This window comes from Spinacia oleracea, chromosome 5, assembly GCF_020520425.1.
Source record: "Spinacia oleracea cultivar Varoflay chromosome 5, BTI_SOV_V1, whole genome shotgun sequence".
NCBI lineage: Eukaryota > Viridiplantae > Streptophyta > Magnoliopsida > Caryophyllales > Amaranthaceae > Spinacia > Spinacia oleracea.
Window position 1 is genome coordinate 93,542,723 of NC_079491.1, and position 72,089 is coordinate 93,614,811.

Consider the following 72,089-nt stretch of genomic DNA (forward strand, 5'->3'; position numbering starts at 1 on the left):
GAACATCATGACTCGCTTTGGGATTCCACAGGCTATCGTCTTTGATAATGGGCCCCGGTTTGAGACGCCTAAGCTGAAAGAGTGGCTGGCAGATCACGGTATACACACTTGTTTTGCATCAGTCGGACGACCCCAAGCCAATGGTCAGGTTGAGGCGTTCAACAAAATTATCTCCGAAGGAATGAAAAAGAAGCTTGACGACGCCAAAGGTCTGTGGGCTGATGAGCTGCCAAATGTCTTATGGTCCATCCGCACTACGGCTAAGAATTCAACCGGTGAAACACCCTTCTTGCTAGCCTATGGCGCCGAGGCTGTCCTGCCCATAGAAATGTGTGAACCGACGTTGAGAGTCATGCTGTACGACGAAAATGCTAACTGGGAGACAATGAAAGCAGCCTTGGACTTTCTGCCCGAGGTTAGAGGAAATGCAGCGCTCAGACAACAGCTGTACAAGATAAGGATGGCAAGAGAATACAACAAGAGAGTCTCTAATAGAGTGCTCAAAGTGGGAGATTTTGTCCTCAGGAAAATGGAGTCCACAGGACGAGCAAATGAACAGGGTAAGCTGACGCCCACTTGGGAGGGACCTTACGAGATCTATGATGAGGTTAGAGATGGAACCTACCGCATTCAAGACATGCAAGGCCGGCCTATTTTGCGCACTTGGAATGCCGACAATCTCAAGAAGTATTTCTTCTAGATATGTGCTAAGCCTTGTCTTACTTACCACGATCCATTGCCCAAGGGGCGGCCTCTAATGGTCATAGTAGGGTAGTAATTACTTTTGTAACCGGCTAAATTCGCCTTGCAAAGTTATAAATAATACTACTCTATTTTGTCTCACAATATTTATTGCTCGAACAATGAATATAAAAATATACACTCCAATGCATAACCAAAGCCTAATTGTATGACGGCCTGAGAAGTGGCCCAGATTAGCAAAAACTCTCGGCAAGACTAATTGTTTGAAGCCTAAGAAGTGGCCCAGATTAGCACCAAGTTGTAGGCTGATCACCTATCCAACTCCCTTCCCAGTATAGCAAGCCGTTGGCCGACCAGTACGGCATAGTAAGTGCCAGCGGCACAAATAAACCTTAAATCATAGGTTGTTTGCTCAAAAGCTCAGCGGCATGAACAACTTTGAAACATAGGTTGTTTGCTCAAAAGCTCAGCGGCATGAACAACTTTGAAACATAGGTTGTTTGCTCAAAAGCTCAGCGGCATGAACAACTTTGAAACATAGGTTGTTTGCTCAAAAGCTCAGCGGCATGAACAACGTTGAAACAAAAGGGCGGCGGCACGAATATTTGGCCGTCCAGTCCATTTGACGAGCATGTCTAGCGGCAATCATACCTATTGATTGACTTGCGTCAATCAATAACGTTATAGACATGCTCGCCAAAGAAAGAGACGACCCCAGTAGTGCCTAGCGGATGATCGGTTGCCTGCGGCACCAATAATTTGAAACAGGTTGTTTGCTGAAAAGTGCGGCGGCATGCACGTTTGGCCGACCAGTCCATTTGACGAGCATGTCTAGCGGCAATCATACCTATTGATTGACTTGCGTCAATCAATATCGTTATAGACACGCTCGCCAAAAAAAAGCGACGACCACAGTGAGGCCTAGCACATGCTCAGTTGCCAGCGGCACCAACAACTTCGAAACAAAGGTTGTTCGCTCAAAAGTTCAGCGGCACGATTAACTTCGAAACAAGGGTTGTTTGCTCAGAAGTTCGGCTGCACGAATATTTGGCCGTCCAGTCCATTTGACGAGCATGTCTAGCGGCAATCATACCTATTGATTGACTCGCGTCAATCAATAACGTTATAGACATACTCGCCAAAGAAAGAGACGACCATAGTAGTGCCTAGCGCATGCTCAGTTGCCTGCGGCACCAACGTGCTTAGTGTACACTCAGTTGCACCTTGGCTACCATACCTATTGATTAAGCCTATAGACTAAGGAATAATCAAATGATGAAGAACAAATAAATGCGAGATAAAAGAACAAAAATAGCCTATTTATAGAACAACGCCCGCAAGAGGCGTGCAAAGGTGGCCAAATATTCAAAACAGATTGTTGAGTGCTCAGCAGGCACGATGGTACAGACGCCAGCGGCGCCAAAACATAACAAAATAATTGTTTTTGCCCTTAGGCATGAGAACACTTAAATAAATTTTTGTTGGAATAATACACAAGGAAGCAAATCAGGGAGCGGCCGCATCGTCCTCGTCATCGGAGGATACAAACTCAGGGGGCGGTTGACCAAGACGTTCAGCAGCCAACACAGCGGCACTATGTTCCATTCGCCGCTGGAACCACGCAAGATCATACTCTGACATGTGGCTCTCCCAGGCGTGCTTAACAGCGTCCTTGGTCGCTTGTTCCCCCTGATCATAGGATTCCAGGAGACGCTCACGCAAGGTGCGAACTTGCGATCTGGCCGTCTCTAGCTCCCCACGAAGATGCTCGGCCTCCTTAGCCGCCTCTTTGACCTGAGGGTACTCCCGCAACTGGTCCTGAAGCGTCCGTATTTCCGTCGCCGCTGTCTTGGCCTCCTCGACCATTGCCACCATGTCTTTATCCTGCGCCAAGATCTTCTTAAGCAACTCGGCCTTGTCAGATCTCAACGCAGCTACCTCCTTTGCTTGAAGGTCTATGGTCGTCTGCATCTGCAGGCGGACCTCTTCAATGGATTTGAACGCATAGTCGCCATGGTGGGTGGACTCAGCCACCTGAGCTTTGAGCTCCTCAGCAGTGCGGGTCTTCCAACTCTTGCAGAACTCCATGCGGCAGAACAACTGCAAAAGGAGCTACATGTTAGTAAATGACTAAAAGAGAAGACAAGTACAAGCAAGTTGGAAATAGACTTACGTCGAGAAGAGTGGCCTGGATCGCACCAAACTGGGCGTCAGTCTTGCGGCCAGGAAGAGAAGCAACATACTCTGCGGGGACGGCCTTAAAAACCTTGCGGCATATAGCCACCCTATCCTTTGACGAATAGTGGGGAGTAGCAGGTACGTTCTCGTCCTCAGCAGCAGCTGCATCCTTCCCTTTGTCTTTGGCTATAGGAAAAACAACGGCCTTAGGATGACGCGGAGAGTAAGAAGAACTGCCAGAGGAGGCTCGATACGTCTGAACGACGTTCGAATAATACTTACCGCCCGAAGACCTAGCTCGGCGGGCCACCTCCGCAAGTATCTGAGAGCGGACGTCGGCCGGGATTCCAGAAAGAGGGTCCTCCAGCTCGTCCGGATGCCCACCGGACCTCGATTTGGACACCAAGTCCACCACCAGAGACGGCTTGTCCACGCCCATCTCTTCGTCATCAGGGCATCCCCCCTCAGCAACCTTCGACTCGTCTTTCTTCACGAGACGGCGGGGTAGGGGTTTTGGCTTCTTGAAGGTACTCGGGGTCTCCGAGCCAGCTGGCACAGCTCTCTTCTTCAGCTGGGACAGAGTCGTCCCCTTCTTCTTCCCTGACGCCCTAGCCGCGTCCTTAGCTTGCTAAAAAAGAAAGTAAAGGACAGTCAAATATTAAGCCTCGTCATCAATCACAAGTCACTCACCATATAGTGGCTCGTCATTAAAAAGGACGCCCATCTTAAAATTGACGAAGCGTGCCTTATCAATCACAAGTCACTCACCAGATAGTGGCTCGTCATTAAAAAGGACGCCCATCTTAAAAATGACGAGGCGTACCTCATCAATCACAAGTCACTCACCAGATAGTGGCTCGTCATTAAAAAGGACGCCCATCTAAAAATGACGAGGCGTACCTTATCAATCAAAAGTCACTCACAGAAAAGTGGCTCGTCATTAAAAAGGACGCCCGTCTCAAAATGACGAGGCGCACCTTATCAATGACAAGTCACTCACAGAATAGTGGCTCGTCATTAAAAAGGACGCCCGTCTCAAAATGACGAGGCGTACCTTATCAATCACAAGTCACACGAAGAACGGTTGCTCATCATTAAAAAGGACGCCCGTCACAAAAATGACGAGGTGTACCTTATCAATCACAAGTCACTAAATAGTGGCTCGTCATTAAAAAGGACGCCCGTCTCAAAATGACGAGGCGTACCTTATCAATCACAAGTCACACGAAGAACGGTTGCTCGTCATTAAAAATGACGCCCGTCTCAAAAATGACGAGGCGTACCTTATCAATCATAAGTCACTAAATAGTGGCTCGTCATTAAAAAAGGACGCCCGTCTCCAAAATGACGAGGCGTACCTTATCAATCACAAGTCACTAAATAGTGGCTCGTCATTAAAAAGACGCCCGTCTCCAAAATGACGAGGCGTACCTTATCAATCACAAGTCACTAAATAGTGGCTCGTCATTTAAAAAGGACGCCCGTCTTAAAAATGACGAGGCGTACCTTATCAAGTGCAAGAACTCATAGAAAAATGGCTCGTCATTAAAAAGGACGCCCGTCTCGAAAATGACGAGGCGTACCCTATCAACCACGAGTCACTTGTAAAGAGAAACACTAACTAAGGGGCCCGTCATTAAAAGGTGACGAGGCGCACCTTGGCAACCGCAGGAAAAACACTAACTAAGGGGCCCGTCATTAAAAAGTGACGAGCACTAAAAAGACGTCCACTGTGGACACTGGACGGGGGAATCTTAACTTGCAAAAACAACCTAAGAGAATACTCACCTTCTCCTCCAACTCGGCCTTGGCTTTCTGCATTTTGGCCTCATAAATGTCTGCCATCCAATCGGTCATATCGCCCTTCCCGGTATCCGCCGCCGACAGCTTGCTCATTCCTTCCTCTGTGAACAAAAGAAATCCAAAGTTAGAAAGATAAATAAGACCAAGGCAGAGCGGCACATAAATTGGCATACAACCTCGAGTCATGGAATATCCTAAGCCTACGGCCGCTAGAAAGGCCTCGTTCCGAAACTGGCTAATGTGCGGCAACCATTCGGCCGGCACATGGAAACTCTTATCCACTGTTAAGTGGTAAGTGTTGGCCCTGAACAGGACCATTATCTGATCCCACTCTTCGGCAGTAAGGGGTGGAAGGGGCTCGTCACGATCCATGTAGTTGGCGTTGCAGTTCCAGCGGCTCATCCGCTCATACATCTCCTGGTCGTCCGTGTAAAACACGACCCACCTCTTTCTCCACATATGCCACTTGCTGAGCTTGCCGACAACTGTCTGGTAGGTACCACGGCTGCTCAGATTAAACCACCCTTTGGCGGCGCTGGGGGAACGAGAGAGGGAGACCAGATGCAGAAAAGCGTTGAAGGACGGCTCCACGTCGTTCAGCGCACATTTGGCAATATAGCCAAAGATATCCGCCCATGAGTTGGGGGTCAGTTGGGCCACCCCAATGTTAAAACCATCTAACACCTCCACAACGAAGGGGTGTGGAGGGAATCTAATGCCGAGTTTGATGGATGCGGCATACACAGGGAATTCTCCCTCGGCAAGCAGGCTGACGGTCGAGTCCAGACCGGCCGGCACGCGCATTTGATACCCTTCCCCCACACAGAGGTCATCCCTCATCTTGGCTCTGTGCCTGTCTAGCCACCGCATCCAGCCCACGTCTGGGTGAATCTCTGACGGAAGCAATTGGGCCTCCTCCCGTCCTCTGGGCCTAACAAGCTTGGGAGCAGCCTCTTGCTCCCCGGCGGCCGTTGACAATGGAGCGACGCTTGGCTCCCCCACTGCCTGGCTCGTTGTACCCTCCGACGAGCTTGTCGCCTGCTCCCCCGCCTCGACATACTCGTCGATCTCTTGAAAGAGTTCGGCAAATTCTTCGTCGACTGCCGAGGCAGTGGAAGAATATCTCTCCCTAGGGGGTGTCGATGCTTCTTCCCGCAAGCGCAGGCGCGTAGGATCTGCCGTTTGCTTGGTTCTAGCCATGCCTTCTGCATAGTGAACGAAGCACGGCTTAGGAGTGACCAACAATGAAGAAAAAGACGTGATTGGACGTCCGCCCCGACAAAAGATGAACGGCGGAAAAATCTTAAATAAAACCTTCAAACCCCTACTAAGAGGTCGGCCGCTAACAAAGAGAAAAGTGACGAGAGGATAACAAAAACAAGAAAGAAAGGCGAAAACTAACCTTGAAAGATCTGCGAAGTACTCGGTGAAGAACAGGATGAGTTTCGCGAAGAACAGGATGAGTTTCGCGAAGAATAGGATGAGTTTGACGAGGAAAAGGATGAGTCTCGTGGTGGCCGGAAATCGCCTGATGGTGGTGGGAATACGCTGGAAATCGCCTATGAGAGCTCTGTGAAAACGAAATGTAAAAAAATGAAATTTACCCCCCCCCTCTATATATATAGTAGGGAGGGGCAAAATGGAGAAAGGTGACACGTGTCACCCCCTCAACACCTGACCCAAAGATGAAGATGCAAATCAAAGGTCAAGAAGCGATACCCGGAAAGTGTTTCTAGAAATGCCCTTCTTGAGGGGCAAATGTTGTGGGCAAAATTACCGTGCCTTCCTATACCAATGAGGATGTGACACCTGGCACGTATTGCGCCCCCTAAGCAGAAATCATACGAAGTCTACTCCGGGGCATGAGTATTAATCTAGGTATCTACAATGTATGTATTTAAGTGTGTATAAATGTACGTATAAAACCTATACCTGGAAAAGGGCTTAATTAGTATGTATCCCAAGTGAATGACTAAGCACAATAGGCCCAAATAGCCCACTATTGCTAAAAGGGACCAGAGAATTGTAAGGAGAAAGGACACGTGTCCTCCTCCCATTCCACAGCCAATCATGTAAGGGGAATATTAGGTCATTCCCACAAAAACCTAGTACTATAAATATTCCCACTTCCCTAGAAAAAGGGGTCACAATCAATACATTCTAGAGCAATTGCTGCTCTGCCTTCTCTCTACTTTCTCTCTCTATAAAAATACAATCTTGTTTAATCTTTAAAAGTTACCAAGAAACCTCCAAGGTATCTCACCGGAAAAACCCCACAACATATCTCATTTAGGATTTATGTTGGAATGCAACACCTAATTCTGACAGGTTTCTATCTTTTATGATTTGCCACTTTTAGACGCTACTTTTTACGGTAGTTACTATTTTTAGCAGGTTTCCATAAATAGCAGGTTTCGGGTGAAATGAAATGGGGAATCGAGATTCGTTTATTTTATAGGAGATGCGTTGTCAAGTGGAGTTTTTATGCTTTCATCATCGAACCTTTCCCTTGCGGGAATGGGGACAAGAGTAGGTGTCTACACAATCTCTTTTGTGATCACTGCAAAATGAGGAATCACGCTGTTGACAAATGCTGGAAATTACATGGCTATCTAAAAGATTTCAAGGGAAAGGGAAAGAGAGAAGCAGCAACAACTCAATTGGATGAATATACTCCCAAAGAAACTCAAACAGAAGAAGAATCAATCGTTGTTCATGCAAATTTACTGAAGAACAATACAGTCAGTTGATGAATATCTAGCACAATCAACAAGTTGCTAATCAAGATGAGAATTATGGCTCTCGCTCTCTTGGATTAGAAATTAATTATCTGTCCAAAGGTACATTATGTCTTTTATCTAACTTTAAAATAAAATGGATATTAGACAGTGGTGCTAGTGATCATATGTGCTCAGACTTTTCCCTGTTCGATTCTTTTGAGCATGTGAATGATGGTAAACACGTTATCATCATACCCGATGGAACTGAATTACAATTAAAGAACAAAGGTTTAATACATCTTGGTGGAGGAATCACACTTAGAGATGTCTTGCATGTTCCAGGGTTTCAATTTACTCTGATTTCTTTTTCAAAGCTATGTTGTGATGCTAGTTTTTCAGTCTCATTTACAAATGGTGAATGTTTTGTCTAGGATCTTTCTAAGAGAAATCATACTCTGCTCGGTGGACTGGAGAAGGGTTTGTACAACTTAAGTGAAGATTTCTAGGTGTAAGAAAACAACTTAGCTTCCCGTAAGTATGATCTTTCAACTGCTAGTTCAACTGCAATTCAAGAAGCCAAACTCTGACATCTTAGGCTAGGTCATACGTCATATGGAAAAATAAAAAGGCTAAAATATGTTAATGTTCAAGGTTGTGTAGAAGAATCATTTTGTCAGATTCGTCCTTTAGCCAAACAAACTTTCCCTTTTCAACTAGTTGTATTAAGACAATTAAGACTTTTGAGTTGTCACATATTGATGTATGGGGGTCCTATTTTATATTTAATTCATCTATATGTAATCAATTTCTTACAATTGTTGATGATTACACTAGGATGACTTAGACATATCTTATGGGAAATAAAACAGATTCAGTTAAGATTATGACTCAATTCCTGTTTTATGTTGAGAATCAATTTGGTCTGACTGTCAAACAGGTTAGATCAGATCCTAATCTAACAGAAGGAGGAATGAAGGAATTGTTCCTTAATAAAGGTATCTTAAGCCAGACAAATTACAGCAATACACCCCAACAGAATGATGTAGTAGAAAGGAAACACAAGCACCTTCTTGATACAGCTAGGGCCTTATCTTTTCAATCTATACTCCCTAAAAAATACTGGAGTGATTGCATTCTCACTGCCACATATTTGATCAACAAAGTTCCTTTAAAAAAACATTAATTTCTATACTCCTTATGAGAATCTGTTCAACAACAAACCTGATTTGTCTCATTTGAGAGTTTTTGGCTGCTTGTGTTACATCACCACCTCTAAAGTCCAGAGATCAAAATTTGATCCAAGGGAAGATCTTTGTGTTTTCATTGGTTATCCCTTTAAATCAGAAATCTTACAAGGTTTTAAATCTAACCAGCAACAAACTTGTTACTTCTAGAGATGTTATTTTTCATGAAAAACACTTTTCATTTCACTATTCTTCTACTCCTCAATCAGCTTACTCAAATCATTTTTTCCTACCACTCATCACAAATCTATTAGATTCTATTTCCATCTCCACAATCCTACCACCTATCCATTTAGGTAATCCTTATATTTCTCCTGTTGCCACACAAATCATTCACATTAACACAAGATCGCCACCTTCTTTATCTCCTATCTCCTCTTCTCCTGTCTCCACATCTCCATCACCTTCACTTATTCCGACTGAGACTTCAGCTCCTATTGATCAATCAAACTGAAGATCAACAAGATCCTCTATACCCCCTTCTCACCTAAAGAATTTTGTTTGTTCAAAACTTGTCAGATATTGGTGTAATCTTGTTGCCTATGAAAGTCTACCACAAGAAAAAGGTTCTTATTTCTTTGTAGAAAGTGTTTACTCTATATGGTTGAACATGAATGATAAAGTCTATAACATGTAACTCTAATCTATTTAGACATATTCAGTTTAGGGTGGCTAGTAGAACTTCTGATGAGCTTAGCTCTTACTTGTTAGATTTGAGCATTTAGCTTTGTTTGAGGCTTTGTAGTTTAAGTGCTTTGAGCTTGTATTGGCTTTGCCTTATTTTCCTACCTTTTGTTAATAAAATCTTTATTTGTCAAAAAAACAAGGTTCTTATTGCTGCTCACATGGATCATATTGAACCAACATCATACACAGAAGCTGCTACAGATGCTAAATGGTTAGAATCTATAGAGAAGGAAATTACAACCTTAAACAATAATCACACTTGGGATTTTGTTTTACTTCCATAGGGAAAGAAAGCAATTGATTGTAAGTGGGTTTACATAATCAAGAAGAATGAAAATGGATCCATTGAAAGGTATAAAGCCAGACTGGTTCTAAGGGTTTTACAGAAAAGTATGGTATTGATTACCATGAAACTTTTTCTCCGGTTGTGAAAATGTCAATTGTTAGATGTTTGATCTCACTTGCTGCTAGAAAGAACTGGAAATTATTCCAATTAGACATCAACAATGATTTTCTCCATGGAAACCTTGATGAGGAGGTTATATGAAGGTTCTTGAAGGTATCAATGCTCATGTTGGTCATGTTTGTAAGCTCGCCAAGTCTCTCTATGGGCTCAAACAAGCTTCCAGACAATGGTTTGCTCGACTTCCAGATGAATTCAAGTCCCAAGGATACAAGAAACCAAAGAATGATTACTCTCTTTTTATTAAACATCACTCTTCTCACATCAATGTAGTGGTTGTGTATGTGGATGATATTATCATCACAAGTTCTAATGAGGCTGAAATCTCTACTTTTAAAGCTCATCTTCATCACACTTTTAGCATTAAAGATTTGGATTTACTCAATTACTTTCTTGGTATTGAAGTCATTCATACTCCTGATGGTTACATTCTTACTCAAAGAAATACACTAAGAAAATGTTAACTGACAGTGAGCTTGATATTTCCTAACTTGCAGTCACACCATTTCCATTAAATCTAAAGATTTCTCCTAAGGGTGATGATTATCCTAATGTTGATCTATATAGATGCTATGTAGGCAAGCTAAACTTTCTTACTCACACCAGACCTTGCTTTTGTTGTTCAATCTCTCAGCCAGTTCATGCGTTCAACAAAGCTCTCTCATATTGTTGTTCTCAGTCACACTATCAACTATCTTAATCACACAACAGGTCAAGGCATCCTTTTAAGGATCACATATCAGCTTACTCTACAAGCTTTTCTCTGACTCTTATTGGGAAGCTTTCCCTTCAACTAGGAGATTAGTCACATGTTACATTATCCTCCTTGGTAATTCTCCAATCAGTTGGAAGTCTAAGAAGAAATCCACTGTTTCTAAGAGTTCTTCTGGAGAAGAATATAGGGAAGTGTCTCAAGCTACTGGTGAGCTATCACGGATAGTCAAATTGCTATAGGAATTGGGTATCTGAGGTTTAAAACCAGTTCAACTCAACTGTGATAATCAGTGTGCTCTTCATATTGCCAACAACCCTATTTTTCATAAAAGGACAAAACACATTGAAGTGGAGTGTCACTACCAGAGATAAAGTTCTTGAAGGTCTCCTTCAACTCAGTTATCTCCCTACACATCATCAATTGACCGATATTTTCACCAAGATTTTGCCCAGTTGTTAGCGTAAGAATCTCTCTTCCAAACTTGGCATGATCAATGTCTTACCCTTACCATGTTTGAAGGGGGGTGTTGGTGTACGCTGTCATACTACCACTGCTAACCGTATGCTTTCTTCTGTCTTACATTGCATCAACACAACTGGGTGTAGCCATGCATCTATTTATCGATCAACAACAACACACTAGCCAACCTGCTTGCCTTCTAGAAGCTATGTCAACAGCTCCAACAGCTTCTCCTTAAATCTAGGGATTATGTTAGAGTTCAGTTAGACAGTCTCATTGTAATAAAGCTTCACAGTCAGTTGCAGTTGCTGAGGTGTTCATATGCAACAACCTTATTGGTTGAAACACCCCACCACTTATCATGTATATATAGTGTAGTTGATGTATTCTTCCTCATTTTCATTCAATAATAAACTTTTATTTTTCTGAACTATCTAAACTCTATCTCTCATAAAGCTTGCTGATATTCAGCTTCAAGCAATGAAATCATCCTAGATGTTGATTTCTAACAACAAATCCAACCAGCTAGGTCAATATATTTTCGTCATGTGAGGTATATACTTATTAACAATAATGTATCAGGTCTTGTTATGTTAACCTTATTTTCACTTATGTTATGAACTTTTTTTTAAAAAAGTAAGATGAAGTGTCTTATCGGGTCGGAATCCCGCACGGATCAATCCACCCGGGTTAACAACCTAAACACTTTAAGAGTGGGGGAATAATAAGGGAAAGTCACCCTCAAAACCATAAATATGAAAATATTGTACTAGTTTTACTGTATCAAAATACATCTGATAAGACCAGATGAATCAAACGCGCACTGATGAAAAATACGAAGGCCGGACTACTGAAAAACTCTTTTGCCATGTTTTTCTTCCAAAATTATCGAAAAAGATAAAGATAAAGAGTAAAGGGTAGTCTATGGAGCTTGGTTTTAATGTTTTATTGAGGGAGCATATAAGTACAATAAGTATAAATTCCTTATGCCAATAGATTCTTGTCTGAGTTGTGTCCTCACTCCTTAGCCTTGAAAAGTGTATATGAATCTAATGCATCCATAAAATGTCATCACGGCACGTTGAAAATACAAGATCGATCGTTCGTAATCCCGTGAACACCATCTGCCTGCTAAGAGTTGACCTCATAATTGCATGTTCAAAAAATCCAAAATGTATATAAATCTATAATGTCTTACCCGTTCAAAAAAATTACAGTAAAATTCGAACATAAGACTTATATAACATGTGTGGAGTAATGTTTAATTCATGTACTTGTATATGCACCACACTATAATGTTTAAAGTAGAAACTCTGAATACTATCGGAGACAAACGCTAAATTATATTTTAAAAATGTTTTTGTTAATTCCTTGCATTCATACAGAGTATCAAATACGGAGTATTATCTAAGGACTGAACTCACCTTGTGACTTGAAAGTCACAGGGTCGAGCCACATCAACTTAAAAATGTTTGGGAATGATTCAAGCGAAAACCTGCGTATCTGTATTAGTTAACTTGTGATAGGTGCTGATTTAGTAAGGTTCCTTCTTCTTTCCTATTAAAAAAAAAACTAAGGACTATGGATTACTCCATGGTACTAAAACTACTAATGTACGAAGTAATGTGTATAACATCCTCCATGATAAGGCAGTAAGAGTAATATAGGTGCCATACAAATGTTCCTATTGCAAATAACGTGACATCATGTCATAGATATTCATTTATCAAGATAATTTTCTTATAAAAATTGAACAATCTTAGAAAGACGGAGGGAGTACTCCATAAACCGTACCCCCTCCGTATTATTTTAAGAGCCTACACTTAAAAATTTTGGTCGTATTTTATTACGAGTTATACTACCATTTTAATAATTTTTCTATCCACCTTCTAATCTATATATATTATTAAATTTTCAAGGCAATTTATGACATATCTCCACGTGTCACGAAGACTTGGCAAGTGACATGACATCGTAGCGCCACATCATACGCACATATGATTGTTTTTTGTATCTTCATAAAACATATTGTTACCTATACTTGAAGACATGACCTCTTATATGTTAATGCTAAATTTTATCCATCACTCTAACGATAACTTGTGACTCTAAAACAACTAATAAAAAGGAGAAAAGTCGTATAAAATTTAATGCCCAAATTTATGTATTTGAGAAACAATTTATGATAACAATTTTTTCTTAATTTCTATTCTTTACTAATCAAAATATATATCTTTTCTGAAATTTATTTAGATCAAACATAAAACCATGATATTAACAGAGAAAAGAATAAGAAAAAATTATGTTGCACTATCTTTTAGCCAATCAAATGTGTTTTTTTTCCTCTAAAATGTATTTCGACTTTGTAACTTAATTTACAATTGTAATTTAATTTTTTAGAAAAATTGATTCTAAAAATACAACATTTAAGCAATCTGCTTAAAAAGGGATGATTTTCCATTTAACTAAGAATATCACAACCTTTTAGACATGTCTTCTTTTTAAGAGCTCCCCTCATACATGACTTGCTACAATAGTTAATATGAAAACTAAGCTCACAAATTAAACAATTTTTCTTTATATAATTAACAAGAAGATTAAAAAAAATATTGTAGCATATTACCTATTTTAGCAAGTTATTATAAGGGGAGCCTTTTAAAAGAAGAAAGGTCCAAAAGATTGTGTTATTCTTAGATAAACATAAAGTCGTCCCTTTATAATCAGATCGTTTAAAGGTTGTATTTTTAGAATCAATTTTTCCTAATTTTTTTTATAAGTTGAAATTAAAGGATTACAAATAAAAGGTTTATACAAATAAAAAAAATTACTCAAAAATTTAGTTCAACAATTGTTGGTTAACCAATTTTATTCTTCAACTGCATGAAATTCATTTTATCAAATTGCATATATAAAGAAATTATTAGTAAATTTAAATGAATAAAAAAAAAATCAAACTATATGCAATACTTGGGGGCATCGCTCGGGACACTAACTACTCCCTCCGTCTCTTTTTGTTCTTTACGTTTTCCTTTTTAGGTATTTCAAAATGTTCTTTACATTTCCTTTTATATTATCACATAAATGACTTAGTATTCTATCAAAATTTGTGTCCAATTATTATTTTAACCAATTAAATTCATTGGGTCATTTAATCTCTCACCCTTTTCCACTAGGACGTTAAACCTTTCTCATTTTTCAATATCAAAATTTTGATTAAAGTGAAAACATTATAAATAAACGTAATTTATCTTGTTTAAATAAAAAAAATTGAGGAATCCCAATGCAAACTAATTAATCGTTAAAACGCGTGAAAAATACCAAACATAAAGAACAAAAAGAGACAGAGGGAGTAGTTATTTAATACTCCCTCCGTTTCAAGATGTTTGTTACGTATTCCTTTAATAGTGTTTCAAAATGTTTGTTACATAAAGAATCTTTCTATTTATAAACTTGTTACTATTATTATTTTTTGAGCCAACTTTTTTTTCTAATTGGTCCAACTTTTCAACTCAATAAATCTCATGCAACCAAAAGTCACATTATGACAAGTTAGCAATCTGTGTGATTTTTAATTATTGGTTCATTTTGATAATAAAACAATCTTATTGGTTGTTTGTTTCAATGATTAGTGGATTGAGGTATATTTTTTTTAATAAACGATGAAAGCAGATTTGCACTACATTCAAAGAGAGTAATAAATGTTAGAATTTGGAAAGATGAAATCAGATTTATGATTGAATCTAGAACATTGAAAAAAAAAAATCTTAATTATACGTTAATAAACGTGCCAAAATCCAAACGTAACAAACATTTTGAAACGGAGGGAGTATATATCTCGTTTTGTCTAGGGATCACCACTTCAATAAACTCTCTCTATTTTGATTAAAATATTGTTTCATTAATCTTTTTTTTCTATTTATTTATTATTTCCTCCCCTACTTGCTTTATTATTTTTGTTAGATTCAACTACTCCCTCCGTCTCTTTTGTTTTTTACGTTTTCATTTTTGGGTATTTCAAAATGTTTTTTACATTTCCTTTTATATTATCACATAAATGACTTAATATTCTATCAAAATTTGTGTCCAATTATTATTTAAACCAATTAAAGTCATTGAGTCATTTAATATCTCACACTTTTTCATTGGGACATTAAATTTTTGTCATTTCCCAATATCAGAATTTTGATAAAAGTAAAAACATTATAAATAAACGTAATTTATCTTGTTTCAATAAAAAAAAATTGAGGAATCTCAATGCAAATTAATTAATCATTAAAACGCGTGAAAAATACAAAACAAAAATAGACAGAGAGGGTAGCTTTTATTAATATGTGTAACAGTTAACATGTGACTCCTAATAAAATACACATAATGGCCGGTATAGTGCGTCGATGTGTACCCCATGAAAAGACACTATAGAGGTAGTGGTAAACAGCAGCAAAGACGGGGTGTTTTGACGGCCCGTGGGATTGAATCCCACGCCATCTCTGATCTCCCCCACACAACATAACTTCATACAATTCCAAAATTTTCTTCAAAACACTTTCCCAACTCACAAGTCACACCCTCCCAAATATAGTCTTACATGAGTAATTAATATTAAAAATTCCCATTTTAAATAAATTAATCATCATTGTCTCTCCTACCAAACATAACATGTGAATCCGTGAAAATTCCATCCAATTAAAATAATTCAAAAACAAAAAAGCAAAACAAAATCCCAAAATTCCGACCTCTATAAAAACCTCAAAATACCAAAAAAACACAACTTTTTATATTACCATAAACTATTATACTATCACTACAACTTGAGTGTTCAATGAAGAAGAAGAATAAAATGAAGATTAATAAAATCCCTCATTTATTCTTCTTCTTAATCTTAAATTTGACTCTGTTTTCCTCTGTTTTTCAACAAAGTTTGGCACTTTATCACCATAAACCACAAATTAAACAACAAAAACCTCGTCACCAAAATCACCATTCTAACAAAAATGGCACCCATTTAAAAGGAAGGCAACAAATGGGTAGCTGCAATTTGTTCCAAGGAAAATGGGTTTTCAATATCAATGCTGCTTCTTCTTCTTCTTCTTCTTCTTCTTCTTCTTCCCCTTTGTATGATATCTCAACTTGCCCCTTTCTTAACCCGGAATTCGATTGCCTTAAATATGGTCGACCCGATAAATTGTTCCTTCAGTACTCTTGGGTTCCTGATGGCTGCACTCTTCCCAGGTATGTATTTGTACCAATGAGGTTTGAAGTTCGAAATCCCCCACCCCATTTATAACTTGTATTTATAACTTGTATTAATAAAAGAATTAAGTATTTGTTTGTACTAACCCACATTATGCTATGATGACGGGTATTTGTCCGGGAATCAGTCAGTTTTGTCACGTTTCTAGTTCAAATTACACTATAGACCGTCATATGAATAATAATGAGTGGGTGGCGTAATGTTGGCAGATTTGACGGGGTGGAATTTTTGACGAGTTTTAGAGGGAAGACGATAATGTTTGTGGGTGACTCACTGAGTTTGAATCAATGGAACTCGTTAACTTGTATGGTTCATGCGTCGGCGCCACAAGTTAAGTATTCAGTGGGGAAGAAGGGCGTTGTTTACTCTGTCAATTTTGAGGTTAGTTCACTTTTCCCTTTTCTTTTTTTTTTTTTTTTTTTTTTAAAAAAAAAGAATTACTTTAAAGTTTGCTTTTGCGACTTTGCTGTCTAAAATTATTAGATGATGTGTATTGATAGTGATTTACTACAATCAGTTACGGAGTCCTTTCAATTATATAAAAAGTTTTGTCTATTACATTTACGGGTAATAAAAAAAATTAACGGTTTGGTATAACGAGTCATAAACGATAGTGATGTAGATAAACGTGAATACGCCAATGATCACTACGGAGTACTCCCTCCACTCCATGGGTACTAAAACCAAACATTACTCGTGTTATAGGCGTTTCCCATAATCTCAAAAATACGAAATATAAATATAGCTTGCATCCAAAAAACAAAATCAATATGAAATATGAAATATGGTTAACTTATTATGCACCACAAATCACAACATACTGATAAATTTAAAAGGTGTTGACGAATTCGGTGTACATTAAATTTATTGTATTAGGGAAATTTTTATCCAATTATTTTGATAACTCTAACATGTTTACCCTAGAAAAATAAAATGTTTGGGGTTATATTGGTAAATTATGTATCTTTTAATGCTTCAATCATAAGGTTGCAACACTGTCGTTTATTGAATTTCTCCCTGGCTAAAAGTCAGGTAAAAATCCGAGGTGCAAAAGCTTAATTAACGTTGTCCTTGGCATATTAATTCTGTTTTTCCTTCTTATATTAATCCGAGGAACAAGAGCTTTGATTAACGCTGTCCTTAGCATATTAATCTTGTTTTTTCTATTTTATAATCATAGTCAAAAGTTTACGTCTCTACTCTCTAGTCTGTCTACCCTAATAATATGGGCTCTTTTAAAATTTAGAGTATATAGAATCATTAAAGATAATAATGGATATGGGATTTAGTTTTGATACAAAAACTTATACTACATATATACAACGGTCTCATTCATAAAATTAACTTTTCCCAAATAGTTGTGCTACGTACTTTTCAATCAAATAAAAAAAAAGACGGACTTATCTATAATATCGGCTTCTTACAAAATAGTTATATTTTACCATTGTTAATTATAGCCGTCTCTTAGGAGACATACAAATAATTACCTTATACAAATAATTGCGGAGTATTTTATGCATAATTGCGTATGATAGTCTAATAGTCTACCTACTGAATCTCACATGTACAACTTATGTATTTCTTTACCTGTAAATTCCAAAGAATATATAAAAAAAAAACGTAAATAGTGCCAAAAAGAAAGAGAGAAAGTATAATCTATTTTGGCTGCTATTAGTCGCTAAAAGAATAACTTTATTCTCCAATATGTAGTTATTGGTATACTTTAAATTCCACCACGAATAAGAGATAAAAAATGGACATGATTTTGAAGTGCGAAATACTCGTGCATCCGATATTATTATAGAAGATGTCATATGAAGCAATATAATGTTGCTTCTAACTAAATTGTGTAGCTTAGCTTTGATAACATGGTAGACCCAACCAACTTATCATTGTTGTGTGCATAAAAGAATATAAGGGGTTCGAGAAGGGTGTTGTTTTAGTCCTAGCCATACAATATTAGAATTTAAGGGCATGTCCTAAATGCCCTTGTTACCCGAAATTGCTTTAATGGTTCGTTTAGTATCCCAACATTAATGATTCTACGTATATATGTAAGGGAATTCGATCTATGTTATATAGCCATACAATGTTATATTATTTGTTTACCCTCTAAATTTCACTTTTGAGGTAATTTTGTACCGAGCGTTGATAGAAATATATACAGAATAACAATTTTAAGTGTAAAAATTATTTCATTACCATGAACATCATCGACTTGGATCTCTCTTTTACAAAATTTCTAACAGAGTACAAACTATAAGTTACAATGTCACTGCTGCTCATATTATAGTCATTTATTATCGTCTACTAAAATCCTCTAAAACGTGGAGTACAATTTTTCATAAAGTGTGTCGAAAATCCACTAAAAAAGACGTGTGAGCTCTCTATGCAATATGGTATTACAGGGTAATAGCACCATTACTATATAGACAAAAGCAACTTCCATGATTTGATAACATAAGTTGCAAATTACTTTTTAACAAATATACAATTCATGCAAATACAAATTACCAAAAAAAAAAAAAACAAGTTTATAGTAGTAACACACTTACACACTATATGCACTGCCGACAAATATAAAAAGGGAAGCATAGTAACATGTAGGACAGCTAAAAACGGAAATGAAGTTAGGTCCACTATTCATTTGTGCTACAATCCACTGTATCCTAACACATTATTAACAGCCTTTGCTTTCTACCTTTTTGTCTAAAGCTGCATCCCCCATCAATAATTCACAATCATTCGAAGAATTTCATATACGTAGTTTGTTTATTTTGTGATACTTCATGTACTTCCATCTTTTAGTAATTGATTTGATTTAATAGTACTTGCTCTTAGGAGGTTTAATTAGGTTGTTTTCTCTTTATTCGATGAAACCTGAACTTATCTGAATTATTGAATTGATTAAACTTAATTAATTTGATAGAATGTGATCATCCCTGATAAAAACTAATTGTATGAGAGTAAATTGAAGAGATTTAACTTATAAGATCTCATTGGAACTTATTGGACATGATCAGTCTCAATTGTAAGATAGTAACCTGGGCTGGAGAGAGGGAGTCAATTTATAGGACTTGATTGAAACTTGTTGACCTAATAGGATATGATTGAAACTTGTTGACCTGATAAAACATGATTGCAATTTATTTTCAACTTATAAGTTAGACGTAAAACTTATTTTTGTAAGGTGAAGAGAATAAAAGAACTAAAGAAGATATTCCGAAAATTTATAATTACTATCGCATAAAGCTTATAACAAAGCCAAACAAAAGTTTGTTCGATTGATTGTGATAAATTTAGGGTCTGTTTGGTAACGGGCTTTTTGTTGGTTTTTTTTATTGACTTTTGATTTTTTTATTTTTTTTTAATTTTTTATTTATTTTTATGTAGTCAAACAACCAATAATACATGTTTGGTAAATGACGTTTTCCTTGGCTAAAAAGCCGGCTTTTCCGTCAAAACATAAAAGCTAGTAGGAGTGGCTTTTTACATTGGTTGTTGGCTTTTCATTTTGCTAATTACTTTTAGTAGCCCAACAACCAATTTTACCAAATACATTTTTAGAAAATTTGCGGTCAAACAACCAATATAAAAGCCAGCCAAAATAATCGTTCAAACAAGGCAAGTAAAACAACCACCAACCAACTGTGAACGGCCAATTGTCAAACAGGCCATTAGTATTTTGGTATAGCTCAGCTCATAGTGGCCGTTAACATAAAAAGCTAACAGACAAACACTAATGGGCTGATCGAAAGTGATTGTTTGAAAGTGGTAGTATAATACATACATTACCACTCGATTGATGATCTACTGGTATAGTGGGATGATCACTAATGTGCTCAAGTGGTCCTCTCAGTCTCCGATTACACTAATAATTGTTATCGTACTATGTTAAGTGGTACTACGTACTCCGTATTAAGTTATGACTAGTACTAGTAGTTGGTTGTATATACACAATTGATAAACACTAATGCCGACACCGTACGACCCGATTACTCCACTTCTTTAGTAGTACAAATGTTGTAATCGATTTACTCATATTTTTAAGTATGCAATTCTTTGTTCCTCACAATCAAGAACATTCTTTCAATCCAACAAGCCATATTTTTAAGTATGCAATTTTTTGTTCCTCAAAATCAACAACATTCTTTCAATCCAACAAGCAATGAAGAGGAACATGCTCATGTCATTAACCATGTGGAGAATTAAGAACCTTTTTCCAAACATCTAGATCTTATATTAGATAATTTTGTGGACATTCTCCTTGATTCACGAATTTGTAAATTAAGTGGCATTGTTGTAATTAAATTGAATGAATACATAATTGGAATGTTAAATATACAGTCTATAATGTATTTACTTTTCTCTTTTTAAAAACATTCCATTAGACTGTATATTTAATATGAAGTATTTGATTATATTCCATATGTTTTCAATTTATTTACGAAAATGTCATTTGATTTGGTATTTTTGACAATCAAAGAGATTGAATAGTGAACCCCTTACATTAACCAAGAACTTAATTTACTCGAACAATTACTTCATATGATGACAAAATTAATGTTAGATAGTTTTATCCTAATTGTGGTAAATTCTATTGAAACGTACATTTGATTGCCTAAGCTTATAATCGTGGTGAATGATGCAGGAATACGGGGTGAGTGTGCAACTATATCACACAACTTACATAGTAGACATAATTAAACAACCAATTGGAAGGGTTCTGAATTTGGGCTCTATTGAAGGAGGCAGTTCTTGGAAAGACATGGATGTACTCATCTTCAATTCATGGCATTGGTGGCTTCACACTGGAGCTTCACAAGGGTAACTTCTTACTAAACTCATGTCGTCTAAAATTGCTACTCTCGTATTTTATTTTAGGATAATCCGGAAAATTAATGACATTTTTCTTACCCCGAAATAATAATGGCTTATGATTAAATCTCTACTCCGTATTATATAAGGTAACACTTGAGGTGTTTGTAAAATATCTATTGTTTCCTTACTAAAATTTATTTAAATGAAAAACAAAACAACTATTTCTAGAGAAAAGTTTCTTTTATACCAAAAATATAAAACCTTTTCATTTACTATTTTACTTAATCTTTATTAAGAAATTACTACTACTACTACATACTTTGAAAGACCTTTCTTTTATAAAATTATAATATACATATAAAAAAATCATGCACTGTGATGCATTACCACTGGTTCTTTCATATGTTAGCCAATTTATAAAAATAAAGTGGCTGGGAAAAGATTGAAAATAGTGCTTTACCAGAAATGGCATATTTGTACAATATTATCACATCCTTATTTGTGTTAGTTGTGACAAAAAATTGACAACTAATTCTGAACAAAGAGAAGTAGATAATACTCGTATCTATTTATCATGTCCTTAATTGTGTTAACTAAGGTTGTTTGACTTGGCCAGTCCCAGTTTTTAATAATAAATGCTAGTAATAAAGAGTTAAACTAAATATAAATCCATAAAAAGCTTATTTAATTCTAGGTCTCTAATATTAATTATTATGTTAGTAATTGTTGATTGTGATATATGCAGATGGGATTATATGCAAGACGGGCCCAAAGTTTACAAGGATATGGACCGACTAACCGCCTTCGGCAAAGCGTTAACAACGTGGGCTAAATGGGTTGATGACAATGTTGATCCAACCAAAACCAGAGTGTTTTTCCAGGGCATATCTCCCACCCATTACAAGTAAGATACTATGACTTTCTACTTAGTTATTTGCTTGATAATCATTTATCAACCATAAACTGCATGTTTCCTTTATTCTAGTAATAGTGTAATACTATTAAACAGTGGGCCAGTTCAAGTGAGAAGCTGCCCTAAACTGGCCGGCCCACCAGCTCATGGACAGATCTACACGATTACACTACAGGCAACTATGTTTAGTTATGTACCCTACATATTTAAGAGCACAGCAGCAGATCAACAAGAATCATCCATCACTCACTTTCTGTTTCTTCCTTTTACTTATTAGAAATGCAACAGCAGATACCAAAAGGGAATATGAATATGAAATGAGGGAATGTATTAGTACAACAATACATTGTTCATCTTGTAGCCGGGGCATTAGCAACATCATATCCCCCCACTTAGACCACCTGGGAAGGAACAGGGGGCAAATGAGTCATATTCTCAAGGACACTCATGTCTGTTAAGTATTCATGTGTTTTTTTTATATTTTTTTTTGGTGTATCACCCGATTCACCTTAGGGTTAATCCGGATTCGGGACGAGTTCTGAGTGGATAGGTTTCATTCCCCTCCCAATTGTTGTTGCGGGGGATCGAACACAAGGTCCTTCCTACCAAGTTCAGCCTCAATCACCACTGAACCAACAGACAATTAGTTAAGTATTCATGTGTATGATAATACCAAAATCTTCTGAAATATCATTCCTAAAATCTTTTCAAATTATTTTCTGTAAACCACTATCAATCAACCAACCATTGCAATTATTATTACTACCAAACAATCACTCTGCTGGAATCTTGTTCTTGATCAGATATTCCCTAAAAAAAACAGATATATTGTGATCAGATTACAGATTAAAGTGCTTATAAATCGCTAATGCAAGTGTTTTCCTGTATGACAGTCCCAGAGAATGGCATGGGGCCTCAAAGAGCTGTAGTGGGGAAGCAGAACCACTGTCAGGTTCAATATACCCAGCAGGCTCACCTCCAGCAGCAGACATAGTGAGAAGAGTAATCAGCACAATGAAGAAACCAGCTTACCTGCTTGACATTACAACATTATCACAACTAAGGAAAGATGCTCATCCTGAGACTTACAGTGGCGATCACTCTGGCATAGACTGCAGCCACTGGTGTCTCCCTGGATTACCAGACACCTGGAATGAACTTTTATATGCCGCTCTACTCATGTGAATTTCCACCTCACACTGAACAAAGTCTTTTTGTTCTTTCTTTAGATTTCTATTTTAAGTTTGTTAACTATCAAATCATTAAGATGGTAGAAAAGGTAAAGGGGGGAGGAAATAGAAAGAAAAAAAGATATTGTTGATGCTCCATAAGAAATAAGGAGTTCATAGGTGTATCTCGGTAAGAAATTGATTTTCCTAGATTGATATGTTGCTCTCACAAAGGATTAGTGACAATATTATGTTCATATAGATATATCATGTATGTTCCAAAGGTGCAATACAGAAAATATCTCATTTGATTCCCACTCTATTGTCAGAAAAAAAATATTCAAATTTAAGTTTCAGCATATCAATTTTTAGGATGTATCTCCCAGCTATATCTCGCATAGCTCATAATAGTTATTAACAATCAATCATGACATTTTCCGAACAAAAAGACTAGCAAATAAGGGTGGATGTGTATTGACTCTGGCAATTGAAGTTTGAACCATAACCAGCAGCAGAAATTTTGTCACAGCTCAAAATTTTGACCAAACAGAATCACTTTATATTGCTTAATTATAAAAGGCATCATCTACAAACAGATTGCTTACTGAAGTACCTTCAAACCCCCTATCATATAAGGGAAAAAAGGGCAGGGGAGAAAATAGTAAGGATTTGCAGAAATCAACACTCTATTCCAACTGTCTATAAATGGTTTCATTTCTATTGCAGATCCCCTCAAGTGACCAGAAATGTATCCAGAAATACATCCAGAAATGATGAAGGAGGTGTCAGAGGCATTTTTCCTGCCTCATCGGCTTCATACTTATCTAGAAGACTGTTTGAGACTCTCTTCATAATCTTCAACACTTACAAGCTACTACAGTAAATATAATACAAACAAAGCATATTTTTTCCCTATATTGAAACCAGGGTGGGGGGGAGTTGTCAGAGTCTATAATCCTTTATACAATAACAAGTGTACTCCCTGCATCTCAAACTTTCTATTTCGAGATGTCCCCAAACTTTCTATACACTAAAATGAATAAAACATCCATACAGAATTGGGTAAAATAGTATGTACATAAAAGAGGTTGTTGAGAATGTATCAAAGAATTGTCCTTATTGATTTATTTCCCCTTAAATTCACAACTATTATAGGATGGATTGGGTATAATTAAGAGTATGATGTTCCCTCTTTTGTTTTCTTTCCCTTTTGTCATGAACATGAACAAGGCCGATTAATGATTGTAAACAGAACTTAAAGTTTGTTGATCAAGTACATGAAGCTATTTTATGCTTTCATTGTTCTTGAATCTTGTGAAGTATAAAGAATTAGTCAATGTACTGTGGATTTTTTTTAATTATTATTTATTTTTGGGACTTTGACTTTCTTACCAATGCAAAGAGGAACGACGTCAGAAAGAGGAAAGCTGATCATTTACTAACATGTCAAAATTTCACAACAATACCAACAAGATGCAAGAAATATATCATTTGGCACAGGTATACGAAGAATGACGGTAAATAATCACAGATCTACCATGGTTACCAAAAGAATACTAGAAAATGAAATGTGGCCAATCCATAAGAAATATCATACAGTTCAATGATATGAGGCCCTAGTAGCTTCATTTTCCAACCCTAAAACGCGTGTAAACAAATATATGCATATATGTTAAAGTAGTTCCAGGAAAACCTATTAAATGTTTCATAACAAGATGTCAATCGACAACTAACCTCAGAACATCAAAAGGCCAGACGAGAATACATAGTTCTTAGTAACCAACATAAACCGCCGCATTAACAATGTAACAGTCATCATTCTTATCTCCCATTTCTTCCACATGAACACCACTTGAGCATATGAGTCCCCCATCAACAACTTCAACATCGAGGATTTTTCCACTGCGGTTACAGAAAACAATGAATGGGAAGTTGGAGAGACAAAATGTACTATCAGTGACATTTGAAACTTGTTTAAGCTTGTGACACCGCATTTCTGCTATTACATCAAATTTAGAAAACACTGGAAAACCGATAGAATGCAAACACAAGTCAGTCTGTTGGAACCAGATCCAAATTACAATTGTATACTGTATACATACAACATACAAGCCAAACTTTAGCATTTGTGATGGGAACATGGAATTCGCATATCCTACAACAGTCAACTTCTCAGTTCCTCAGTATTGAAATTACTATTAGAAAAAGGCATTTAAATTTTCTTCTTATGTCTTTAAAACTCAGTTAATACCCAGGTAACCAGAAATCAGAAGTCATAAGTTAGCAGATAGTAGAAAGCTCGGGCTTCATTTCGCACGAAATTCCCCAAAGTGTTGCCTATGTATAGAGAATAAAATTGAAGGAAGCTAAGCCAGACCTAACATAACAACTATACTTCGTACTTAGCAAGCAGGAAACTAGGAATGCATTTCATACTTCATATGTTAGATGACTATGTCAAAAGCAAGTACTGAAGTTGAAATATTAATACGTCTTCCGATTTTTTAGTCGTACCAATTGAATTTGATGTTTTCCACCGTACAAGTTTGACCATAATATCTTTTATTAAGTATCAGTAAAATTATAAAGGTTGATCTTTATGAATATGTATATTGAGACAAATCGAACAAGATCTCACATGCCTATGTTTTTACTTAGGTATAAATAACCAGAAGTCAAAGTGGGTACATGAGTAGTGCCTAACGTCTATGGTACACCGGAGGAACTGAGGAAGTACTTACTATGGAAACACAGATTTGACCTTCTCGATGTCCAGAGATTGTTGAAGACATCGGGGTACTCCAAGCTTAATTTGCAGTTTCATTTGCTCAAATGAAACACCTGGTATAGACCCTACAATCAAATTAACAGTGTACCTTGTAAGGAAAAAGATATTGTCAATCATATTTACGAAAATCAAGAAGTTCAGAAATCTATGAATTCACAACGCTGAATTAATACAGTTGCAGTTCATACACATAGGGAGTTTTCAAAGTCACTCATGATATACGACAAATGCATTTCATGTTGTCAGTTCCCATAACCAGGAAGAGAGGTGGGTCATTAGCATGGTTGTCAAACGAAACTTGCAGCTAGTGTAATTTTCTACAAGACCAAACATCAATTGTTTGCTTCATTTTCTTCACATCTTTTCACTGTATAAAATCCTTGACTTGTAGAACAGTCTGAAATCACAAACCTGATTATCTAAAGAGATTAATAGGATAATAAACCCAAAATTGGCAATGAGACAATCAATTCTGAGCACTTTCAAGTTATAAGAGTGTTTTTTGCATGCTCACTCTATAAAGTATGAAGAGTAATCAAAGCACCAGCATGTAAAGCTAACATCTTTAGGCTGTAATCAATTCCCAAAGGCTAACCTGTTTCATATACAAGCCCCTCAAAGCACATGCGGTGATGCATTTTCAAGCCAGAAAATAGTGTGAATCAAGAGATTACGCGTTTAAAATAATTTAGTATACCTTACTGGAGCAAATGTACATCATATTTAAAGAGGATTTACACTCTAATAATACTTGCTAGGAACTACCCAATACCATGTAACAAAAAAAAATGTTACACTAATAAACACTGACTTGGTAAACACAATTGGAAAACATGTGGTTATCTTCAACATACCCTCACAAGAAGGATGGCCATGCGGTGAGTCCAAACTTGAATATGAGTAGCTAAAAACAAGCAAAGAAAGAAGCTTGCTAAAAGTTTCAGGAAGATGGTCGTCAAACCAAGACAAGACACTTCATGCATGAGTGAAAAGCAGGAGACTATCACAGTAAATGATACTTAGGTTTTAAGGAAGTTTGACACCAAGTTTCATGTAGGAGTGAACTGAACCAAATGATTTCGTTAGTGTGAGCCCAATACTCTGAATCAGTTGATGGAGTAGTAACTACCAAGTCCTTGTTTTTAACAGCTCCAGAAAAGAGGATTGCGCTGAAGATGGTCTTATGTCCATTTCCGATGGAGCCAAATATTCATTTGTTCTTTTGGCTGTAAATGGCTCTTAAAACCTCTTCGCTTCCTTTCCATGAAGTAGAAGATGGTCTTCCCGTTGTCGTCCCGTTATCGCTTTTGGGTCGATTGGAAACAACCTCTCTGCAATTGCAGGGTTAAGGTTGCGTACACCCAACCCCCCCTTACCCCTCTTCTTGCGGGAGCCTCTTTGAGGCAATGGGGGTAATGATAATGATGATAATGATGATGAAAAGAGGATTGCGCCCAAGATTAGATGAGATAACCAGAATCTAAGTCAGAAAAAACGTGGAACTGCATGGGATGGAGGAGAAGACCATGGTTTCAGATAAGTAACCCGAAACAAGCGATTTAAGGCCCAAATAATCCTGCAATCTAAGAATGGGCTTCCTAGTTCCGACTACTGTGCCCAAAGCATATGGTTATCAAAAAGCTTTTTCTCTTGACTGGCATCATCGTCTTGGACACCCCTCTTTATCAATCCTTAGGCTATAGAAGTCACAAGTTACCGTTCTCATTTCTCACAATCTACATATACTTCTTCTCCTCTTGTTTTTATTATCTCTAATGTTTGGACAGCATCAGTTTTATCATTTGATGATTTTGAACACTAAATTATTTTTGTGGATCACTTTATCAAGTTTATTTGGCTTTATCCCACCAAAAGAAATTTGACACCTCTTCCACTTTCCACCGGTTTCAAAGTTAGTTAAAAAAAAAATATTGTGTCATTTCTCTACTACTCCGAAATGGTGGAGAATACCAAAATTTGCTCCATGTCTCACCTCTCATGGCATCTCTCATCTTACCTCCCTTCGGCACACCCCAAACCATAATGGCTTCGCCGAAAGGTGACATCATCGATTACACACCCCTCCCCTCAACCATGCCTCACCGTTTTCCCTATCTCATTTTATTTAGCGAACCTCCTAATTACACTAAGTTCATTGCTTTGGATGTCCTTGTTATCCTTGGTTGTGCACGAACACCTCCCACAAGCTCAACCAGAGTCAACCCAAAGTCTAGATGTTGCGTTTTTGTTGGTTACTCCTTCACACAAAGCACATTTCGCTCTCTTGATCACACCACTAATCGAGTTTACATGTGTCACCATGTCAAGTTTCGACAACACCAAATCTTTCTCCACTCTTTCCAAAACCGACTCTGGTACCCCAACTCCTTTCATTAACGAATGGTGCAGCCTCATCATTCTCATTCGTCATGTACTAACTGGTCCTCCCAAGTCCCAACTACCAGCAACTAACCCGTCCCAGCCCACCTGCAGATCTGCCCACACCTCCAAGTCTACATGCCAAACACTTAAAGATCCTACGTGGAAGGCAGCTATGAAGTTAGAGTTTGATGCTCTTCTCCGAAATCAACATGTGACCTTTTTCCTCCATATCCTTTGCAAAATGTTGTGGGTTGTAAATGGGTGTTTTGAATAAAAAATATATAACCCAGAAATGCTCAAGTGATGGCAAATGGATTTAACCAATGCCTGCCTTGAAGCCCTTCCTTGACAACAACGCTCCTTCAAGATTCCTTGACGAAAGATGTATACATTGCTCAACAACACGGAATCATTAACTCCTCTCATCCAACTCATGTATGTTTCTTCGAAAAGTCATAAACGGATAGAAACAAGCTTTACAAGCTTGGTATCAACTACCAAGAACTTCAAATCTTTCTCCAACCCACAAATTCTGCAACTTCATCTTCCTTGGTGGTTTGATTTAGTAATTGTTCCCCACTCTCAAGTCATCTTCCTAATCCAGCGAAAGTACATTAATGACCTTCTCCAATGCTCCAAAATTTGGAAGTTAAATGAGACCCCTACTCCCACGCCCCTACTCCCAAGGCCACTCACTCATCCTTCATTCTTTAAGGTGATCCCATTACCAAGCCCTATCAGTCTGATCTAACTTTAGGAGGTGTTTGGTACCGAGATTTTTGGGCCTGGAAACGGAGTTAAGTAATGGTTACCATTATAACTTGTTTGGTATAGAGGATTGGTAACAGTTACCGTTTTCTAAGGGTAATTAATTCCCTTACTTTGTTTCTGTTGCTAACCCTACAGTAACAGTTACCATTTCCCCTCAAACAATGGTTCGCCGCTTCCATTTCTCTCCCTCTCTTTCTCTCTCTTATCTCCTCCTCTCTCTCTGTTGAATTTCGCCCCCTCTCCGCCGATCTCACAAGTTATTCGCTTCATCTTCATCAATTTTCCGATCAAACGGTATGATTTATCGCCTCTTCTTCGCAATTTATTTGATTATTGTTTCATTTTTTTTTATTTAGCGACTAAATCTTTGATAATTTCATCCAAATTTATAATAAGTTTTGGATTTTGGTGATTATTTGGACCCCGTTTTTGGAAGTAGATCAATTGTTTTTATTCAATTTTTGGATATTGGATTTGCCCAGATTATCAATTTCTGGACAGTTGCTTCACCGAGTTAATTTTCTGGTTCTAGAGAGAGAAGGAGAAGCTATTCGAGTCAAATTCAACTGTAAGTCTCTCTATCAATGTTATTATTGTTGTGTGGTTGTGAAGAAGACGTGCAAAATGTTTAAGTTGGAGAATTTTGATTCTAACCCTAATTTTCAGCTTACTTTCATGCGAATTTCTGATTTCTGTTGTTTATATTCATTGCATTTTCTGTTTGATAATTTATTTTTCTTATTTAATTGATTTGAGAACATGTAAATGAGAAATTTATTTAATCCCTGAAATTTAGCTGAAATTAACCCAAATTTCTGTTTGTTCGAAATAATACATGAATTATATTTTATAAATCTAAAATAAAAGCATAAGTAGACTTCTTGAGTTGACTGAATAGTTTATTGTTACATGTTGTGCTAATTTAACTCATAATTATGGCCTTATTGGAGTTATGGGAGGTAGATTTAGTGTTAATTATACTCCTGGAAATGGAATTTGTGTTTTATTATTCACATTGATAAAGAAATTCATGTCTGGACTTATTAGGCAGTAAGAGTCTGATGGAAAATATGTGCAGAAAAGTGTATTTTAGTTGCTGGGATTTTTTGGCCTTGATATATTTATGTTGTAATTTATCTATGTAGTCACATGTTTATTATTATTGCTTCACTTCTAGGTTATTGAAATGGCACGTCTAGGGAAGAAAAGAAGCGCAAAACAACTCAGGGACAATATCATGCTGTTTAGTGTTTATAGCTTAATTAAGTTGCTGTCATGCATGCTGTTTAGGGTTCATAGCTTAATTAAGTTGCTGTCATGCATGTTGTTTAGTGTTTATAGCTTAACTAAGTTGCTGTTTAGTGTTTATACCTTAATTAAGCTGCTGTCATGCATGCTGTGTAGGGTCTATCCGCAGGTTTGCTGAGGCAAGCCACTTATACAACCGCCCGTCTTAGTAGCTTTTGTACTTGAGTTCTTATTGGCAATTGATATTGTCCCTAGATTTTCTTGTTAGTTTTCATTGATTAATTGTAGTCTCACAAAAAAGCAAAGGGGTTATATGGTGTACCTTTTCCTCATTATGAGACACTTTCTGAAATTTATGCCAAAGACAAAGCAACCGGAGACCTTAGTGAGTCATTTGTTGGAGCTATTGATAGCATGGATATTGAGATTGCAAATAATACTATGACAACCGATAGTGATGAAGATGCTGTGAATTCTACCACTCATTCCATTCATTCTACTCATTCAACTCATTCTACTCATTCAACTCATTCTACTCATTCAACTCAATCTACAACTCAATCCCTAAAGCGTCCAATGAAGAAAGAGTTTGATAATGCCACATCGAAGAAAACAAAGTTGAAAGATTTCTAGGGGAAAGGAAAGGGACAGAAAGTAGAAAATGTTGATGAGTTAGTTGCTTCTCTACATAGTACTTCTGAAAGTTTTGGGAAAATCTTTGAGGACATTAATGCAAATCTTGGAACTATGGCAAATGCATGGTCTAAAGCTGAAGAAAGGGAGCAAAAGATGGATGATAAAGTGAACAAGGTGTTGGAAGAAGTTATGAAGTTAGATGGAATTTCTCCTTCTGAAGCTTTGGAAGTTGCAACTACCCTCATGGCCGAAGAACACAAGCTTCGTATATTTTATCAAGCCCCGTCCAACTTGAAGAAACAGTATGTTCTAGATCTTCTCAAGAAAAAATAGAAGACATGTTTGATTCCGATCCATGAAGTGCAGTAGTTTTCGCATTTATACTTTGATTTATTTAAGTAATTTTGTAAACTTGGAGTTTAATTGTTGTTGCTACTGTTTCTTTGGAGTTTGCTACTGTTTCTTGGAGTTTGGTCCTTCTGCTTCTTCATTGAAATGTTATATATATATTTTTTTTACAGGTTGCTAGCAGATTGTTGCTGTAGATTGTTGTTTTTTGTTATGTCATACTGATTTTTATATAGGGTATATTTTGTATATATATATGTACCATGCATCCATACATTTCATTAGGTTTTGTTTCCATTCCATCCTTATTACATGCCAAACATCAAGTAAGGGAAACATAGGTAAGTGATTCCTTTCCTAGGATATATCAAACAACTAATAATGGTAATACTTAACCTTACCCTTTCCCCTTCTTATTTGTTTCCATTCCATTTCCTTTCCAACAATCATACCAAACACCTCCTTAATTGTCAACAAATTCACACAATTTGTGCATAAGCCAACCAAGATCACTCACTGGACTTCTTCAAGGTGATCCCATTACCAACCCCAGTCAGTCTTATCTAACTTTAATTCTCAACAAATTCACACAGTTTGTGCATAAGCCAAACAAGATCACTCACTGGACAGCATTGAAGCATTTATTTTGATACGTACTTGAAAGTTGAAACCATGGTCTATTAACTCTAATCCCCGTGTAAACTCGCCAATGGCCGGATACAAGAGTTCCAATAAACAACAAGCACTTGCTACCTGCTCCATTGACAGTTTGATACTGAATTAATGTGACCTAGGTGTCGTACTTTTTCAACAATTGTAATTTACTGGCTAGTACACCTTGCCTTGGAGTTCCACTTTGCCAGAGAGCAATTCAGCTTGGCGTCCTTTATGTCACACATACTTCTATCAAACTCTTTGTCAATGCTCTTACCAAGCATCCAAGACCCTCACTTATGCTCGTTTTCAGCTACTCATGTCCGGGATGGTTCCACAGACAAACACATACCCTCCACCTCTCTTTTTCCTCACTCATGGCCGTCCATCTTGTGGGAGCATGTCAATAATAAACACATGTTTTTCTAATGTACTCCCATATTCTAAGTCAGTGTTTAATACAAGCAGTTTGTTTCTTTTTTTGGTAGGTGTACCTTTATTTTACATACATGTTCTAAGGTAGTTGGTGTGTAATCCCCTTTGCATAAGTAGAACATTTGTTTCAGTGAATACAATTCAATTTTTCCAACACTTTAACAGTTTAACCTCTATAATTTTGCACCAGTGAGCACAAAAATCATCACATAATCACATTAACAAAAAGGGTGTCCATGATATATCAAAAACACTAATTCCAGACATTTTCCACAATAGATTAAAATGAAAACACAAAAATCAGGTAAGAAAAAATTGAAAAATTTTAAGTTAATAATCAATACTAACTTAAACCAACCATTAATTCAGTTAGGGGCTTTACTATTCATGTGCAAGATTGAACAATATTGGATATTAAAACAAACAACTTCGGCCCCAGAAAAACCCCAAAAACCCACTTCAAATAAGAGAGGTTTACCTCTACGAAAAGCAGGGATAGAATTGGAAGAAATCGCATCCCGGCAAGCGCGCATTGCAGCAGCAGTAATATCCTGCCTGAATTCATCGTTTTCCATTAGCAATATTTATTAACAATTTGCTTCATAATAATTAAAAAAGATAAATTTATAATTACAAACCCATGTTGATCATAACCAACACCCATCTCAACGAAGAGCAAATTCTTCATTGATTTGGCGCTTTGATCAGCAGCTTCCGTTGACAATGACATCACTGCTTTGATTCTACTTGGGCGTGGAATTCGAGGGTTTATATTGTTACGAATTTGATGCTGGGTTTTGAAGATGAATTTGTCTGATGGGTTTTGTGATGAGATAGAAATGGAGGCAATGTTACAAAGATGATTTAGGAGTGAACAAGTTGTCATTGTCTCACTCACAAAGATTTGATTCTTTCATCCAACAAAAGCAAATATTTGATTCTGGGTGGGTTTATTATTTGGGTTTGTTCTGAAACTAATTGGATCTAGCAATGCAACATCTCAATATCTCATTCATGACGATTCGGGTTGGATTCAAACATGTTAATTGTGTGTTGTTTGTCATACCACTCATACGGGTCATTTGAGTTGGTAACTGGATTAAAAATTTGATTTGGACTGGGTCCAATGATCACATTAAAACAACCATATCCATAATAGCCTAAAAATAAGAACATGATTCTCGCTTGTTCTTCTTATTTTCAATCTTCAAATTACGGTTTAGGACACCTCACTAAGCAAGAAAGAAAATTTCAAAAAAATCCTCAATTTTCTCCATTAGGTTAGTTTTTATCATGGTATTGTGAAATGTAAATTCTAACTCATTAAAAAGGGGAGAGTTCCGTAAAAGTTCGTTGTTCATTTGATGATGTAATAGTGAGACATGAAATTTAAAATAAAAAATAATACTTCATATTACACAATACATTTTTTTTTCACGTAAATTTATTGGAATTTTAAAATGTCAATTTTATAAGATTTAAATATTCTTTGATGCTTCTTATACGTTTTTGGACATTTCAGTTTTACTTGTTTTAAGTTTTTAGACATTTCATACGAGTTGTGAAAATGTCCATAAACTTGTACGTAATATAAGGTGTTGTTTGGTTGACATGAAAAACCATGGGAAGTGTAACTTCCTAGGAAGTGGAAGGTTGTAATGTTGGTTGTTTTACAAAAACATGGGAAGTCACACTTCCTAGGAACTTCTACTACCCTCAAAATGGAGGAAGTTGTTTACCTAGCTCCCCCTAGGTAAGTGGAACTTCCATAGGAAGCTACTTCCATGTTCAACTAAACAACATTAATTTCTTACTTCTCAGGAAATGTTAATACATGGGAAAATCTTCTTCCTAGGAACTTTTATTTCCTATGATCAACCAAACGTTACCTAAGTATCTACATTCAAAGGACAAATATAAAATATACAATACAAATAGAATATTTCCGTCTTATTATATTTTTGGTGAGACAGTATCATAACTTACACGATACATGCTTATAAGTACCTTTTCTTTTTGATGGAACTCATCAATACAAGGTGTAATAACTATAAAGGTGAGAATAACAAAATTAAAAATAATAATTGATTATGAAAGTTGATTTTGACACAACACTTTATTGATTTTGGCACACCCATATATAATGAGAATAAAATTTCGTTTGCTATCACAATGGGTGTGTCAAAACCACCTCTCGTCAATTCCTTATGATATGAGACGTTAACAATCGTACTAAAATGATTGAACAAATAATCAAAGTTGACTTTTTTTTTTTGGAAGTAAATTAAAGTTGACATTAAAACTCTAGCATTCAATTGCCCTATGTTGAGGTCATGGCCTCATGGAGATCCTAAGTTTCTTCAGATTTCTAGTGTCATAATAACGGCCTCTTAGGCAATCATGCATCAACAATTCTACCAACAAAAAATGATTTAAAACAGACAATTTTGATAATTTGGCATCCATTATCCAATTATTCAGGATCCCACTTCAAATGACTAGTGTAGTAGTGTAGTGTCCGTGACGCAAAATGATTAATCAATGAGAATGCAATCTAATTAATCAATGTCGACCACATTTGCTTTGTCCTCATTCCTTATTCCGTGATTCATGCTTGTACAAATTGATACTACCAACTAATAAATATTGCCATTTATATACTAGCTTGTTTTGTAGCCTTATTATTACCGCTCACTAATTACACGGTTTAATGGTTAAAATTAAAGGTTTGTGTATAATACTTCATATGTTTGAATACCCCTTCTGCCTTTCGTAGTTCGTATATTGTCCTCATTCGAAGAAAAAAAAGTCAATTTTGATATTTTCAGGTTGGATGCTTCTAAAAGTTGGAATTGCACCCACAATTTTTTTTTTTATTTTGGTGTAAATGAGCCATAAGGGCGGGAATTGCACTCACATTTGACAGGGTAAAACAACTTCAACAGACGATTGAAATGTTAAATATTCATTAGAATAATATTTAGTATATATTTATAATTAATTAAATATTATTAACATTAATGTATTGGTATATGTATTTTATAGAAAAACCCAAAAAATCAAGTGTATATTATTATGAATTTATGAGTTCACTTATGGAATAGAGATCACATCAAGTGATATTCTACTAGAGTGTGAGGCTACTAAAAATATAATAACGGGCTGACTTTATCTCATAAATAATTAATGAAATAGTCATTTATACATATTCACCCCCAATTAACATGTATTGTTTGAACTGTTTTTGTTACGGAGTATACATAGTTTATTATGTGAATATTGTAATATCCTAGATATATACGGAATTACCTAATTAACCTTCCTAATGTAATATATATATACGTTGAGAATGAATGAGAAGATACGACATGAGTATTATTTGTCATGATATCAAGAGCATAGGTTAACCCTAATTTTTTCTTCTGCAAATATTTTGAGAGGAGCAGCCGCCATATTTGTTTATTATCTCTGATGGGAAAGGACGGAGATACACTAACAAAGGACGTGGTATAGCTGATTGACCTTTATTACTATCTCGGGTCCGGTGATGGGCCAGGTATTGTAATCACTCCGGTGAAGCTTCGAGGTGCGATGAATTATGAAGATTGGGCTAAGGCTGTGAGACGTTCAATGATTTCGAAATTTAAATTTGGGTTTGTGGATGGTTCGATTACTGAACCCTCTACTAATGCAAACAAGATGAAGCATTGGTACGCTGTGAATTCAATGGTGGTGTCGTGGATTACAAATACGATTGATGAGAATCTCCGGTCTTCCATTGAAGACTAAGATATTACGTTCGAATTATATGGTGTCACTTGAGAAAGAGATTTTGTGTGGTGACTGGGACGAGAATCTTGCATATTAAGATGGCATTGAGTGGCTGTAAACATGCCATCACAGAGGGTGTCACGGAGTATTTCGGACGGCTGTCGAAGATTTGGAAGGAGTATGTATAGTAGGCAACGGTGCCGCGATGTTCTTTTGCGGGGTGTACGTGCAATATAGCAAATCAGGTTGGTGAAATACGGGAGGAGGATAGATTGCATTATTTTTTGATCGGTCTTGACAATCATTATGAGGCCATACGAGCCCAACTATTGGCTCAAACGCCCCTACCTTCTATTGATGAGGCATATCAGACCGTGGTGAATACGGAGAATATGCGAGCTAAAGGCGGTAAGGGGAAGGAGATTGTTATAGCGTTCAAAGTGGAAACCAAAACTAGAACAAGCATCGGAGATACGTCTGACAAATTTTGCAATCACTATAATCGTGAGGGACATGAGGAGGAGAGCTGTGAAGGAAATAATGCCCTTGGTCCAAGTATGCATTTAATGTTAAGTCTAATAAATGCGGTTCAGTATTAATTAACAAGTTAATAATTCAGTGAGATCAAGTGAGCTGAATGCCTAACTAGAGGGCGCTTCAGTTCAAGTGGAATTAATGATATTAATCCACAACTTACTCTTGACTGAACCCGTAGGGTCACACAAATAGTACCTAAACTGATCAAGTATTTAATGGCATTAAATACTCCATCTATGGATATTCAGAATCGACGGATCTTGGTTTCAGTGGGAGCTGAGATCGTCAAAGGCAAGAAATGAATACTCCGGAAACGATGATATTCCCGGAAACGGAAATATGGATCGTATCGGAAATATAAATATTATCCAAGTCGTAGATGTTGCCGGAAACGGAAACATGGTACGTATCGGAAAATATTATTGGAAATGGAAATATTGCCGGAATCGGAAATATTGCCGGAAACGGAAATATTGTCAGAATCAGAAATATTATCGAAATCGGAAAATAATTCCGGAAACGGAAATATTAAATATTTGTTCGAAACGGAAATTAATTCCGGAATCGGAAATATTAAATATTGTTCGTATCGGAAATGAATTCCGGAATCGGGAATTTAATCGGAAGCGTATCGTACGAATTAGCATCGGACGAGGCTCGTTAGACGAAGGCCCAACACGAAGCCAGGCCGTCGCCCAGCAAGCCACACGCAACAAACCACACGGCAAGCCTCGACCAGGCCCAGCGCAAGGCCAGACCCAGCCAAGGCCTTGGGCGCGCGCGCGGATCACAGGCAGCGAGCTGGGCCGAGGTGCTGTGCGATGCTCGTGTGCGTGCTATACGGATCCTAAAGCTATCGGGATTCGACATATGATTAAATTCTAATCCTAATAGATAAAGTTTATTTAATAGGGTCGTAGCAGGATTCTAATTAAACTAAATTAGTATTCTAATAGGATTATAAGTCCTTTTCCATAACTCTATAAACAGGGGCCTAGGGTCACAAATTTATACACAACATTGAAGTATTCAAAGGTAAGATTTTGAAGCAAAAACCAGCCAAACACTTGCAACCTATTTAGCCGAAAATCCTAGGAACCTTAAGGGCGATTCTAGTTGGTCAAGCTTAAGGCGGACCCGGACGTGCTGTGGACTATCTGTTAGGTTATGATACATATGAATAAACATAAATCATGCGGAAAAACCATAAAGCCAGGAAACATATTATTTACACATAATCATTTAGCATAATTCAGATGCATACACTTTGTAGCGTGCCCTCCCTAGCTGCGCCCGAACCGAACAAGAACAAGTCTTTAGGACTCCAAGTGTCGTCCCTCCGTAGATAGTCCACAGCACGTCCGGATCCGCCTTAAGCTTGACCAACTAGAATCGCCCTTAAGGTTACTAGGAATTTCGGCTATTTGGGTTGCAAGTGTTTGGCTGATTTTTGCTTGAAAATCTTACCTTTTGAATACTTCAAATCTCGATGTAAATATGTGACCCTAGGCACCTATTTATAGAGTTTATAAAAGGAATTATAATCCTACTAGGATATGGATTTATTAATTAGAATCCTATTAGAACTCTAAATAATAAATTTAATCTTTTAGGAGTAGGATTTAATCAATGCACGAATTCCGATAGGATTAGGATTCGTAACGAAAACGAGCACACGCACACGCATGCACGCCCGCACGCAGGCATTGAGGCCCACGCCGAGCGCACAGCGCATGCGGCCTCGCAGTCCATGGGCTTCGTGCGCGCCCGCCATTGCTTGGCTGGGCTTGGCCTTGCGCTGGGCCTGGTCGAGCACTTGGCGTGCGGCTTGCTGGGCGTTGGCCTGGCCTCGTGCTGGGCCTTCGTCTAACAAGCCTTGTCCGATGCTAATTCGTACGATACGCTTTCCGATTAAATTCCCGATTCCGGAATTCATTTCCGATACGAACAATATTTAATATTTCCGATTCCGGAATTAATTTCCGTTTCGAACAAATATTTAATATTTCCGTTTTCGGAATTATTTTCCGATTCCGATAATATTCCTGATTCTGACAATATTTCCGTTTCCGGAAATATTTCCCATTCCGGCAATATTTCCATTTCCCATAATATTTTCCGATACGTACCATGTTTCCGTTTCCGGCAACATATACGACTTGGATAATATTTATATTTCCGATACGATCCATATTTCCGTTTCCGGCAATATCATCGTTTCCGGAGTATTCATTTTTTGCTTGTGACGATCTCAGCTCCCACTGAAACCAAGATCCGTCGATTCCGAATATCCATAGATGGAGTATTTAATTCCATTAAATACTTGATCCATTTACGTACTATTTGTGTGACCCTACGTGTTCAGTCAAGAGTAAGCTGTGGATTAATATAATTAATTCCACTTGAACTGAAGCGGCCTCTAGCTAGGCATTCAGCTCACTTGATCTCACTGAATTATTAACTTGTTAATTAATACTGAACCGCATTTATTAGACTTTAATATTATATGCATACTTGGACCAAGGGCACTATTTCCTTCAGTCTCCCACTTGTCCTTAGGGACAAGTGTGCATTTCCTAATTCCTTTGCCGCTCGATGCTTGCTCTTGAACATAAGGTAAGAGTTGTCATCCTTATTATGTCCAGAGGTGTTTCTCGGTTTCAGAGTTCAACTGATCAAATAAACAGATAATCATAGCCTATGATTCATCCGAGCACGGCCATGCATTTTACAGTTTATAGCTCTCCGAGTGGCCTTGTACAACTTTTAAGCATCTCATCCCGATTTACGGGAGGACAATCCCAATCTTGCGATCTTGAGATTAGACTTCGTTTGATAGGTGATTACCTGAGCGTTGCCTTTATAGCCTCCTTTTACGGTGCGGCGGTTGGTCAACGTCAAAGTAAGCAGTTCTCAAACAAGTAATCTCAAATCACTCAGGTATTGAGGATTTAATGTCTAATAATTTTAATGAAATTTACTTATGACAGATTTTCATCTCTTACAGTAAAGTTTCATAGGTCAGTCCGATACTAGTCTTCCCAAAGTAAGTATCTATGCAAATGATTACGACATTTCCATGTCCACATAGTTCAAGAAACAAAACTACTAGTCATCTTGCATTATAGTTGCTAACGTTTTTTATGCGCCCATATTTATAGAAAACTCCGACTAGGGACCATTTTCAACTTTTGACATTCAAGTTCACTTGATAGACATTTCTTAGTCACAGGACTGGTCTTGACAGTCTATCTTGAATATATCGTCAAATTGAAGGGACTCATTATTTAATACTAAACCAAGATTAAATTGAGTATTAAAATTCATTTCATATATGATAAATGTTCAACCCTTATGTTTTACAACCATGGGCCTCAAACCCATCTTTAAAACAGTTCATGGAATTCAAAGCTATGCTTGATTTCCAGTGCTACAATGTGAGTGTTGCTTCTCACTTGGTGCATAGGTTTAGTTATCATGCTTTGCCAATCTTAATATCCTTTTCATCGAATGTTCTTCGAGATATGATGATAAGATCTTTTGAGTTTGTTTATTATGTGATCTAGTCTCTCTTACTTCAATATTGGTTCTACGTATTTTGCAATGAAGAACCATCAAGTTAGCAGACATGTGATCCACCCAAGTTCAGTGAAGAACCTTTTAATGTAAACAACTCAGTTTTATTGCTTCTTAGGCAATAAGTACTTCTACTTCAACTGTATAGGTTGCTAGTGATGCTTTGGTTTGGATTTACTTATCCAAGCAGTTCACGGATATGTGGAAGACTTTCGAGCTGTATCTTAGAACATAGAAATTAATATTTAATTTCCCATGCAACAACTCATGGTCTCCAATCCATGTTGCCATTTCAAAACACGATGCTCTATAGCTCGTCCTTGCCAATGGTTAACTCCAAAGGGATCTTGCTTGATCCTTTGCCAGTCTTTATGCGTGTAGCATCAACTATTTAGCATATCTTTATTTCCTTGAGTCAAGAATTGTTCCTATGTACCTTTTCAAGTACCATAAGTTTTCCTTGATCTCAATCTAGTTGATCTTTACTTAGATCAATAGAGATTGGTATATGTTCGTCATGCCTAAAGCCATACGATACATTTTTGGCGATCCTCATATTATATCATACATGATAAATTCTTTTGCAGAATTATTCTCAATTGAATTCTATTCATGTAACTTTAGCTCATTCAATCAGCAAATACTGAATCCAGCTAAATTCTTTGACATGTAATATAGGTTTAAGAATCTCACTTGGATCCTTTGATGTTTAACTTTAGTAAATGCTTATACACAGTTCAAACATTCATTACTTAGATTTATTCATATGGGTCGAATATCTCCAATGGAGTCTTTCGTGTTTGATTTAGTAAATGCCATTACTTAATCTAAAACAATATCATAAGATCTTTGTAAATAGATCTTAATACCCAATATGTACTAAGTTTCGCCTTGGTCCATCATTGATGAATAATTTCAAACCTAAGTTATTAGCATTTGAATGTTATTTCACAATAGAGAGATATGTGTGTGATACACATAGGACCAATTAAGTTTTTATGTACTCCCACTAAACTTATTATATATCTATAAGAATCATGTACATTTTATGAAACTAAAATGCTTATTAGCTTCACTAAAATACAGTTCCAATTCCCAATTGCTTGCTTAAATCTGTACTTAGATTTCATAAGCTAGCTTTCCTTTCAAGCATTATTTGGATCCACAAATCCTATGACATGCCATGTACATAGTTTCTTCCAACATTTGATCGAGGAATACGTTTTGTCATCCAATTTCCATATGTACCAATATGCAATCATTGCTTGATTTATAGACTTGAGAATTAAGATTATGCATGAGGCTTCAACACAATCCACGCCGTGAATTTGCTTGTAACCTTTAGCAACTAATCTAGCTTTGTGTGTGAACACAATTCCATGTTTGATGGTTTTTATCCTTTAAAACAAACTTGCAACCAATAGGTGTGAAACTATTCTTGCAAATCAACAAAATGTTAATTTTGTCATCAAAACATTGAGTATGTTTTATGGCCTCTAACCATTTAAAACATTTGAGTCTATATATGGCCTCTAACCATTTTAGGGAATCTAGGTTTCGTCATAGCTTTCTTACAAGTCACAAACTCATTAATCTACGTGATAATAGTTCGACTGCAAGTTGTAGGTTTCTTTACTATCTAATAGAAGAATCGCATAGCTTCACTGACCTGAACTCCATGATTCTTCATTATCTAATAGAAGAATCTCATAGTTTCAATGACTTGAACTCTATGCCTACTTGGGTATAGAACATCGATCAACCAATAGAATATTAACAGCCACTTGAAAGTCCTTTGAATATTCTGTTCTCCTTGAAGCACTTGTAAAGTCTTCTAAGAGATGTCTATTCTTTAAAGCTACTTCTAAAGTCCTCAAAGAATAAGTGTTCGGATTTTCTAAAGAACTTCGAAAAGCCTCCGGAATCTCCGTTTTATGTTTGTTGTTCCCCTCGAAGACAGTCGAGGTCTATTTTCTCCCACTTGTCATTTTGGAAAAGAATCTCCAAAAGGACATTATTTCGAGCAAACAAACATTATGTTCTCAAAAATTCGTGGTAGAAACAATACCCTTGTGTCTCATTTGAATAAATCACAATGAAACATATATCTAGACTTGGGCCTTAGTTTGTTGAATAACAAACACTAAGCTCCCACTGAGTTTAGCAACTCTTTAGATATATATAATTGAAAAGATATCCTGAAATTACTTTTCAATAGCTTTGACGAATTTAGTTTAGTTTGGTGGTAGTTGAGCATTTTGTTTAGAAATTATAGGAAAAGTCTTTATGATTCATCATTGATCGAATCAAGTACTAATTGACTTCGATCATTCCACTTAGATATGCCATATCTCATGGAGCTAGATTGTGAAATTACAACACACAATCATTGATTATCATTTTTGGTCTCGAGCAATCATTAACATGATCTATCCTAGATCTTTATGATTTCTTACCAAGTGGGATTTATACTTCTGAATCTTTGAACTAGCAAACAGATTCAAACTTATATCACATTGAGTAAATAAACCTATATTTACTCAAATCTGTGTGAAATAATAAAGTCATAAGACCTTTCTTTAGCTTTGAACTCTATTGTCTAGGCGTTCTAACAATAGTTCATATCTTTTGTTACTTTCAACAAGTAAGACTAGTTGTCTTAAATTGATCTAGAAATCAATGAACTTTCAAAAGTCCATCAAAATAGAGCTTTTGAATGTTAACTTGTTTATATGGTCTAAGCAACAGTGCCAAAGATTAGTGGAACTCAAATCAAGGGGTTGATTTGAACCTAGTAAAGTTTTTATTGTTAAAGAGTTGTTTGTTTTAATCAAGCATATTGACTCAACCCATAAATGACCATTTCATTCAAACAAACAAACAAACATTGTTTTTGTTCTTCTGAATGTGAGTCTTTCTGTGTTTGAAACCAGAAATTTAGGTATGCTGATTGTGGAACAAAATAGCCATTAAGTTCCAGCATTTGAAAGGACTTAAAACAAACTAGATGACCCTACAACTAATGTAGCATTGCCATGCTTCATTTCCCACTTATAGGCCATTAGTGTAGCCTAGCTTCCATTGTTTGAGTTATTACCGAAGTAAGAACCTCAAGCGGTATATGATACCAAGGAAGTTTGATTGCTAGGTCACTTCTCTTTAAACATAAACTTATAGGTAGACGTAAATTCCTTTCATTTGTTCCTTTGTTTTCCTATTTCTTGTACCCTTTCTTATAGTCTTAAGAATTGAATTCTTTAGTGTTGACTTTTATACTATGTTAGACATGTCAAATGTCACTCCAACAAGGTTTTACCATTTAATTTATGTTGAATATTTTGTTTCAACTAGATGATCTTACCAGAAGCTTCTAAAGTTCTCTAAGCATCGATCTATTCGAATGTCTAGGGACTAGACTCATTCGAGAATTAAATGGACAAAGATATTAGGTTGTTAACCATTGGTAAGGCTGAGCGTTTAAACTCAATGCTTCATGATCTCAAAACTACAGTGTATTTTGAATTCACAGGCACCAATTGGTTTGCCATTCGATTTTGATACTCGAAAACAACCATAAAAGTCGCTATAAGAAACGTACATTTTAAATTGCTCATTTTCTCTCATTTCCGTGAATCACCAATCGAGGAAATTTACTGTTACCTTTCTAAAAGGATTTATTGCAGTGCAAGATATTTAATTATAAACAATAATTAAAACATTCATTGAAGCATGCAAAGTCTAAACATTTATCATGAGTAATAACTTGAAAATTAAAGCAATCATGCAATTTAAACAAGTTATTAGCATTTTATTCGATTTTATTGTTCCGGCAGGTGTGAATAAAATGATTCCAAGACCCTAAAACCATTGAAGAATTAAGCACATTATGTATTTTGACTCAATTCTAAAACATTTTAGGTAAGCAAAAGCCTTTTGCTAATAGTCTAGAAACTACTCTTGGTTGATAGGTACGTCTAAGAACTTATTAGGTAAACCTATCGATTTTGCCACGACATAAAAGGACTCCTTACCTATATCGTTGAGTTTCACCAAAACTAACATGTACTCACAATTATTTGTGTACCTTACCCCTTTAGTATCGATAAGTAACACCTCGCTATGGCGGAAAACTATTACTAAGATCGATGTAAAGGATATCCAAGTAAGTGTTATTTTGGCATGGCACCTTTTAACTCAATTTTTTTTTAAGTTTGGAACTTAAGGCTCTTACTATGTTGGTTAGATTTTAAGTGAACTAAAATCCTTAATCATGCAACATAATCAAGCTTCGATCTCATGCATATTTAAGACATATTTAAAAGCAATAAATAACTTAAAGCATGCATAAGATAAATGTGATCTAGTATGGCCCGACTTCATTTTGAAGCTTCAACTTCAAAGTCCGTCATGAAATTGGATTGGAAACTCCGTCTTGAATTTCACCGTGGGAGGCGCCATTTTCTTCAAATAGGATAAGCTATAATTAAACTAATTACAACTATTTGATGGTACGCAGACCATATTTGAATTGAAAAATAAATTTGGTGCTTTAGACCAATTACATTCAAATTAATGGTACGCAGACCATATTTTCTATCCTATTTGGGCCATACTAGTCACTTCATAACCTGCAAAACAGTACATATACAACATATATACCATTCATCCATTCATTATCATGAATGGCCCACATAATTGGTTAGTTTAAAACACATTGTATGCATCATATAAATATTTGCAGCAATTAATTAAGGGCACCAATAATCTACCAATTATCCAGTCCTTATTAATTCTAATCAAGTTGTTTAACCTTAAAGGATTTGTAGACCTAATCAAGAGTTTATGACTAAAATTGCTCCCACTTAAACCAATAAATTCATATGCTTTACTAATTTGAAACATAAAAATGTATTTCTAGTCTAACCGGAAACATACAAATTTAATTAAAATTTAAAGCTCATATAAATTTATAATTGAATCCACTTATTTAATTTATTTTTCAGTTGGATTTAAATTAAATCAAAATTTTTAATTTTAGTAAAATAATTAGAATAAATTAAAATTTATAATAATTATAATATTCAAAATTAAAATCCAAGAAAACAATTTAAATTATTAATTTTAAAATTAATTAAAATTACATGAACTGGAAATCTCAAATTAAAATTTAAAACGCGACAATCGTAACACGACGAGAACTTGGGCTTGCGACCAAGCCCCGTCGAGTGTTCGTGTAGCAATACGCAAGCAGGCCACACGCAACGCAGCAGTGCAGGCCACGCTGCGCGCGCCCGCTCGCTCGTCGCGCCTGCTTGCCTCGCGTCTGCTTGCTTGCTGGGCGTGGCAGTGCGCGCTGTGGCGCAGCACACTTGCTGCCCACACGCGTCTGCCCGATGGCTTGCGCCTTGGCCCTTCGCCCTTGCCCACTCGCCCATATGCGCACAGCACTCGACACAGGGCAGCGTGCTGCCTTGTGCTCGTGTGCCATGGCTCTTGCTCGTTGCATCGTACCGCATGGGCGACGAGCTCCCTTGCTCGTCGTCGCATACCCGCACTATACAACACCCCTTAAGGGTAACACGTAGCGTCCATTGCTTTGTGCGTGCAAGTTTTATGAGCGAATTGCATAAAAATTAAAACTTTTATTTCCAAAATTAATGACAAATTAATAAATTATATTAATTTCATAATTTTAGGGCGAAAAATCGAAAATTTATTAATCAATTAATTTCCGATTAACATGGATTCAAATCTAGGTCATAAAAATTAAAAATTTGACATAAATTAACAATTTTTATGGTGGATTTTAATCATTGGTACCTAATTAAATTATTGATTAATCATGAAAATCAAATCAATTCTAAATTATTCGAATTTCAACAAATTAATCATAATTACAAATTAGGTTGTATAATTAACAAGTCTAGGCATTCATAATTGTTAAACATATACAGTAGATCAATAAAAAACTCAAGATTTATCAACTAGAATCGCAAATACTTAATTTAACATCTTAAATTTACAAACTTTTGCGTTCGAAAAACTAAAACCTCCGAAAAGTCATAGTTAGGCTTCGAATTTGGGAATTCTGGGTTCGACCGAAAATAATAATTTTGTCAAAATTTTAGAATGCTTTTTACATGCGGAATTGACACAAAAATCACTCGATTTGGATGAGTAACGAAGAAACTGCCGAAAAACTGCGTACATATAATTAAATAAACGCAATTTGCAATTAATTACGAAAATTAATCACCACTTTAATTCTTTGCAAATTTGTAAAATTTAATCATGTTCATGCAATTTAGATTATGAAAATAATAAGAGGCTCGTGATACCACTGTTAGGTTATGATACATATGAATAAACATAAATCATGCGGAAAAACCATAAAGCCAGGAAACATATTATTTACACATAATCATTTAGCATAATTCAGATGCATACACTTTGTAGCGTGCCCTCCCTAACTGCGCCCGAACCGAACAAGAACAAGTCTTTAGGACTCCAAGTGTCGTCCCTCCGTAGATAGTCCACAGCACGTCCGGATCCGCCTTAAGCTTGACCAACTAGAATCGCTCTTAAGTTTACTAGGAATTTCGGCTATTTGGGTTGCAAGTGTTTGGCTGATTTTTGCTTGAAAATCTTACCTTTTGAATACTTTAAATCTCGATGTAAATATGTGACCCTAGGCACCTATTTATAGAGTTTATAAAAGGAATTATAATCCTACTAGGATATGGATATATTAATTAGAATCCTATTAGAACTCTAAATAATAAATTTAATCTTTTAGGATTAGGATTTAATCAATGCACGAATTCCGATAGGATTAGGATTCGTAACGAACACGAGCACACACACACGCATGCACGCCCGCACGCAGGCCTTGCGGCCCACGCCGAGCGCACAGCGCATGCGGCCTCGCAGCCTATGGGCTTCGTGCGCGCCCGCCATTGCTTGGCTGCGCCTGGCCTTCCGCTGGGCCTGGTCGAGCACTTGGCGTGCGGCTTGCTGGGCGTTGGCCTGGCCTCGTGCTGGGCCTTCGTCTAGCAAGCCTCGTCCGATGCTAATTCGTACGATACGCTTTCCGATTAAATTCCCGATTCCGGAATTCATTTCCGATACGAACAATATTTAATATTTCCGATTCCGGAATTAATTTCCGTTTCGAACAAATATTTAATATTTCCGTTTCCGGAATTATTTTCCGATTCCGATAATATTCCCGATTCTGACAAGATTTCCGTTTCCGGCAATATTTCCGATTCCGGCAATATTTCCATTTCCCATAATATTTTCCGATACGTACCATGTTCCATTTCCGGCAACATCTACGACTTGGATAATATTTATATTTCCGATACGATCCATATTTCCGTTTCCGGCAATATCATCGTTTCCGGAGTATTCATTTTTTGCTTGTGACGATCTCAGCTCCCACTGAAACCAAGATCCGTCGATTCCGAATATCCATAGATGGAGTATTTAATTCCATTAAATACTTGATCCGTTTACGTACTATTTGTGTGACCCTACGGGTTCAGTCAAGAGTAAGCTGTGGATTAATATAATTAATTCCACTTGAACTGAAGCGGCCTCTAGCTAGGCATTCAGCTCACTTGATCTCACTGAATTATTAACTTGTTAATTAATACTGAACCGCATTTATTAGACTTTAATATTATATGCATACTTGGACCAAGGGCACTATTTCCTTCACTATCTACGGAGGGACGACACTTGGAGTCCTAAATACTTGTTCTTTTTCGGTTCGGGCGCAGCTAGGGAGGGCAAGCTACAAAGTGTATGCATCTGAATTATGCTAAATGATTATGTGTAAATAATATGTTTCCTGGCATTAAGGTTTTCCGCATGATTTATGTTTTGTCATATGTATCATAACCTAACAGTGGTATCACGAGCCTCTTATTATTTTCATAATCTAAATTGCATGACATGGTTAAATTTTACAAATTTGCAAAGAATTAAAAGGGGTAATTAATTTTCGTAATTGTTAATTAATTGCAAATTGCGTTTATTTAATTATATGTACGCAGTTTTTCGGCAGTTTATTCGTTAATCATCCAAATCGAGTGATTTTTGTGTCAATTCCGCATGTAAAAGGCATTCTAAAATTTTGACAAAAATACCCTTTTTCGGCCGAACCCAAAATTCCCAAATTCGAAGCCTAACTATGATTTTTCGGAGGTTTTAGTTTTTCGAACGCAAAAGTTTGTAAATTTAAGATGTTAAATTGAATATTTGCGATTCTTGTTGATAAATCTTGAATTTTTGATTGACCTACTATATATGTTTAACAAATTTGAATGCCTAAGCTTGTTAATTATACAACCTAATTTGTAATTGTAATTAATTTGTTGAAGTTCGAATAATTTAGAATTTGATTTGATTTTCATAATTGATTGACAATTTAATTAGGTATCCATGATTAAAATCCACCATAAAAATTGTTAATTTATGTTAAATTTTAAATTTTTATGACTTAGATTTGAATCCATGTTAATCGGAAATGAATTAATTAATAAATTTTCGATTTTCCCCCTAAAATTATGAAATTAATATGATTTATTAATTTGTCGTTAATTTTAAATTAAAATTTTTAAATTTTTATGAAAACGCTCATAAATGTTGCACGCACAAAGCAAAGGAAGCTATGTGTTACCCTTAAGGGGTGTTGTATAGTGCGGGCACGCGACGACGAGCAAGGGAGCTCGTCGCCCGTGCGGTACAAATGCAGCGAGCAACGAGCTATGCGGCACGTAAGGCTCTAGGCCTAGTCGTGCATTCTAGGCTATGGGCGAAGGGCGATGGGCGTGGCATATGACGAGGCGCGCGCGCAAGGGCGAGAGCTGAGTTGCCCAGCGATCGCTGCTCTGCGCACCAACGAGCGCTGCCTCGCCACGAGGGCTTGCTTGCGCCTAGCGAGCGAGCACTCCTTCGGTAGCTGCTGCGATGCATGCGGGAGAGCAGGCTGCGCACAAGCGTGGCTTGGCTTGCTGCGTTTGCGCGTGGTTGCTGCTGCGATGTGCCATGGGCGTGCGGTCGGTCGTGCACTCGATGGGGCTTGAGCGCAAGCCCAAGTGCTCGTCGTGTTACAATTGAGTCGTTTTCGTTTTCGTTTTAATTTTAAATTTTCAGTTCAGAAATAATTTTAATTAATTTTAAAATTAATAATTTAAATTGTTTTCTCGGATTTTAATTTTGAATATTATAATTATTATAAATTTTAATTTATACTAATTTTTTTACTAAAATTAAACCTTGAATTAATTTAAATTTATTTAATTGAACTGAAAAATAAATTAAATAAATGGATTCGATTATAATTTTAGCTTTAAATTTTTATTAAACTTGTATGTTTCCGGTTAGACTAGAAATACAATTTTATGTTTAAAATTAGTAAAGCATATAAAGTTATTGGTTTAAGTGGGAGAAATTTTATTCATAAACTCTCGATTAGGTCTACAAATCCTTTAAGGTTAAAGAACTTGATTAGAATTAATTAGGACTGAATAATTGGTAGATTATTGGTGCCCTTGATTAATTGCAGGAAATATTTATGTGATGCATAACGTGTTTTACTAACCAGCTATGTGGGCCATTCATGATAATGAATGGGTGAATGGTATATATTGTATATGTACTGTTTTGCAGGTTATGAAGTGACTAGTATGGCCCAAATAGGATAGAAAATATGGTCTGCGTACGATTAATTTGAATGTAATTGGTCTAATGCACCAGAATTTGTTTTTCAATTCAAATATGGTCTGCGTACCATCAAATAGTTGTAACTAGTTTAATTATAGCTGATCCTGTTTGAAGAAAATGGCGCCTCCCACGGTGAAATTCAAGACGAAGTTTCCAACCATTTTCAAGACGGACTTTGAAGTTGAAGCTTCAAGATGAAGTCGGGCCATACTAGATCACATTTATCTTATGCATGCTTTAAGTTATTTATTGCTGTTAAATATGTCTTAATTATGCATGAGATTATGGCTTGATTATGTTGCATGATTAAGGATTTTAGTTCACTTAAAATCTCACCAACATAGTAAGAGCCTTAAGTTCCACACTTTAAAAATTGAGTTAAAAGGTGCCATGCCAAAATAACACTTACTTGGATAACTTTTACATCAATCTAGTAATAGTTTTACGCTCAGCGAGGTGTTACTTATTGATCCTAAAGGGGTAAGGTACACAAATAATTGTGAGTACATGTTAGTTTTGGTGAAACTCAACGATATAAGTAAGGAGTCCTTTTATGTCGTGGAAAAATCGATAGGTTTACCTAATAAGTTCTTAGAGGTACCTATCAACCAAGAGTAGTTTCTAGACTATTAGAAAAGGCTTTTGCTTACCTAAAAGATTTTAGAATTGAGCCTAAATACATAATGTGCTTTATTCTTCAATGGGTTTTAGGATCTTGGAATCATTTTATTCACACCTGCTGGAACACATAACTTGAATAAAATGCTTAATGAACATTAAATTATGCATGCATGCTAGAATTTAAGTTTGTTAAGAGAAACTGTGAATGATTATTTACTTGTTTATTCTTTTTCTATTGTAGTTTTACTATGGCAAACAACAATCAAAACATAATCATGGGTTCTGAGCTTATAGTCAAGCTGAACCTAACAAATTTTCTTGAATGGGAAGCTAAGCTAGTTGAAATAGTCAGACTCAATGGACTTGAGTATGTACTGTTACATCCCATGCCAAGCTACTATGCCAGAGACATGACCCCTGAAAGATATGCCGCCTGGGATGCGGATCTCAAAAAGGTTATGAGTCTCATGCTGAACAATATCCCTGATGAATGGGCTAGAAGGTTTGTAGCTTATGAACCTTTTACGCTCATCAAGAATCTGAGGGATATTTGTCGTGGAAGCACGAAGGACAGGGACCTAAACGTCCATGAGTTGATTGAATCAATGTCTGGTCTAAAGGTTAGTTCTCCTAACAGGTGTTATAGGATGGAGGTCCAAGAAACACATGTTCAGCTCCTTCGTACTAAACAGAGGGTAGGCGTCCCACTAAGGTTCCATGTGGAGCTTATGCTTTCATATTTTGATCGCCTAAGTATACTAGGAACACCAATAAGCGAAAGGATGGAAGTCTCTATCTTGCTCAATTCACTGCACAGTGGGTTTGGTCGCTTCAAGCAACTATACCTAAGTGAACCAAGAGAAGAAACAGTTGCAGAATTTGTTCACCTTGTCAGAAAGGCTGAAATAATACTCGACTGTGAAGCCAAGGATTTACTCAAGGCTAAAGGGAGACCCTTCAAGAAAGGTGGAAAGTCCAAGGGCAATGCTAAAACAAAGCAGGACAAGTCCACATCAAGCTGTCTTTATTGTGATGGAATTGGCCATTACAAGAGAGAATGTCCAAAGCTTAAGGAAGATCAGAAGAACGGAACGGTCGTTCCATCTTCAGGTATTTTTGTTATAAACTGTATACTTGTTAATTCAACTTCTTGGGTATTAGATACAGGTTGTGGCTCACGCTTATGTTCTAATTCGCAGGGACTAAGAAGAAGTAGAAGGTTAAGCAAGGGTGAAGTCGACCTACGAGTGGGAAATGGAGCACGGATTGCTGCGTTAGCTGTAGGAACTTATTATTTGTCGTTGCCCTCTGGGCTAGTTTTGGAACTGGAAGAGTGTTTCCATGTTCCAAGTCTTACTAAAAACATCATTTCTGTTTCTTGCTTAGATGCTAAGGGATTTTCCTTTTTAATAAAAGACAATAGTTGCTCGTTTTATTTTAAAGAGATGTTTTATGGATCTGCTAGATTAGTCAATGGACTTTATTTATTAGATCACGACAAACAAGTTTATAACATAAATACCAAAAAGGCCAAAAAGAATGATTCAGATCTCACCTATCTGTGGCATTGTCGATTAGGCCATATTAACATGAAGCGCATAGAAAGACTTCAAAAGGAAGGCATTCTAGAACCATTTGACTTAGAGAATTATGGTAACTGCGAATCATGTTTACTTGGCAAAATGACAAAGCAACCTTTCTCTAAAGTTGGAGAAAGAGAAATTGAACTATTGGGTTTAATCCATACAGGTGTATGTGGACCAATGAGTACAAATTCTAGAGGTGGTTTCAGCTACTTTATCACTTTCACTGATGACTTCAGTAGATATGGTTTTGTCTACCTAATGAAGCATAAGTCTGAATCCTTTGACAAATTCAAGGAATTTCAGAGTGAAGTAGAGAATCAGTTAGGCAAGAAGATTAAGGAACTGCGGTCTGATAGAGGCGGTGAATATCTGAGCTATGAATTTGATGACCATCTGAAAGAATATGGAATTCTATCAGAATTGACTCCTCCTGGAACACCACAATGGAACGGTGTGTCAGAACGGAGGAACAGAACCTTGCTAGACATGGTTAGATCAATGATGGATTAGGCCGAACTTCCAATAGAATTTTGGGGACATGCATTAAATACAGCTGCACTCACTATAAATAGAGCTCCGTCTAAAGCTGTTGAAAAGACTCCATATGATTTATGGTTTGGAAAGCCTCCAAATGTGTCTTTTCTTAAGATTTGGGGATGTGAAGTATACGTCAAACGATTAATTTCAGACAAACTTCATCCAAAATCTGACAAATGTATCCTTGTGGGCTATCCAAAGGAAACAAAGGGGTATTACTTCTACAATACATCTGAGAACAAGGTGTTTGTTGCTCGAGATGGTATCTTTTTGGAAAAGAATCACATTTCCAAAATGACAAGTGGGAGAAAAGTAGACCTCGAAGAAATTCGAGTTGAACGACAAACTGTAGAGAATGCTCAAAATGACATTCAGGATGAAACTCAGGGGTCTTTAGAAGTATCTGGTGAGAATCAGGAACCATATAGAATTGTAACCCCATGTAGATCGCAGAGATATAGGTCTCAACCGGTAAGGTACTTAGGTATTTTGACGAACGAGAGCCAATAAGTTCTATTACTTGAAAGTGATGAACCTGCGACTTACAAACAAGCTACAAACGATCCCTAGCTCCAAGCAATGGCAAGAAGCCATGCAATCTGAATTAGACTCCATGTCTGAAAACCAAGTTTGGGATTTGGTCGATTTGCAAGATGGCTACCAAGCCATAGGAAGCAAATGGGTTTTCAAACTGAAAAAGGACAAGGATGGGAAACTAGAAGTTTTCAAAGCTAGATTGGTTGCGAAAGGTTACAGGCAAGTCCACGGTGTGGATTACGATGAAACCTTTTCACCAGTTGCAATGCTAAAGTCTATTCGGATAATGTTAGCAATCGCTGCATATTACGATTACGAAATATGGCAGATGGATGTCAAAACCGCTTTCTTAAACGGCTTTTTAACAGAAACTGTGTTTATGACACAACCTGAGGGTTTTGAGGATCCAAAGAATGCTAAAAAGGTATGCAAGCTAAAGAAATCAATCTACGGATTGAAGCAGGCATCCAGGAGCTGGAATATACGTTTTGATGAAGCAGTCAGTGACTTTGGTTTCATCAAGAACGCAGACGAATCTTGTGTATACAAGAAGGTCAGTGGGAGCAAAATTTCTTTTCTAGTACTATATGTCGACGACATATTACTTATCGGAAATGACATTCCCATGTTGAACTCTGTCAAGATTTGGCTTGGGAAATGTTTTTCGATGAAGGATCTAGGAGAAGCACATTACATACTGGGCATCAAGATTTACAGAGATAGATCTAAAAGGATGATTGGACTTAGTCAAAGCACTTATATCAATAAGGTGCTTGAAAGGTTCAAGATGGCAGACTCCAAGCGAGGCTACCTACCCATGTCTCATGGAATGACTCTAAGCAAGACTTAGTGCCCAAAAACACTTGATGAGCGTAGACGAATGAATGGGATTCCATATGCATCATTGATTGGTTCAATAATGTATGCTATGATATGTACACACCCGGATGTTGCGTACGCACTCAGTGCTACGAGCAGATACCAGTCAGACCCAGGAGAGGCACATTGGACTGCTGCCAAGAATACTCTGAAGTACCTGAAAAGGCACAAATATGACTTCCTAGTCTATGGTGGAGATGATGAATTAATTGTTAAAGGCTATACGGACGCAAGTTTCCAAACCGACAAAGATGATTTCAGATCACAGTCTGGGTTTGTCTTCTGCCTCAACGGAGGAGCAGTAAGCTGGAAAAGTGCTAAGGAAAGCCCCATTGCGGATTCTACAACTGAAGCGGAGTACATTGCTGGAAATGAAGCAGCAAAGGAAGCTATATCACTAAGGAAGTTCATAGGTGAACTTGGTGTAGTCCCCTCCATTAAAGGACCAATAGCCCTATATGGTGATAATAACGGAGCTATTGCACAGGCAAAGGAGCCTAGACATCACCAAAGAGTCAAGCATGTACTTCGTAGATTTCACCTTCTACGAGAGTTCGTTGAAAGAAAAGAAGTCGAGATAAGCAAGATTGGAACTAATGACAACATCTCAGATCCATTGACTAAACCTCTGCCGCAGGCGAAGCACAACTCGCACATTGCAACTGTGGGAATCAAGCATATTGGAGAATGGCTTTGATGTCCTTGTTTAATGTTTTAAAGTTTTAGAGTTTAATTCTTTGTAAAACATTATTGGTTAATCATTCACAATAAATGAATAGAATTCATTTTTCCATTTAATTTGTGGTTTATTAAATGATGAGTCCCTTCAATTTGACGAAATATTCAAGATAGACTGTCAGGACCAGTCCTGTGACTAAGAAATGTCTATCAAGTGAACTTGAATGTCAAAAGTTGAAAACGGTCCCTGGTCGGAGTTTTCTATAAAGGTGGACACATAGAAAACGTTAGACGACTAGAATGCAAGATGACTAGTAGTTCTGTTTCTTGAACTATGTGGACATGGCAATGTCATAACCATTTGCATAGATACTTACTTTGGGAAGACTAGTATCGGACAGACCTATGAAACTTTACTGTAAGAGATGAAAATCTGTCATAAGTAAATTTCATTAAAATTATTAGACACTAAATCCTCGATACCTGAGTGATTTGAGATTACTTGTTTGAGAACTGCTTACTTTGACGTTGACCAACCGTCGCACCGTAAAAGGAGGCTATAAAGGCAACACTCAGGTAATCACCTATCAAACTAAGTCTAATCTCAAGATCGCAAGATTGGGATTGTCCTCCCATAAATCAGGATGAGATGCTAAAAGTTGTACAAGGCCACCCGGAGAGCTAGAAACTGTAAAATGCATGGCCGTGCTCAGATGAATCATAGGCTATGATTATCTGTTTATTTGATCAGTTGAACTCTGAAACCGAGAAACACCTCTGGACGTAATAAGGATGAAAACTCTTACCTTATGTTCAAGAGCAAGCATCAAGCGACAAAGGAATTGGGAAATGCACACTTGTCCCTAAGGACAAGTGGGAGACTGAAGGAAATAATGGCCTTGGTCCAAGTATGCATTTAATGTTAAGTCTAATAAATGCGGTTCAGTATTAATTAACAAGTTAATAATTCAGTGAGATCAAGTGAGTTGAATGCCTAGCAAGAGGCCGCTTCAGTTCAAGTGGAATTAATTATATTAATCCACAGCTTACTCTTGACTGAACCCGTAGGGTCACACAAATAGTACGTAAACGGATCAAGTATTTAATGGCATTAAATACTCCATCTATGGATATTCGGAATCGACGGATCTTGGTTTCAGTGGGAGCTCAGATCGTCACAAGCAAGAAATGAATACTCCGGAAACGATGATATTGCCGGAAACGGAAATATGGATTGTATCGGAAATATAAATATTATTCAAGTCGTAGATGTTGCCGGAAACGGAAACATGGTACGTATCGGAAAATATTATTGGAAATGGAAATATTACCGGGATCGGAAATATTGCCGGAAACGGAAATATTGTTAGAATCGGAAATATTATCGAAATCGGAAAATAATTCCGGAAACGGAAATATCAAATATTTGTTCGAAACGGAAATTAATTCCGGAATCGGAAATATTAAATATTATTCTTATCGGATATGAATTCTGGAATCGGGAATTTAATCGGAAGCGTATCGTACGAATTAGCATCGGACGAGGCTTGCTAGACGAAGGCCCAACACGAAGCCAGGCCGTCGCCCAGCAAGCCACACGCAACAAACACACGCCAAGTTCGACCAGGCCCAGCGCAAGGCCAGGCTCAGCCAAGCCTTGGCGCGCGCGCATAATTGGCTGCAGGCAAAGGGGCTGTTTGCCGTGGGTGGGCCGCGAGGCTTGCGCATGGGCGTGCGGCTCGTGCGTGCGTAAGTGTTTGTGTTCCTGTACGAATCCTAAAGCTATCGGGATTCTACATATTGATTAAATCCTAATCCTAATAAGATTATATTTATTATTTAGAGTTCAAGTTGGATTCTAATTAATAAATCCAAATCCTAGTAGGATTATAATTCCTTTTCCATACCTCTATAAATAGGAGCCTAGGGTCATAATTTATAGACACAATTGAAGTATTCAAAGGGTAAGTTTTTGATAGAAAAATTCAGCCAATAACTTGCACTAATCTAGCCGAAAATCCTAGTACCTTAAGGGCGATTCTAGTTGGTCAATCTTGAGGCGATCCGGACGTATTGTGGACTATCTACGGAGGGACGACACTTGGAGTCCTAAAGACTTGTTCTTGTTCGGTTCGGGCGCAGCTAGGGAGGGCACGCAACAAAGTATATGCATCTAAACTATGCTAAATGATTATGTGTAAATAATATGCTTTCCTGGCTTTATGGTTTTTCCGCATGATTTATGTTTTGTCATATGAATCATAACCTAACAGTGGTATCACGAGCCTCTTATTATTCTCATAATCTAAATTGCATAAACATGGTTAAATTTTACAAATTTGCAAAGAATTAAAAGGGGTGATTAATTTTCGTAATTGTTAATTAATTGCAAATTGCGTTTATTTAATTATATGTACGCAGTTTTTCGGCAGTTTATTCGTTACTCATCCAAATCGAGTGATTTTTGTGTCAATTCCGCATGTAAAAGGCATTCTAAAAAGGCATTCTAAAATTTTGACAAAAATAGTATTTTTCGGCCGAACCCAGAATTCCCAAATTCGAAGCCTAACTATGACTCTTCGGAGGTTTTAGTTTTTCGAACGCAAAAGTTTGTAAATTTAAGATGTTAAATTAAGTATTTGCGATTCTTGTTGATAAATCTTGAATTTTTGATTGACCTACAGTATATGTTTAACAAGTTTGAATGCCTAGCCTTGTTAATTATACAACCTAATTCGTAATTATGATTAATTTGTTGAAATTCGAATAATTTAGAATTAATTTGATTTTCATAATTAATTAATAGTTTTATTAGGTATCTATGATTAAAGTCCACCATAAAAATTGTTAATTTATGTTAAATTTTAATTTTTATGACCTAGATTTGAATCCATGTTAATCGGAATTTAATTGATTAATAAATTTTCGATTTTTCGCCCTAAAATTATGAAATCAATATGTTTTATTAATTTGTCATTAATTTTGAATTAAAAATTTTAAATTTTTATGAAAACACTCATTAATGTTGCACGCACAAAGCAATGGAAGCTACGTGTTACCCCCAAGGGGTGTTGTATAGTGCGGGCACGCGACGACGAGCATGGGAGCTCGTCGCCCGTGCGGTACGAATGCATCGAGCAACATAGCGCATGGCGCGCGCACGAGGCAAGGGAGCCTGTGCGTGTGTGTCGTATGTGCTATACGATGGGCGAGGGTAACGATGCAAGGCACGAGCGACGAGCAAGACGCGTGTGGGCAGCGATGCTGCTGCGCCACAGCGCGCCTGGCTCGCCCAGCCAGCAAGCAGAACGCGCGAGCAGGGAGCGATCCCTCGCTCGGCGCGCGCTGGCCTGCGCAGCAACACGCGACACAACACAAGGCTGCGCGCAGCGTGGCCAGCTGTGGCGTGTGGCTGTGTATGCTTTGTGCTATGATCAATCGAGCGGGGCGCGCTGCCTCGTAGCTTGATGGGGATTGGGCGCAAGCCCAAAGTGCCTCGTCTTGCGACGATTGGTACGTTTTGATTTTAATTTTAATTTTCAGTTCGGAAACGATTTTAATTAATTTTAAAATTCGAAATTTAAATTGTTTTCTTGGATTTTAATTTTGAATATTATAATTATTATAAATTTAATTTATACTAATTATTTTACTAAAATTAAATCTTGAATTAATATAAATTCGTTTAATTCAACTGAAATAAATTAAATTAATGGATTCGATTATAAATTTATATGAGCTTTAAATTTTAATTAAATTTGTATGTTTCCGGTTAGACTGGAAATACATTTTTATGTTTAAAATTAGTAAAGCATACGAATTTATTGGTTAAAGTGGGAGCATTTTTAGTCATAAACTCTTGATTAGGTCTACAAATCCCTTAAGGTTAAACAACATGATTAGAATTAATAAGGACTAAATAATTGGTAGATTATTGGTGCCCTTAATTAATTGCTGCAAATGTTTATGTGATGCATAACGTGTTTTACTAACCAGCTATGTGGGCCATTCATGATAATGAATGGGTGAATGTTATATATTGTATATGTACTGTTTTGCAGGTTATGAAGTGACTAGTATGGCCCAAATAGGATAGAAAATATGGTCTGCGTACCATTAATTTGAATGTAATTGGTCTAAAGTACCAAAATAGTTTTTCAATTCAAATATGGTCTGCGTACCATCAAATAGTTGTAATTAGTTTAATTATAGCTTATCCTATTTGAAGAAAATGGCGCCTCCCACGGAGATTTTCAAGACGGACTTTGAAGTTGAAGCTTCAAGATGAAGTCGGGCCACACTAGATCACATTTATCTTATGCATGTTTTAAGTTATTTATTGCTTTTAAATATGTCTTAAATATGCATGAGATCAAAGCTTGATTATGTTGCATGATTAAGGATTTTAGTTCACTTAAAATCTAACCAACATAGTAAGAGATTTAAGTTCCAAACTTAAAAATTGAGTTAAAAGGTGCCATGCCAAAATAACACTTACTTGGATATCCTTTCTTCATCGATCTTAGTAATAGTTTTCCGCCATAGCGAGGTGTTACTTGTCGATACTAAAGGGGTAAGGTACACAAATAATTGCGAGTACATGTTAGTTTTGGTGAAACTCAACGATATAAGTAAGGAGTCCTTTTATGTCGTGGCAAAATCGATAGGTTTACCTAATAAGTTCTTAGACGTACCTATCAACCAAGAGTAGTTTCTAGACTATTAGCAAAAGGCTTTTGCTTACCTAAAATGTTTTAGAATTGAGTCAAAATACATAATGTGCTTAATTCTTCAATGGTTTTAGGGTCTTGGAATCATTTTATTCACACCTGCCGGAACAATAAAATCGAATAAAATGCTAATAACTTGTTTAAATTGCTTGATTGCTTTAATTTTCAAGTTATTACTCATGATAAATGTTTAGACTTTGCATGCTTCAATGTATGTTTTAATTATTATTTATAATTAAATATCTTGCACTACAATAAATCCTTTTAGAAAGGTAACAGTAAATTTCCTCGATTGGTAGTGAATCCAAGAACGATTCACGGAAATGAGACAAAATGAGCAATTTAAAATGTACGTTTCTTTTAGCGACTTTTATGGTTGTTTTCGAGTATCAAAGTCGAATGGCAAACCCATTGGTGCTTGTGAATTCAAAATACAATGTAGTTTTGAGATTATAAAGCATTGAGTTTAAACACTCAGCTTTACCAATGGTTAACAACCTAATATCTTTGTCCATTTAATTCTCGAATGAGTCTAGTCCCTAGACATTCGAATAGATCGATGCTTAGAGAACTTTAGAAGCTTCTGGTAAGATCATCTAGTTGAAACTGAATATTCAACATAAATTAAATGGTAAGAACCTTGTTGGAGTGACACTGGACATGTCTAACAAAGTATAAAAGTCAACACTAAAGAATTCAATTCTTAAGACTATAAGAAAGGGTACAAGAAATAGGAAAACAAGGAACAAATGAAAGGAATTTACGATTTCGTTTCTACCTAAAAGTTTATGTTTAAGAGAAGTGGCCTAGCAATCAAACTTCCTTGGTATCATATACCGCTTGAGGTTCTTACTTCGGTAATAACCCAAACAATGGAAGCTAGGCTACACTAATGGTCTACAAGTGGGAAATGAAGCATGGCAATGCTACATTAGTTGTAGGGTCATCTAGTTTGTTTTAACTCCTTTCAAAGGCTGGAACTTAATGGCTATTTTGTTCCACAATCAGCATACCTAAAATTCTGTTTTCAAACACAGAAAGACTCACATTCAGAAGAACAAAAACAATGTTTGTTTGTTTGTTTGAATGAAATGGTCATTTACGGGTTGAGTCAATATGCTTGATTAAAACAAACAACTCTTTAACAATAAAAACTTTACTAGGTTCAAATCAACCCCTTGATTTGAGTTCCACTAATCTTTGGCATTGTTGCTTAGACCATATCAACAAGTTAACATTCATAAGCTCTATTTCGATGGACTTTTGAAAGTTGATTGATTTCTAGATCAATTTAAGACAAGCTAGTCTTAGTTGTTGAAAGTAACAAAAGATATGAACTATTGTTAGAACGCCTAGACGATAGAGTTCAAAGCTAAAGAAAGATTTTATGACTTTATTATTTCACATGGAATTGAGTGAATATAGGTTTATTTACTCAAAGTGATATAAATTTGAATCTGTTTGGCTAGTTCAAAGATTCAGAAGTATAAAATCCACTTGGCAAGGAATCATACAGATCTAGTTCAGATCATGTTGATGATTACTTAAGTCAAGAATGATCATCAATGATTGTGTGTTGTAAATTCACGATCTAGCTCCATAAGATATGGCATATCTACGTTGGAATAATTTAAGTCAATTAGTACTTGATTCGATCAATGATGAATCATAAAGACTTTTCCTATAATTTCTAAAACAAAATGCTCAACTACCACCAAACTAAACCAAATTCGTCAAAGCTATTGAATAGTAATTTTAGAATATCTTTTCATAAATATATATCGAAAGAGTTGCTAAACTCAGTGGGAGCTTAGTGTTTGTTATTCAACAAACTAAGGCCTATGTCTAGATATATGTTTCATTGTGATTTTTTCAAATGAGACACAAGGGTATTTTTTCTACCACGAATTTTTGAGAACATAATGTTTGTTTGCTCGAAATAATGTCCTTTTGGAGATTCGTTTCCAAAATGACAAGTGGGAGAAAATAGACCTCGAAAGGTCTTCGAGGCGAACAACAAACATAAACGGACATTCCGAAGGCTTTTCGAAGTTCTTCAGAAAATCCGAACACGTATTCTTTAAGGACTTTAGAAGTGGCTTTAAAGAATAGACATCTCTTAGAAGACTTTACAAGTGCTTCAAGGAGAACGGAATATTCAAAGGACCTTCAAGTGGCTGTTGATATTCTATTGTTTGATGTTCTATACCCAAGTAGGCATAGAGTTCAAGTCACTGAAACTATGAGATTCTTCTAATAGATAGTGAAGAAACATAAAGATTAGGTCACTGAAACTATGCGATTCTTCTATTAGATAGCGAAGAAACCTACAACTTACAGTCAAACTATTATCATGTAGATTAATGAGTTTGTGACCTGTAAGAAAGCTATGACGAAACCCAGATTCCCTAAAATGGTTAGAGGCCATATATAGACTCAAATGTTTTAAATGGTTAGAGGCCATAAAACATACTCAATGTTTTGATGACAAAATTGAAATTTTGTTGATTTGCAAGAATAGTTTCACACCTATTGGTTGCAAGTTTGTTTTAAGGATAAAAACCATCAAACATGAAATTGTGTTCACACACAAAGCTAGATTAGTTGCTAAAGTTTACAAGCAAATTCATGGCATGGATTGTGTTGAAACCTCATGCATAATCGTAATGCTCAAGTCTATAAATCAAGCAATGATTACATATTGCTACATATGACAATTGGATGACAAAACGTATTCCTCAATCAAATGTTGGAAGAAACTATGTACATGGTATGTCATAGGATTTGTGGATCCAAATAATGCTTGAAATGAATGCAAGCTTATGAAATCTAAGTACAGATATTAAGCAAGCAATTGGGAATTGGAAATACATTTTAGTGAAACTAATAAGTATTTTAGATTCATAAAATATACATGATTATTATAGATATATAAGAAGTTTAGTGGGAGTACGTAAAACTTAATTGGTCCTATGTGTATCACACACATATCTCTCTATTGTGAAATAACATTCAAATGCTAATGACTTAGATTTGAAATTATTCATCAATGATGGACCATGGCGAAACTTAGTACATACTGGGTATTAAGATCTATTTACAAAGATCTTATAATATTGTTTTGGATTAAGTAATGGAATTTACTAAATCAAACACGAAATACTCCATTGGAGATATTCTAAGTAATGAATGTTTGAACTATGTATAAGCATTTAAGTAATGAATGTTTGAACTATGTATAAGCATTTACTAAGTTAAACATCAAAGGATCTAAGTGAGATTCTTAACCTATATTATATGTCAAAGAATTTAGCTGGATTCAGTATCTACTGAAATTGAATGAGCTAAAGTTACATGAATAGAATTTAATTGGGAATTATTCTGCAAAAGAATTTATCATGTATCATATAATATGAGGATCGCCAAAAACGTATCGTATGGCTTTAGGCATGACGAACATATACCATTCTCTATTGATCTAAGTGAAGATCAACTAGATTGAGATCGAGAATACTTATGGTACTTGAAAAGGTACATAGGAATAGTTCTTGATTCAAGGAAATAAAGATATGCTAAATATTGATGCTACACGCATAAACACTGGAAAAGGATCAAGCAAGATTCCCTTGGAGTTAACCATTGGCAAAGACGAGCTATAGAGCATCGTGTTTTGAAAATGGCAACATGGGTTGGAGACCATGAGTTATTGCGTGGGAAATTAAAATATTAATTTCTATGTTCCAAAGATACAGCTGGAATGTCTTCCACATATCTGTGAACTGCTTGGATAAGTAAATCCAAACAAAGCATCACTAGCAACCTAAACAGTTGAAGTAAAAGTACTTATTGCCTAAGAAGCAATAAAACAGGGTTGTTTTAAAGAGTTCTTCACTGAACTTGTGTAGATCACCTGTCTGCTGGCTTGATGGTTCTTCATTGCAAAATGCGTAGAACCACTATCGAAGTAAGAAAGACTAGATCACATAATAAACAAACTCAAAAGATCTTATCATCATATCTCGAAAAACATTCGATGAAAAGGATATTAAGATTGGCAAAGCATGATAACTAAACCTAGCAAACAAGTGAGAAGCAACACTCACATTGTAGCACTGGAAATCAAGCATAGCTTTGAATTCCATGAATTATTTTAGAAGATGGGTTTGAGGCCCATGGTTGTAAAACATAAAGGTTGAACATTTATCATATATGAAATGAATTTTCATATTCCATTTAATCTTGGTTTAGTATTAAATGATGAGTCCCTTCAATTTGACGATATATTCAAGATAGACTGTCAGGACCAGTCTTGTGACTAAGAAATGTCTAACAGGTGAACTTGAATGTCAAAAGTTGAAAATGGTCCCTGGTCGGAGTTTTCTATAAAATTGAACGCATAGAAAACGTTAGACGACTAGAATGCAAGATGACTAGTAGTTCTGTTTCTTGAACTATGTGGGCATGGCAATGTCATAATCATTTGCATAGATACTTACTTTGGGAACACTAGTATCGGACAGACCTATGAAACTTTCCTGTAAGAGATGAAAATCTGTCATAAGTAAATTTCATTAAAATTATTAGACACTAAATCCTCAATACCTGAGTGATTTGAGATTACTTGTTTGAGAACTGGTTGCTTTGACGTTGACCAACCGTCGCACCGTAAAAGGAGGCTATAAAGGCAACGCTCAGGTAATCACCTATTAAACGAAGTCTAATCTCAAGATCGCAAGATTGGGATTGTCCTCCCATAAATCGGGATGAGATGCTTAAAAGTTGTACAAGGCCACTCGGAGAGCTAGAAACTGTAAAATGCATGGCCGTGCTCGGATGAATCATAGGCTATGATTATCTGTTTATTTGATCACACAAATAGTACGTAAACGGATCAAGTATTTAATGGCATTAAATACTCCATCTATGAATATTCGGAACCGACGGATCTTGGTTTCAGTGGGAGCTAAGATCGTCACAGGCAAGAAATGAATACTGATCAAATAAACAAATAATCATAGCCTATGATTCATCCGAGCACGGCCATGCATTTCACAGTTTCTAGCTCTCCGAGTGGCCTTGTACAACTTTTAAGCATCTCATCCCGATTTATGGGAGGACAATCCCAATCTTGCGATCTTGAGATTAGACTTCGTTTGATAGGTGATTACCTGAGCGTTGCCTTTATAGCCTCCTTTTACGGTGCGACGGTTGGTCAACGTCAAAGCAACCAGTTCTCAAACAAGTAATCTCAAATCACTCAGGTATTGAGGATTTAGTGTCTAATAATTTAATGAAATTTACTCATGACATATTTTCATCTCTTACAGTAAAGTTTCATAGGTCTTGTCCGATACTAGTCTTCCCAAAGTAAGTATCTATGCAAATGATTATGACATTGCCATGTCCACATAGTTCAAGAAACAGAACTACTAGTCATCTTGCATTCTAATCGTTTAACGTTTTCTATGCGTCCAATTTTATAGAAAACTCCGACTAGGGACCATTTTCAACCTTTGACATTCAAGTTCACTTGATAGACATTTCTTAGTCACAGGACTGGTCCTGACAGTCTATCTTGAATATATCGTCAAATTGAAGGGACTCATCATTTAATAAACCACAAATTAAATGGAAAAATGAATTCTTTTCATTTATTGTGAATGATTAACCAATAATGTTTTACAAAGATTTAAACTCTAAAACTTTAAAACATTAAACAGAGACATCAAAGCCATTCTCCAATATGCTTGATTCCCATAGCTACAGTGTGCGAGTTGTGCTTCGCCTGCGGCAGAGGTTTAGTTAATGGATCTGATATGTTGTCATCAGTTCCAATTTTGCTTATCTCGACTTCTTTTCTTTCAACGAACTCTCGTAGAAGGTGAAATCTACGAAGTACATGCTTGACTCTCTGGTGGTGTCTAGGCTCTTTTGCCTGTGCAATAGCTCCGTTATTGTCACATTACAGGGCTATTGGTCCTTTAATGGAGGGGACTACACCAAGTTCACCTATGAACTTCCTTAGCCATATAGCTTCCTTTGCTGCTTCATGTGCAGCAATGTACTCCGCTTCAGTTGTAGAATCCGCAATGGTGCTTTGCTTAGCACTTTTCCAGCTTACTGCTCCTCCGTTGAGGCAGAAGACAAACCCAGACTGTGATCTAAAATCATCTTTGTCGGTTTGGAAACTTGCGTCCGTATAGCCTTTAACAATTAATTCATCATCTCCACCATAGACCAGGAAGTCATCTTTGTGCCTTTTCAGGTACTTCAGAATATTCTTGGCAGCAGTCCAATGCGCCTCTCCTGGGTCTGACTGGTATCTGCTCGTAGCACTGAGTGCGTACGCAACATCCGGGCGTGTACATATCATAGCATACATTATTGAACCAATCAATGATACATATGGAATCCCATTCATTCGTCTACGCTCATCAAGTGTTTTTGGGCACTGAGTCTTGCTTAGAGTCATTCCATGAGACGTGGGTAGGTAGCCTCGCTTGGAGTCCGCCATCTTGAACCTATCAAGCACCTTATTGATATAAGTTCTTTGACTAAGTCCAATCATCTTTTTAGATCTATCTCTGTAAATTTTGATCCCCAATATGTACTGTGCTTCTCCTAGATCCTTCATCGAAAAACATTTCCCAAGCCAAATCTTGACAGAGTTCAACATAGGAATGTCATTTCCGATAAGCAATATGTCGTCTACATATAACACTAGGAAAGCAATTTTGCTCCCACTGACCTTCTTGTATACACAAGATTCGTCAGCGTTCTTGATGAAACCAAAGTCACTGACTGCTTCATCAAAACGTATATTCCAGCTCCTGGATGCCTGCTTCAATCCGTAGATTGACTTCTTTAGCTTGCATACCTTTTTAGCATTCTTTGGATCCTCAAAACCTTCAGGCTGTGTCATAAACACATTTTCTGTTAAAACGCCGTTTAAGAAAGCAGTTTTGACATCCATCTGCCATATTTCGTAATCGTAATATGCAGCGATTGCTAACATTATCCGAATAGACTTTAGCATTGCAACTGGTGAAAAGGTTTCATCGTAATCCACACCGTGGACTTGCCTGTAACCTTTTGCAACCAATCTAGCTTTGAAAACTTCAAGTTTCCCATCCTTGTCCTTTTTCAGTTTGAAAACCCATTTTCTTCCAATGGCTTGGTAGCCATCTGGCAAATCGACCAAATCCCATACTTGGTTTTCAGACATGAAGTCTAATTCAGATTGCATGGCTTCTTGCCACTGCTTGGAGCTAGGGCTCGTCATAGCTTGTTTGTAAGTCGCAGGTTCATCACTTTCAAGTAATAGAACGTCATAGCTCTCGTTTGTCAAAATACCTAAGTACCTTTCCGGTTGAGATCTATATCTTTGCGATCTACGCGGGGTAACATTTCTAGATTGACCATGATTCTCACCAGATTCTTCTAAAGATCTCTGAGTTTCATCCTGAATGTCATCTTGAGCATTCTCTAGAGTTTGTTGTTCGACTCGAATTTCTTCGAGGTCTACTTTTCTCCCACTTGTCATTTTGGAAATGTGATCCTTCTCCAAAAAGACACCATCTCGAGCAACAAACACTTTGTTCTCAGATGTATTGTAGAAGTAATACCCCTTTGTTTCCTTTGGATAGCCCACAAGGATACATTTGTCAGATTTTGGATGAAGTTTGTCTGAAATTAATCGTTTGACGTATACTTCACATCCCCAAATCTTAAGAAAAGACACATTTGGAGGCTTTCCAAACCATAATTCGTATGGAGTCTTTTCGACAGCTTTAGACGGAGCTCTATTTATAGTGAGTGCAGCTGTATTTAGTGCATGTCCCCAAAATTCTAATGGAAGTTCGGCCTGACCCATCATTGACCTGACCATGTCTAGCAAGGTTCTGTTCCTCCGTTCCGACACACCGTTCCATTGTGGTGTTCCAGGAGGAGTCAATTCTGATAGAATTCCACATTCTTTCAGATGGTCATCAAATTCATAGCTCAGATATTCACCGCCTCTATCAGACCGCAATGCCTTAATCTTCTTGCCTAATTGATTCTCTACTTCACTCTGAAATTCCTTGAATTTGTCAAAGGATTCAGACTTATGCTTCATTAGGTAGACATAACCATACCTACTGAAGTCATCAGTGAAAGTGATAAAGTAGCTGAAACCACCTCTAGCATTTGTACTCATTGGTCCACATACATCTGTATGGATTAAACCCAATAGTTCATTTGCTCTTTCTCCAACTTTAGAGAAAGGTTGCTTTGTCATTTTGCCAAGTAAACATGATTCGCATTTACCATAATCATCTAAGTCAAATGGTTCTAGAATTCCTTCCCTTTGAAGTCTTTCTAAGCGTTTCAAGTTTATATGGCCTAATCGACAATGCCACAGATAGGTGAGATCTGAATCATCCTTTTTGGCCTTTTTGGTATTTATGTTATATACTTGTTTGTCGTGATCTAATAAATAAAGTCCATTGACTAATCTAGCAGATCCATAAAACATCTCTTTAAAATAAAACGAACAACTATTGTCTTTTATTAAAAAGGAAAATCCCTTAGCATCTAAGCAAGAAACTGAAATGATGTTTTTAGTAAGACTTGGAACATGGAAACATTCTTCCAGTTCCAAAACTAGCCCGGAGGGCAACGACAAATAGTAAGTTCCTACAGCTAATGCAGCAATCCGTGCTCCATTTCCCACTCGTAGGTCGACTTCACCCTTGCTTAACTTTCTACTTCTTCTTAGTCCCTGTGGATTGGAACATAAGTGTGAGCCACAACCTGTATCTAATACCCAAGAAGTTGAATTAGCAAGTATACAGTCTATAATGAAAATACCTGAAGATGGAACGACTGTTCCGTTCTTCTGATCTTCCTTTAGCTTTGGACATTCTCTTTTGTAATGGCCTATTCCATCACAATAAAGACAGCTTGATGTGGACTTGTCCTGCTTTGATTTAGCATTGCCCTTGGACTTTCCACCTTTCTTGAACGGTCTCCTTCTAGCCTTGAGTAAATCTTTGGCTTCACAGTCCAGTACTATTTCAGCCTTTCTGACAAGGTGAATAAATTCTGCAACTGTTTCTTCTCTTGGTTCACTTAGGTATAGTTGCTTGAAGCGACCAAACCCACTGTGTAGTGAATTGAGCAAGACAGAGACTGCCATCCTTTTGCTTATTGGTGTTCCTAGTAGACTTAGGCGATCAAAATATGAACACATAAGATCCACATGGAACCTCAGTGGGACGCCTACCCTCTGTTTAGTGCGAAGGAGCTGAACATGTGTTTCTTGGACCTCCATCCTATAACACCTGTTGGGAGAACTAACCTTTAGACTAGACATTGATTCAATCAACTCATGGACGTTCAGGTCCCTGTCCTCCGTACTTCCACGACAGATATCCCTCAGATTCTTGATGAGCGTAAAAGGTTCATAGGCTACAAACCTTTTAGCCCAATCATCAGGGATATTGTTCAGCATGAGACTCATAACCTTTTTGAGATCCGCATCCCAGGCGTAAAATCTCTCAGGGGTCATGTCTCTGGCATAGTAGCTTGGCATGGGATGAGACAGTACATACACTAGTGGAAAAAACCCCTGTTGTAGCCCCCTTGTTGAGGGGGGCATACATAAGCGCGCCTCAATAGCCACTTAGTCAACGCGGGTCAAATATTTTACTAACAGGTTGGGGCGGGCTTTTGTGGTGTTCGCTTCTACAGAAGCTGTTGAAGGGGGCTTTTATTGCCCGCCTCAATAGGCAGAAGCTGTTGAAGGGGGCTTTTAAATGCCCGCCTCAATAGGCATTAGCTGTTGAAGGGGGCATTGTACTGTTCGCTTCAAGAGACTATGTTGAAGTGATTTTGGGTTTAGTCCGCCTTAATGAATTCTACAGCCCAAAAATACAACGTACTGTAGTCACAATTAGGGTTTCTTTATATCCTAAATTTGTCTTTACCCTTTATTCCCTTAGGCGTTTTTAGCATTATCTCCTTATTTCCAAGATCTGTTCTTATCTTCATCTCCTTTATTTTTTGGGATTCCATTTTTTCTTGAAGAAAATCAGCCATGGGTCATACTTCCTCCATCCCCCGTTGTCTTCTCCCCTTCCGTATTTGCGGTTCACAAAATATGGAGAAATTGATGCTTTGAATCGTCATCTCTATTATCAGATCAGCAAGGTACAAATCTCCTTTTCACATTAATTTTTGATTGAATTTTGTTTTTGCCCTTTTTTTCTTAACGTGTTCATGATTTGAGGATGCTTTGACTTCTTCGCTAATGTCGACAATATGTTGCTTGTTCAATTAATTCGATTTTTTGGGGAAAATTGGGTGTTCTGCTTATTGATTTATTTTGATCTTCAGTCAATAAGGTTCATCTCTGACATGAGTGGTGACTGTATTCGTAATGAAAAGACACCGGCGTTAGGATCTCGGTGGCGAAAAACCTCGTCGTCTGACATTTGTAGATCTAAATAAGTAAGTTTCATTTTATTGTCTTTTTTCATCTAATAAAAGGTCATTTTAGTTAATAAATGTTTAGAATCTGAATATTTTTAAAAATTAACTTTCATATATGGAGTTTAATTTTTATCTAAATTGTTGTTTTGCTTTTGTTCATTTTTTAGGTAATTTTTGGAAAAATGAAATAATATATTTCTTTCTGGCTTATAATCGTTTTTTTCTTATTTCTTTCTGGTTTATAATCGTTTTTTTCATGCCAATTGTTTTATAATTTTTTTTCTTATTATTGTGTCTATATTTCTTATTGAAGGATCTTCAATTTTGTTTTACTGTTATTTGCTCATAAGATGATGTCTTGCTTTCTTAATTTTTTTTTCAGGTGTGTCATGGATGAGAGATTCATTGGTTAGAAGAATTAAAACATACGTTGTCAATTTGTGTTGCGTAATTTGATTTATTCAACTTTGTAAGATACTACTTTGTACTTATAATGTAATACGAGTAGTACAGAAACTCAGATCTATAATTCTTGAATTCCTTATTTGATTAATAATAATGACACATGTTTAGTATATCAAGGTTTTTATCTCCAAAACTTTAATATTATGTGCGCACTTATCAAGACCCAAACAATAGGAAAGAAAAAGAAAATTATACAAAAATGCAATTTTCAGCAAACTATTGAGGGGGGCAATAGTTATTGTACGCCTCAACAGGTCCCCATTATTATGCTACTTAATGGGTCTGTTGAGGGGGGCATTAGCTAAGCCCGCCTCAACAAGTCACATTTTGAGGCGAACAATGCCCGCCTCAATAGCTACAGACCTGTTGAAGCCCCCTCTGTTGAAGCGAGCAATGTCCGCCTCAACAAGGCCTAAAAGCCCGCCTCAATAGGGGTTTTTTCCACTAGTGATACTCAAGTCGATTGAGTTTGACTATTTCAACTAGCTTAGCTTCCCATTCAAGAAAATTTGCCAGGTTCAGCTTGACCATAAGCTCAGAACCCATGATGATGTTTTGATTGTTGTTTGCCATATTAAAACTACAATTGAAAAGAATAAACAAATAAATAACCATTCACAGTTTCTCTTAATAAACTTAAATTCTAGCATACATGCATAATTCAATGTTTATTAAGCATTTTATTCAAGTTATGTGTTCCGCCAGGTGTGAATAAAATGATTCCAAGATCCTAAAATCATTGAAGAACTAAGCACAGTTTGTCGACTTAATCCTAGAACATCTTAGGTAAGCAAAAGCGTTTTGCTAATAGTCTAGAAACTATTCTTGGTTGATAGGTACGTCTAAGAACTTATTAGGTAAACCTATCGAATTTGCCACGACATAAAAGGACTCCTTACTTATATCGTTGAGTTTCACCAAAACTAACATGTACTCACAATTATTTGTGTACCTTGCCCCTTTAGGACCAATAAGTAACACCTCGCTGAGCGAAAACTATTACTAGATTGATGTAAAGGATATCCAAGCAAGTGTATATTTTGGCATGGCACCTTTTAACTCAATTTTTAAGTTTGGAACTTAAGGCTCTTACTATGTTGGTTAGATTTTAAGTGAACTAAAATCCTTAATCATGCAACATAATCAAGCTTTTGATCTCATGCATTTTAAGACATATTTAAAACAATAAATAACTTAAAACATGCATAAGATATTTGTGATCTAGTATGGCCTGACTTCATCTTGAAGCTTTAACTTCAAAGTCCGTCTTGAAAATCTCCGTGGGAGGCACCATTTTCTTCAAATAGGATAAGCTATAACTAATTACAACTATTTGATGGTACGCAGACCATATTTGAATTGAAAAATAACTTTGGTACTTCAGACCAATTACATTCAAATTAATGGTACGCAGACCATATTTTCTATCCTATTTGGGCCATACTAGTCACTTCATAACCTGCAAAACAGTACATATACAATATATACCATTCACCCATTCATTATCATGAATGGCCCACATAGCTGGTTAGTAAAACACATTATGCATCACGTAAACATTTGCAGCAATTAATCAAGGG

General features: G+C 36.7%; 2 protein-coding genes and 1 long non-coding RNA gene across 7 annotated transcripts; 2 read left to right on the forward strand and 1 right to left on the reverse strand.

Annotated features, from left to right (window-relative positions):
- Nucleotides 1-15,475: 15,475 nt before the first annotated feature.
- On the forward strand, nt 15,476-23,442 carry LOC110778185 (protein trichome birefringence-like 37). Of its 2 annotated transcripts, none has more exons than XM_021982751.2 (5): nt 15,476-16,200; nt 16,432-16,603; nt 20,874-21,049; nt 21,789-21,947; nt 22,850-23,442. In XM_021982751.2, the coding sequence occupies exons 1-5, from the start codon at nt 15,791-15,793 to the stop codon at nt 23,139-23,141; spliced, it is 1,209 nt and encodes a 402-aa protein (XP_021838443.2). In that variant the 5' UTR covers nt 15,476-15,790; the 3' UTR covers nt 23,142-23,442. The 2 variants fall into 2 exon arrangements, with proteins under 2 accessions (XP_021838443.2, XP_021838444.2); XM_021982752.2 differs by lacking the exon at nt 22,850-23,442 and adding an exon at nt 22,053-22,237 and having other exon boundaries at nt 15,533-16,200.
- On the reverse strand, nt 22,647-33,392 carry LOC110778186 (uncharacterized). Of its 4 annotated transcripts, none has more exons than XM_021982754.2 (5): nt 33,026-33,374; nt 32,866-32,942; nt 25,867-25,978; nt 24,860-25,027; nt 22,647-22,766 (listed from the first exon to the last, which is right to left on the reverse strand). In XM_021982754.2, the coding sequence occupies exons 1-4, from the start codon at nt 33,271-33,273 to the stop codon at nt 24,898-24,900; spliced, it is 567 nt and encodes a 188-aa protein (XP_021838446.1). In that variant the 5' UTR covers nt 33,274-33,374; the 3' UTR covers nt 22,647-22,766; nt 24,860-24,897. The 4 variants fall into 4 exon arrangements, with proteins under 4 accessions (XP_021838446.1, XP_056686146.1, XP_021838445.1 ...); XM_056830168.1 differs by having other exon boundaries at nt 22,647-22,988; nt 33,026-33,372; XM_021982753.2 differs by lacking the exon at nt 22,647-22,766 and having other exon boundaries at nt 24,660-25,027; nt 33,026-33,370.
- A 36,245-nt stretch (nt 33,393-69,637) lies between these two features.
- LOC130460647 (uncharacterized) lies at nt 69,638-70,619 on the forward strand. The gene is made up of 3 exons (XR_008920559.1): nt 69,638-69,762; nt 69,949-70,062; nt 70,427-70,619. It is a non-coding gene; the product is annotated as an uncharacterized lncRNA (long non-coding RNA).
- The last annotated feature ends 1,470 nt before the right edge of the window (nt 70,620-72,089 follow it).

Bases quoted from the DNA above. Each gene is read 5' to 3' on its own strand.
- LOC110778185 (XM_021982751.2), top strand. From the start codon at position 15,791: ATGAAGAAGAAGAATAAAATGAAGATTAATAAAATCCCTCATTTATTC. The intron at 21,050-21,788 runs GTAACTTCTTAC...TGATATATGCAG, and splicing joins CACACTGGAGCTTCACAAGG to ATGGGATTATATGCAAGACG. The intron at 21,948-22,849 runs GTAAGATACTAT...CCTGTATGACAG, and splicing joins ATATCTCCCACCCATTACAA to TCCCAGAGAATGGCATGGGG.
- LOC110778186 (XM_021982754.2), bottom strand. From the start codon at position 33,273: ATGACAACTTGTTCACTCCTAAATCATCTTTGTAACATTGCCTCCATT. The intron at 32,943-33,025 runs GTTTGTAATTAT...CGATGAATTCAG, and splicing joins GTTGGTTATGATCAACATGG to GCAGGATATTACTGCTGCTG. The intron at 25,979-32,865 runs GTAAACCTCTCT...ATTTGATTGTAG, and splicing joins TATCCCTGCTTTTCGTAGAG to GGTCTATACCAGGTGTTTCA.